Source organism: Indicator indicator, chromosome 29, assembly GCF_027791375.1.
Source record: "Indicator indicator isolate 239-I01 chromosome 29, UM_Iind_1.1, whole genome shotgun sequence".
Lineage (NCBI taxonomy): Eukaryota > Metazoa > Chordata > Aves > Piciformes > Indicatoridae > Indicator > Indicator indicator.
Genome location: NC_072038.1, coordinates 8,621,449 through 8,693,537, shown reverse-complemented (window position 1 = coordinate 8,693,537; position 72,089 = coordinate 8,621,449).

The following is a 72,089-nucleotide window of genomic DNA, read 5'->3' as shown; positions in this document are numbered from 1 at the left end:
ATGTTCTTTCTCAGTGTTTTTCTCATCTATGTTCTGGGTAAGGCTGATTAATCAATGTCCCCAGCTACCTCTGGAAAAAGCTACTGTGAGGATATTTTAGCTAAGTAGGATGGGATTTTTTAAAGCTGGTGCAATTTTGGGTCACATTTTCATGAAAATTCACTAAATTTTTATTTTCAGAATTTTCCAGCTGTGGAAAATTGATAAGCTTGGACATAATAGCTGCCTTCCAATACCTGAAGGGATCCTACAGGAAGGCTGCAGAGGGACTTTTCATATGGCTGTCTAGCAACAGGGCAAGGGAGGAATGGTTTTAAGCTGAGGGAGAGTAGGTTCAAACTGGATCTTAGGAAGAAGTTCTTTAGTACGAGCATGGTGGGACTCTGGAATAGGTTGCCTCAGGGAGGTTGTGGAAGCCTCCTTCCTGCAGGTGTTCAAGGTTGGGTGAGGTCTTGAGCAGCTGAGTCTAGTTGAGAGGCATCCCTGCTTGGAGTGGATGATCTCTAAGTTCCCTTCCAACCTAAGCCCTTCTATGATTTTGTCATACCTATACTTCACATCCAATAATCTCCTGAAAGTAGATAGTAGATACAACTCAGGCTTGGCAGAGTATCTCTCTCTGTAGAAGATGCTGCACCTGAAATGCAGCTATGAGAAATGTTTGCCCATGCTGGCACTGATGGGACTCAAAACTGGTTGCCTCCCTAAAGCTGAGGAATTTGTTATTGTTCTGTGTGATTTGGGTAACCGAGTAGCCCATCAGCACCGTGTTGGCAGACAGGTAGGTAGCAAAGGCAGTTCCTTCTTTACACAAGTGAGGATCTGACAAGCAGACAGAATAATTGAAGAGGGTGTGATGCTTAATAGGAAAGTTAAGAGCTTGGCAGTCTCAGGACCCAGGCGTGCAGGGAGCACATGTGAAGTGAGGAAGTGTTTTACACAATCATTTGTCAGACCATAACTGCTCATTAAACAACGGTCAGTCTCTCTTTCAAAGCACATTCACCCCCTCCTGCCTGAGCAGAGCTGAGATGTACATACACCCATAAACTCCTATGGTTTAGACACAGCAATTAGAAACTAATTACATTAAAACACTTAATCCCAATGCAGAGAGGAGGGGGGTGGGGGGGTGGAAACCCGTTGAAATTTGGAGTTGTTAATCCATCATTCTAAGGGAGCAAGTGCCAAAGTGAAGGAAGAGAGCTGAAGCCAAACCAGCCCAAGGAGGTTTTTCTGTTTAGTCTTTCTTTAACCCTGTTTTGTCACAGGGGTTCTTACTGTGATTACATTTGTATTGAGGTTTCCAGAGGCATTTCAGAATGGAACAGTTAAATTTTATTCTCAACCCTCTCTGTGCATCTTAATTTAGTTCAGCCAAAGCAAGAATTAAACACAGCTTTAGTGTAGCTAATAAGAAAAACTCCTACTAATAAAAAAGGGAACCTTTCACTCGTGGATACTTCCAAATGAGATGCTGTAAGTGATTAGGGTTGATTTAATTTCTGGGCATTATATTTTAAGAGGCTCTGTGACAAACAGGACACCTTTATTTAGTTATGCAGTGCCTCATGTTGTTCAGTGCTAATAACCATGGATTCATACAAAGCATGAAGCATGCCTGACAGTTTCTGAGTGACAGTTCAACAGCAAGAAGAGATGGCTATTAGTAAGGCCAGAAAGCAAAAGTGATTGTCTCTTAACAGTCCTGCAGCATGAGCAGCAGCAGAACACTCTATAAAATGTGCATCTTTGATGCTATTACACACAGTGCTGATATATCACAACTCTCTGATGTGTACATAACAGCTTCTGGACCAAGTGATTCACCATTTAGTTGTACGTGTGTGGTTGGGGGAGATGTAAAATTGCTTCTTCATGCTGACACAACAGGAACTTTCTAACCAAAGAAGGATTTTTTTTTTCCTCAGTTCTGTCTAGAATTGACCCAAATCAGAAATTTCCATTCCATGGGAAATTCCCCTTGATAAAAATCTAACTTGATTTTTCCTTCTGAGATATGTCATTGTACTGCACAGTAAAAGCCAGCGAGGAGAAAGCAAAATGCTCTTGCTTCCAGAAACCAGAAATTGTGATTTTTATTTTTTTTTTAACTAAAGTCAGAAAAATTGATACATATCTCCAAAACATTTGGATTTCACAGCAGGAAGCTGTGGCACTGGAAAAATATCGATCAGCCCTGCACGAAAGATTGTGTTGCATCTAGGGAGGAAAAGTTAGGGAGAGGCCTTTGGGGTGATTCACGTTCCTCCTGTTTCTCCCCTGACTTTTTGATGGGCCAAAATAAGCTTCAAGGTCACAATCACATTTGGGGCTGAGTAGTTTGGCAGGTAAAACATATTCCACAGACATCAGGGGTACACACAGCTGAGCCGGAGTGGAGCCCACGTTCAGCTCTGCACAAGAGAGGTTGATTGTTTTGGCCTCTTTCCTTTGCTCTAGGGTAAAATAGAGGCACCCTTCTTGGGATATGATTGGTGCGAAATCGTAAGTTACAGTTTTATTACCAGTTGCTGTGTGCGTGTGTGAGGGAGAGAGAGGAGGAGGTGGTGGGTGTAGAAGAATATAACCACTCTTTTGTGACTATGAAGCCATTCTATCCTTTTCTCTTTTCTTTTTTCTTTTCTTTTCTTTTCTTTTCTTTTCTTTTCTTTTCTTTTCTTTTCTTTTCTTTTCTTTTCTTTTCTTTTCTTTTCTTTTCTTTTCTTTTGTTTTCTTTTCTTTTCTTTTCTTTTCTTTTCTTTTCTTTTCTTTTCTTTTCTTTTCCTCTCCTCTCCTCTCCTCTCCTCTCCTCTCCTCTCCTCTCCTCTCCTCTCCTCTCCTCTCCTCTCCTCTCCTCTCCTCTCCTCTCCTCTCCTCTCCTCTCCTCTCCTCTCCTCTCCTCTCCTCTCCTCTCCTCTCCTCTCCTCTCCTCTCCTCTCCTCTCCTCTCCTCTCCTCTCCTCTCCTTTCCCTTCCTTTCCTTTCCTTTCCTTTCCTTTCCTTTCCTTTCCTTTCCTTTCCTTTCCTTTCCTTTCCTTTCCTTTCCTTTCCTTTCCTTTCCTTTCCTTTCCTTTCCTTTCCTTTCCTTTCCTTTCTCCTTTCCTTTCTCCTTTCCTTTCTCCTTTCCTTTCTCCTTTCCTTTCTCCTTTCCTTTCTCCTTTCCTTTCTCCTTTCCTTTCTCCTTTCCTTTCTCCTTTCCTTTCTCCTTTCCTTTCTCCTTTCCTTTCTCCTTTCCTTTCTCCTTTCCTTTCTCCTTTCCTTTCTCCTTTCCTTTCTCCTTTCCTTTCTCCTTTCCTTTCTCCTTTCCTTTCTCCTTTCCTTTCTCCTTTCCTTTCTCCTTTCCTTTCTCCTTTCCTTTCTCCTTACCTTTCCTTTCCTTTCCTTTTCCCTTTCCTTTTTCCTTTCTTTTTTCTTTTCAGGTTTAATTTGAGGGATGAAAATGGAATGTATTTATTTGCTTTTATAAACAGTGTCAAACAAACAGATTGTGATAGTTTGGTTTGGTTTTTTTGTTTTGTTGTGTTTTTTTTTTCCCTATTAAGTCTGGTTTTCTTGAAACTGCTTGAATTCTTCAATTTGCATTGCTGAAAATTAACAAACATGATAAATAGGTAGGTTTTGTGGATTTATTTGTTCTTCTTGTAGTGTCTGTGTTAGATCCCACAAAAAGTTTCAGTCCTATGTTGCAGTTCTTACATGCAGGGTTTTCAAGCACTGTGCCAATGGATCAACTGAAAAACACAAAGGTCTTGGTAACACAGATGAAATCTGACCTACTAGAATCATAGGATCATAGAATCATCCAGGCCAGAAAGGACCTCTGAGATCATCAAGTCCACCAATTTCACCCACTCCACCAAGTCTGTCACTACACCATGTCCCCAAGCACCAGATCTATAGGGCTGTTAAGCACATCCAGGGATGGTGATTCAACCACCTCCTTGGGCAGCCTGTTCTGACAACCCTTTCCTTAGCACTTATCATGGAGGCCAACATTGTGTGAGACTTCTGTCCAGCTAAGTGAAGAAGGCCACAAGCAGAAGTGCAAGCCAAGGGGAGTAGGAGACAATGAGAGGTGATATGCACAAAAAAAAAAAAAAAGAGAGTTATGAGTTCAATCAGTAAGTCAGAAATAACTGAATTTCACTATAAACTATTTGGAGAGGAGAATGACAGAATTTATGATATCCTGCATACACACTGGGCATCATCATCAGTGTAGATGCAATACTCAGTCACAATAGTTTGGGTGACAGTTGTAGATGACAAGGATATGCAGAAATTCAGTAAGAGCACTTCTACATTTCAGGCAGCATTAGATCCACAGAAGGATCTCTTCCACATGGTCCCTAAAAACACTGGCAAATTATTTTAGCCCGTGTCACATGCTGATCTAGAGCAACCATGTTTTCCACCTAAAACATCTCCCTGCATTTCATTACTTCACAGATTTCAGGGAGCCACAGTCTGTGCTGAGTTGGAAAAGTCCTATTCAATGACTTGGTTTGCATCCAAAAAAACAAGCTGAGAAATTTGGATCTGGAATCAGGGTTGTTGAGGGAAATATATTCCCTCCCCCTGTTAACTCCAGGATGTTTTCATTGATTGTTTTGCATAAGGTACAGATTTATTTACTTTTCTCAGTGTCAGAAGCCTCGGGTGAGATATTTAGTGGAGTCCAAAACTGACAGGTTTCAGCAGCTGAAAGGATTTTGTATTCAGCTCAGTAGGATTGGGATGATGTATTCTTTGGGGCAATATCAGCCACAGTTTGTTATCATGCCCCTCTCTTTAGCTGTGACTGCAGGAATATCTTGCCAGATGCTTTTTCTGCAGTTCCTGCCTCTTGATGGAGATCTTCTGCATTTATGGTCAGTGAGAGTCAAGCCCACTAAGTCCTGTCCTCTCCCACTCTGTTTCAAGGAGTAATTATCTATTAGTATTTTAGTTTATTTGCAAAAGGGATTTAAGCACCATTGAAAGGATTGGTATACATCCTTCAAGCATGCTTGCAAGACATGAGCTCACCTTAAGCACCACAGGAAGGTGGGGAATGGGAATGGCCTTCTTTCACACTTGCATGTTCATGGTCTTGTCAGGTGCCTTAATTTTACCTTGGAGGGTGTTTGGAATCAACAGGCAGGGCTGGCAAATAACCTGTGGCAGAGCAGACCTCAGGAAGATTCCTGTCACATCAGACTGCAGGGGACTTCTTAGCTCTTGGAAGAAATAATCTATAAAATATAAAGTTCTAAACTTACCAAACTTTAAAGGTATTTTGGTTTTTTTGTTTTGGGGCTTTTTAAAAAACGATGGCTACAGTGTTTGGAATTATTAGATTGTTTGGAAGCAACAGGCAGGGATGCAAATGACCTCTGTTAGAGCAGACCTCAGGATGATTCCTGTCACAGCAGACTGTATGGTGACTTCTTAGCTCTTGGATGAGACACTCTATAAAAAGTTCTAAATTTAGCAAACATTAAAGGTATTTTGGTAGGGTTTTTTGGGTGGGGTTTTTTTTGTTTGTTTGTTTGTTTGTTTTTAACAATGGTTGCAATGTTTGGAAGCAACAGGCAGGGATGCAAATGACCTCTGGTAGAGCAGACCTCAGGATGATTCCTGTCACAGAGGGCAGGGTGACTTCTTAGTTCTTGGATGAGACACTCTATAAAAAGTTCTAAATTGAGCAAACATCCAAGGTATTTTGGTGGGTTTGTTTGGGTTTTATTTTTTTTAATGATGGTTACAATGTTTGGAAGCAAAAGGCAGGGCTGGTAAATAACCTGTGGCAGAGCAGGTCTGAGGATGATTCCTGTCATATCAAAGTGCAGGGGACTTCTTAGCTCTTGGAAGAGACACTCTATAAAAAGTTCTAAATTTAACAAACATTCAAGGTATTTTAGTATTTTTTTCTTAATGATTGTTACAGTATTTTGTAACTTCTGTTCCCCTCTGGCTGGGATTTGAGAAACCTCTCCCTCCCGCCCCCTCCCCAACTCCTTGACAGCAATCTCTAGTTGTAAAATAATAGACCATCAGCCAGCAATAATTTGCAATCCAAACAGACTTGACGCTCTCTGACATTTATTGAAACCTCAGACCCTGTTCGCTGGTTTCAGTTTTCCTCCCTTTGCTCTGTTTTTACAGACAGACAAGTGCTTAGATTTGGGTTTAATAATGAGGAGAAATTTCGTCTTGGCCCAGCTTTGCTTGTGTTGGCTGCAGCGGGGGCTTGCAGCAGACGGGCGGTTGGAGTTAATTACGCTAAATGGTGAGAACATTATTTGACCCCACTGGTTCGGCACCAGATGTTGTACGTTGCCTCTGAGAAACCAGCACACACGTAACACTTTCAGGGCTGGATGGGGAAGGATAACATACTTGGAGCTTAGTCACTATTTTTTTCTTCTTTTTCTTCCCCCCCCCACTTCCCCCCCCCCCCTGTTTTTTTGCAGCATTAACTATCCCAGGATAAACCCGGGACAAACAAAGCGCTGGCCTTATGCCTTATTAGGTACAGATGACAGCATTCAGCTTCAGTCACCTGGGGCAAATTAGGGTATCATTGTATTTTTGGAATTGAATGCATCAAAAGCTCCCCCCACCAATGCCCCAGCTGAAAAAAAAAAAAAAAAGAAGTCATTTTGCTAAATGTACAGTTAACATTCTGCCAGCACAAGGTATCAACTTTGGTAAATCCTTCCTGGAAAGTGAACTTTACATTTATGGGCCAGACATCATGGAATTTAATGTTTGAAAATGATTAAAGGATTTTGTTCTTTCCTAGTAACAACTGCATTTATCAAGGTGGCAGACATGGTGGCCTTAGAAAGAGCTGAAATGTAACTGAACTGCTGAGCTTACACTGGCTTGGCTCTGGGAATCCCTCTGGTCTTTAAGCATTGGGGTTGGGGGAATTACATTTGGAGATATGGGAGGCAGGGAGTACAAAGTGTTTATTGACCCCAGTCTGTGTTAATAAAGCATTAGAAGTATTACCTGCTTGGGGATTGTCAGGGCAAAGCAAAGTTGTACTGACCTGCGTGGAAAACTGAAACTCCTGTTAGTCTCTGAATAAACCGTTTGGACTGTGGAAATGACAAGACTCCTGCAGACTTATATATGACAGGAAAGCAAGCTAAAGAGCATTCTTACCACACACAAAAAAGAAATGTATTCCCATTGCCCTTATTTGCTTGCATGGTAGTGATAAGGTTTTGAACATTCCACGATTCATAGATGAATTTGAGTTATGTCTCCTCTTCTGACAGATGACATCACTCACGTTACACAAAACAGGAGCCCTCCTTCACCCTCCTTCCATCTATCTGCAAGCCTGCTCTGGATGCAGGGGCAGTCAATTCACACCCCCTTCCAGCTTCAGTTCTGAGCAGCAGTTAGTTACCTATTTTGAGGGTGACATTCTCTTCTGGAGCCAAACCATTGACCAAAGTCAGCAGAATCCAGAAACATTTTAAGATTTTAGTAGTCTGTACCACCACTTCAGGAGTTAAAACCTAAAAACTTTAGGGTTCAGCCTTGCTTTTCCATCCTCAAGGGCTGTGCTCCTGAAGACCAGACTACATGATAAAGTGATTCAAGTTCTGTATTAATACATTGAGATGAAATGCTGTAAATTGGATCACTCAGGATTCTGTTAGAACTCTCTCATTTTCCTGTTTCACTTTGAGTTTGGCTGCTTTTCAGTGGTTTCCTTCCAGCACACATGTGCAGCAGAAGGGCACTGTAGTTGTAACACAAAGCCCAACACAGAATGCTGCAATTTGACTATATCCACTGTTTCCTAGTTCAGTGAGATATTCTCAGCCATCTTGGTCTATCAAGGTCCTACAAAGACATCTTTATAATACAAAATTAAGAAGAAATCCTCTGAAATAAGTGGAGCTGTTCTGTAAATACAACAGCACACATCTGAACAAAACATCCTTTCTGCTTTTCACTGTGTAAAAGCAACACCACAGAGAGCTGCCTCCTGTGCTGCTGAACTTTACCTAAAGCTCATCACTTTGGGATCCTCTTGCTTGTGCACTTCTCATATAACCAAGAGCTATAAATGACGGGGGTATGCCAAGGTTGAGGACCCAATAAATAGCAAGGAAGTAGCAGTGATACAAAGCTCTGCAGCTCTTAAACCTCCTGGTATCACTTAAGCTAAAGTAGGTGCAGGTCCATTCAATCATAATACAATGGCCACATCTCCTAAGCCTGACATTAGCTATCAGAAGTAGCATTTTGTACCCATCTGTGTGGACCAGCAGGAGAGGAGAAATGCTACTTAGAGCTTTCTCCAAGCATCTGAACATCAGAGGAGGGGACACATTCAATTGCACCAGGGACTAAGACCTGTCAGGTAGGCACAGGTTATTCCAGACTTTTTACCCCTTTTTGAGCATTCAAGAGGTAACTCTGGATTCTAATACATATTTTATAAATATTATATATAAATATATAATAGATTATATATTGATCATATCTCTATATAATATAATATATATTATATAATACATATTACCTAATATATGATGTATAATATATAATATGTAATGTATAAAATATGTAATATAATATAAAATAAATATATAGTATATCATAATATAATGTTATATACATTATCATATTATATATAATATTATATAATTTTATATCTATATCTATATCTGTATCTATATCTATATATATTTGAGCCATGAGCTGCCCAAGGCAAGAGGACAGAAAAGATATTTTACCCCTTCCCAAGGAGGAAAATAAAATATTAAATTATAATATAATATAATATAATATAATATAATATAATATAATATAATATAATATAATATAATATAATATAATATAATATAATATAATATAATATAATATAATATAATATAATGCTCTGGTGAGCATTACTGCAGAATTCCCACAAATATCTTTATATGATGATAAACAAAATAAGTACATGAGTAGATAAAATACTTTGTTTCAAAGATTTGAACTGAAGATGCTCCTTCCTTGGAAAGCTGAAGGACTTATATAAATTATTACATATAATATATATTATTATAATATATATTATTATCTTATCTTAGTATAATAATTATCTATATAATATATAATATAACATATAACATGTAGTATATAATATGTACTATATATAAAGATATTATATTATGCTAACTCTGGATAAACTATTTGCTGTATGTATTTTTTGCAGTTTAAGGGAACTCAGGAGTTCATTGCTGTAACCACAAACAAAAGTTCTCCAGAGGCTAAGGAGTCCGAGGGGGACAGGCAGTTCATCCCAGGATGTTGTAACCTCTTATTCTTTTCTGCTTTCCTGCACATCTCTGTTTAAGGGAGCATAGAGCTTGTGGGGAGAGGCTTTCTCTTGGCCTCAGCTGGTAGCACATTTCCAGCTGCACCACAGGACCTGCTGAACCCTGCTGGGTCTGCTTTGGGGGGAGCAGTTTGGCTGCTCCTGGGCTTGCTGAGGCAGAGTAGGGTGGAGGGTTTTGGAAGGTTCTGGATGGTTTGGGCCTGTTTGTATTCCTTTTACCTGAATACTTTTTGTATATATTTGTAAATAGAGTTTCCATCTAAACTTCCAATCCAATGTGGAGCATTTTTATTTTCCTCCTTGGGAAGGGGTAAAATATCTTTTCTGTCCTCTTGCCACAGGGCAGCTCATGGCTCAAAATGAGGACAATATTTTATACAAAACTGTAAGCCTAGTGTGCCCACCTGAAGGGTTTGTATGAAGCATCGGTCACAGCAATCTTTTCTTGGGTTGGGAATGACTGGTTTTGGTGTATTGGGCTTCTCTTAGAGAGATTTAGATTCACTCATGAACTTTCCAATTTACTGTGAACCATGAGAGACATTGGGGTGACATTTTTAGGAGCAGATCAGGCTGAAAAAAAATTATGACAACATTTAGAAACATTAGACTTCAGACTGCATGCCAGAGTGTGACAAAATAGCAGGTAATAACAGATCTCATTAGAACTGTTTATTTGAATTGAACATTATCCTGTCAGGGATGTTTTCACTGCTGTACAGGTCTTATTTTCACTCAGATGAACTTCTACCAAACACAAGCACCCAGAGATGTCTTCCTGGGGACTGCTCCACAGATATATTCATTCCAATGTGCTCACAGAGCTTCACGTTTTCTGCTGTTTTTGAATTCTAAGGGCAGTGCTGCTTTCTGTTCTTCTTTATCCAGCCTTTTCATATTTAGTTATCTTGATGTATCAAAAAGCAATTACATCTCCACTAGAATCTAAGTCATTCAAGTTCCAGTGTCCTATTTCAAAACCATAGATAAATCCAGAAACACTTTAGCAAGTCAGTCCCACATAAAGGTGTTCAAACGATTTTGTGGCTCGTAGCCATTACCACCTTGAAGCCTTAGTCTTAGGTATCAATGGATGTTGCAGGGCAAATATTGGACCTCTGGCAAAGCAGAATTCTGGAGGTACAGCTCTTCAGAGCTTCGGGAAACATTGTGCCATAGGAAAAGTCCTGGTTCACAGGGTTCAGCAGCACATTCAGAAGGGCTGTGCATAGAGAGCATCTGAAATCCAGATGAGAAGGCTTAGCTCACTATCCCTGGACAAAAATTGCCATCTCTCTAACATTTAAGCATTTCCTTTTCTTTTTCTTGGACTACAGTCCTGTCTCTTATCCTTCACCTTCTCCCTAGTACTTACTCTTTGTACTTTAAATACAAAATATAGGTACAGAAGTTATCACAGAATCATAGAACTGTTTTGGTTGGAAAAGACATTTAAGATTATCATGTCCAACCATTACCTAACTCCATCAAGTCATGTGCCAATCCATGTCCCTTATCCAGACTTAATTTCCTCCCCAGATCATCCAGTCTATGCTTCCTACTCTTAAATAACCTTTCAGCTGTATGACTTTAACTTGCCAGACCTCCAATAAAACAGACATATCAGCTGTCACCCCTGCTACTGAACATGAAGATCTTTTGTGAGTCAAACATTTGGGTACCCACTGTACTGCAGTGTTTTCCCACACTGAGACATCCTGGATGTGTCTGGACCTGTTGGATGGTTTGTCCACAACAACCAAGCCAACTGTCTCCAGACAGCAGCTTCCTGGTTTATTTTCTTAAGGAGCAAACAGAGGTGGTAGCAGCATGTTTAGGTGTACAAAGATTAGTCTTAGGTGTACAAAGATTAGTCCAGACTATGACAAATGAAACAAAAAAAAAAAAAAAGAAAAAAAACACAATAAAATCAATAACCAAATCCAAACAACCAAACCTTAGAAAGATACAGTTTTGCTTCACCACTTGAGCTACATATGACAGAAATTCAGTGCTGGCCACATCTCCAACAGACATTAACTGTAGAGCTCTTAAAAAAACAAACCAAACCAAAACAATCAGTGGATTGATGTCACCATTGCTCAGCTAAAGTCTGGGCAATTGTTTGGATTTTGCAACTGTGGGTATGAAAAGTACTTTTCATGAGGTGGGTCAAAATGATGTTAAGAATCACTTTCTATCTTTTATTTTCTTTCAACAAACTGTTTCATTGTGTGTTGGTTATAAGGATCTGGAAAGACTCAGTCCTGGAATAGCTTCTTTAAAAGGATATTCAGGGGCACAGAGAATGTTTGGTTGGGATCACTGGAGGAGTCAAGGAATTTTCTTGGAGGATGTTCAACCCTAAGTATCTCCAGATAAAAAAAGAAAACAAAAATGATGTTATCTAAAGGCTGTTGGTAGAGAAGGGACTATTGCACCAATTTAAGAGAGGCTCCCTGATGTCCTACTACCTTTGGTTTCCATCTGCACAGCCCTGTGACTCTGCTGAAATGCAGTAAATTGCTATTAACTCCAGCAAAGCTATTTTAATAGGGGCTTTAATATTCACTTCACATGCTTCACATCCACCTTTTCCTTACCCTCAAAGCTCCAGTAACACATATTTTAGGCTATCAGGGTTAAAAATGTGTCCTTCTGCCAGAAACCCATCAAATCCATTTAGTCATGACATATATTCAAGACAATATAATGTTTTTGATTCATGTTTTCTGGAAAGCATTTTGAGTTGACTTCCCTGTAAAATCTTGCCACTTTATTAATCCCTGTTGAGTAGCTGGCAGACAGCTCTCTGCTTTATTTGGCTGATGGCACTGGGTTTGAGATAATGCCCAGCCCTGCCATTCTCATTAGGGCAATGAGCAATTTGAAAAATGCCTTTCAACAGCAGGTGAAATATCTGAAGAGACTCACCTGCCAGGGTCCCCAGGATCAATCAACAGCCATGGCCAATGGTGGCATTAATTACTGAAGTTGTAAGGTTGAGGCTTACCTTTGGCTTCTCACTGAAAGTACCAGGCCTTTTGCAAGGGAAGGTCTTTTAGAACAGAATTTCAAGTGTGCTTCTGCACAAATTCTTTTGCTGACAGACTTGTGTATGCCCTGAGGCCACCTTCACAGTCTTCACAGCACAAACAGCATGGGGAAGAACTCCTGAATTAAGACAAAACTGCAGTTACACAACAAAGCTGCTCACCAAAAATGCTATTCAGCCCCATTCTCCTATCACTGAGCTAGCTATCTTCTAGACTCCTCTGCTGTCAGCCATGCCATGATCTCTTTTTGATAGTGCTAGGTGAATAATGTCTATTATGGTCATTTTCTCATTACTTTTCTACTTTGCCCCAGTTTGTGACCTTCTTGTGTTTGTTGCTATTTGCTTCACAGTGTTTTAATAACCTTGAGATTCACACACACACAGAAGAACCTGGATTAGTTGAGTATAAGTGAGCTTAAAGATAACTAGATGGACTTGAAATTAAAGAAGTTCAGAGGAACCTTTAAACTTTTTACCAGTAGGCAAACAGCCACCAACACAGCCCATTAACAGAAGCACTACACTTCACTGCTAAAATCTCTAAATCATTCCTGCTTATGTTTCTAAATGATATTAACTTCAAGCCACTGAGCTCAGTTGTGTCGTTTTTAGGTAATGGAGAAGCAAATTTTCCTTGCTTCAGGAAACACAGGGTATAATTCTGTGGCTGACATTGTGGTGGTGTTCAGACTTGGTTTTTTTCCTTTCTGGCTAAGCTCTGTGAAATTATAAAAGTCTATTTGAAAAGTGAATTCTCAAGCACCTGAAAGAAACAAACCCACCTGGTACATGTCAATAGAGTAAGGGTAGCTCTTCAGCTTCCTGGACAGTAGCAGGAAAGAATTCTCCATGCTTTCCTAACTTTCACCCTGCTGTATGAGATGAAATTTGCTGGAGCCTTTCATTCCTGATGCCTTTGCTGAGCCAGCTAACCAGATGCTGTTAGTGCTAGTTGTTGTGGTGGGTGAGCTACATTTTAAACTAAACAGAATTAATTCTGTGGTCTCAGTGGGAAGCTCACCCCCAGCATTTTTGCTAAGTTCTCATATTGCAAACAGCACAAAAATGCAATGGATTTCGTCCCAGAAGGGTGGTGGGCATCAGACTTCTCTGCCTGCTCTGCCCCCCTTGAAGGCAGGGGTATTGTTTTCACTGAGGACAGCATGGTACCTCCTGACATGAAGCCAATATTTGGAGATGCTGTCACCTCATAAATTTGCAGTCTTTGGAGCATATGTGGTGATTTATAATGAATGGCTTTCCCTCCTCATCTCCCACTTGAATCCAAATCATTGCTAACTCCTCAAATGATGATGAGTTGTCTTCTCTGATGTGGCAGGCTCCAAGTGCTGGTGGAACAGACCATGGCAATCCACAGCTCTGGTTAGATCAACATAGTGCCACTGCATATGCTTGCCAAGGTTTGAAACAGGCTAGGAGAAGTGCACATGAAAAGGAAACATTTGCTTTATGGTGCTGCTTTCATCCAGAGCTTGTGCAGTGGAAAATACCACACCAGCAAAGTCAGATTGTGGTTTTTCTTTTTGGCTAAAAGAAATCTTTCTTTTTGGTTTCTGCAGTATCTTGCCTGGGGGGAAAGGGGAAGCATCTGTGTTATTGCTTGCTAGACAACTCAAGTGTGCCCAGCCAGGCCACAGGAACAAATTTTAAACAGGGGAGAAAATTCACAGAGGCACTCAGGCTCCAAGCCTGGGCTCCAATTCGTGTGGCAGTGTGTCTTCCCATCTCCTTTCCCCACCCCAGCTGTCCTTCCCCTACAGACAAGCCCACTTGCTGCTATTCTGATTCTACAGCAAATGTCAAGGTGCTGTTCACCTTACTGATATGAATTCAAAAAACATTTCCGTGCCAGTCTGTGCCAATGTGATACCTTCCCAGTCCAGGCAGAAAGAGAATTCCCGTGTCATGTGCACGCCAGGGTTGACTGACTGAAGGATTAAGGTGACAATCCATGCAGCCTCCTACTACCTGTGTAAATTATGAATCACCTTAGCCATTTACAGGTGTGGGCCTTTGCTTCACAGACTAACACACCAACAGCACTTCACTGTCTTCTATCAGCCAGGTATCTTAGATGTCTCTTACATCTCTCGGTTGTATCCTAGCATCTCTCATTTCTCCCCATCTCTTGCCTTATACTCTCCTAACCTTGGCACAGGTTGTTCCTCTGGCACTGACAACCCTCCGATCAGTGTTGAGCCATGATACAGAAATGACTGTTGCCAGAGTGAGCTGAAAATGCTGTGTGTTCCATTTCACTGAGTCACACGTTGAGCATACCTTTGGGGAAAACTCTTGGCATGCAACAGGTGTGAAGGAACTATTTAAAAGCTACTGCAGGCAGCACTCACTCCCCAGGTTTTCCAAAGGCAGAAGGGCTCCCTGAAATCCCCAGAAATTAATCCATGCACTGCCCCATCCTAGAATGCCTACACACAGGTGTAAAGATAACGTATTTGTTTGGAAGGGTCAGTATTCAGCCTTGCACTGTCAGCTTGTTTTGACTTTTCTGCACACTAGCACAAACAAAACAAAGGTGTGCTTTCCTGTCTGTAAGGATCTCCCTGGAATATGCCCATCCCAAGTGTGTCTTCCACAGGAACTGAATGGCTAACAGCACTCTGTATCAATCCAGTCCCCTTAAAGAGATAGATGGAAATTGCACAGCATCACAGTACAGTATCACAGGAGATTAGAGGTAGGAAGGGACCTCCAGAGATCACTGGGTTCAACCCCCCCTGCCAAAGCAGGATTACCAAAGTAGTCTGCACAGGAATGCATCCAGATGGGTTTTGAATGTGTCTAGAGAAGGAGACTATAACCTCTCTGGCCAGCCTGCTCCAGTGCTCTGTGACCCTCGCTGTAAAGAAGTTTCTTCTCATGTTGAGGTGAAATCTGTGTTCAAGATCCAAACTGAGCTTTGAGAATCTTTGCTCAGTTAAAAACCATCCTGAATGCACAAATGATCTTTTCTAAAAGCCAATTCCTTTGTTACCGTAAATTAGTGTAATAAGCAGGGAGGCTGGTCACAATCAAGGATCCAGCCTGGGTTTTACTAAATTAGTCTTCTGCCCATTTTAACTACAAGTGGGTTTGACCACATAACCTTGTCCAGCACCTGGCCATAATCCACAGCACTGTGAACTCGAAGGCTTTTTTTTCTGTTGAATGAGTTCAATTAGCTTTGCATTTAGCTCTGGTAGTGCTTTGCCATTGTTACAACTAGTAGAGATTAAAAGAAAGGAAGGGGGGGAGGAAAAAATCTGATGTAGACAAGGCCAAAGTGAATAACATCAGAAGCCTGATCATTTGTCACCTATGGTCACTCGAAGCCATTATTTCTTCTACACACTGTAATTTCAGATAGACTTGTGTAAACAGTGTAAAGATTTATTTGCTCAAAATATCAGAACCACTTAGCTTGAGTCACAAGCTAGATTTCAGGCAGATAATTTTCTTCTAATAGATTTTTTTTTTGGGGGGGGGAGGTTAACAAGATAAAAATTAACATGAAAATGATTATGTGCTGACTGAAGAAAACCTGGTTTTATTTTGTTCCCTATTTGTTTTACAAGGGAAGTCTTCAAATATCTTGCAGGGGCAAAAATATTTAAAGTGTTTGCACATGTTTCCCATTTCCATTTTATAAGATTCATTCACAGTCAGCCAAATGTATCTCTCTCCTTTTTTTTTCTTCCTTTTTTCTTTTGATACACTTCTTAATTAGGCTTAAAGGCTCCAAAGGTGCTTTTTTTTTTTCTGTCTCTCTTTTTATTCCAGACATAGAAAGTGGCAAGCAATGCTAGCAGTTAAGTCATAGGGCTCTAAAACCAATGCTGGATGCTCCTCAAAGGATTATGGGGTGTCCTATGATCTGCTCTTTCTACTTACTATAAAGGAGCAAAGTGGAGATCTAAGGCCTGTGAGTCATTGTAAACTGAAGTGACTGCACTTGAATAAAGTAGGTTTGGCTTTTGCTGCCAAACTGGAGCCCCTGTGAAGGCTTTGCCACTGGGCTCAGCCTATACCTCCATCTTCAAAAGGCTTCACTCCCAGACGAATGCTCTCATCGGAGTGGAAGCTGAGGGGGTTTCTGTTCCTCTTCTCTGTGGTCAGACCCTACAAGGTCTCTGTTACATGAAGGGCAAGAGGATGGACTCTCTCACAGACCTTTTCTGTCTAAAGAGAAACTGTGTACAGTTCACTGTGCCACCAGAGGCAAGAGCACAGGGATGTGAGAGGTGCTGTGCAGAGCCACACAGAGGGAATGCCTCACTGGGGCTGGTTGCCCTTAAGGGATAGTCTTAAAAATTATTCAAGCACCAGATTTTATAGGAATTAGGGTTTTGGGGTTTTTTTTTGACTCCTTTTAAAACCTTATCCCAAGTGCACAGACAAAGGTAACAGAGAAGAACTGAATGACTGGAAAGCAGTGCACAGGGGAAGGACTAACTGTGCTCTGAAGCACCTGCAGGCTTTGGGTCCAGCTCATCCTTGGGCTGTCCACGCTGACTGTCCAATGTGAACTTTGTAACCACAAGTGCCCCAGATAGCAAATACAATTTAACATGGCTCAAGGTCTCTTGGCTGATGAATGTGTCTGTGGCAGAACTATCAGGGCAGAACTGAATATTTTTTAAGGAGAATCTTATCACAGTGATTAAAGTTGCTTTGTATTTTGCAAAGTGAACTTTTTTTCCCATCAGCCAAGTTTTCAGCACCACAGTGAATTCTCTCCTCTCATGTTGGCAGTGAAGAGAAAAGGACATAAAGAAGTTAGGGACCAATTAAACTATTGCACCTTCTGCCCTTTGCTCAGCATTATGTTAGCCTCAGAAATCCCTCAGACCGTGATGAGTTCTTTTTTAATCTGTTTAATCCCAATTTAAGTCAACATCATTTACAGGTGATGAATATGTCTTGACTGATGTAAAGTGAAACAGGAATGTTGAATGAAATGTTTAATGATGTTGAATGAAATAGGAATAACTCACTGTAAATAAAAATGAAATAGGAATAATTAGTATTTTGCCAGGACGGAGCAAATATATATTCCTACCACTGAGATAGTCCCAAATAGGGAAAAGGGAGATAAAATAAAATAAAATAAAATAAAATAAAATAAAATAAAATAAAATAATAAAATAATAAAATAAAATATAATAAAAAAATAATAAGGTAAAATAAAAATAAAAAAATAAAATAAAATATAGTAAAACAAAATAATAAAATAAAATAATAAAATAAAATACAATAAAACAAACCAATAAGATAAGAAATAAAATAAAATAAAATAAAATAAAATAAAATAAAATAAAAATATAGCTGTTTGCAGGAGATCTCTGATGTATTAAAACTGGGATCAGGAAATTGCCCTTCTGCTGGTGTAAATCAGCAGAATCTACTTCAAAGTGGGCAGGGTTTCAGCAATTTCTGTCCAGAAAGAGGGCAGAAGCTTTTCTGTGCCTTGAGTCTGTCTCATGACTCATGCAAAGTGGTTCTGTTGAAGTCCTATTTGGGTCAATTCAGAAGGGAAATCAGACTCCATGACCTTCAACAGTAGGGTGAGCTCAAGCTTAGACCTGTGGTTGTTTGAATTAAAGAAAGAGAAAAAGCACGTGGGCATCCTTGTGCTTCCATGTATCCAGCCCTGCTCCAGTTGCAAACCATTTCTCCTCATTCTTTTGCCACAAGCCCTTCTAAACTGTCCCTCCCCAGCCTTCCTGTAGGTCTCCTTCAGATACTGAAATGGAGCTACAAGGTGGCTAAGGTTCTCCTTGGTTTGACCTGGTTTCTCCTTGGAGTCTGCTCTACCAACTCTACAACAACCTTCAGAGACAACACCTGAGTCTTGCTTGTCCTTCCTCCTTCTCTTGGAACATTCTCAGCAGTCACTGCAGAGGTTTTACTAAACATGTCAGATTAAAGGTATAACCAGACGAATAAATGCAGTCCATCTGAGGGCATGTTTCCTCTCACACATTCAGTGGCTGTCAGCATTTTGAATAGGATTCAGAAACATGTCCTTGAAGCTGGCTGGAATGTAGCTTAATGTATCAGGGGCAGCATTAGAGAAAGGAGAAAAAAGGATGGGGGAAGCTTTCATGGAAACGTGCCCCCCTGCCTTTCCTCTCTAATGCTGCGTTTATTGCAAAGCAGAAATAAACAAGCTGTAGTAGCAAGGATTGGTAACCTCCAACCATCTCACTCTGCCTGGGAGCTCAGCAGAGCATTTTATGGTGTGCTCTCTGTGTCCTGGGGTTTTTCACACCCTCCTCAAAGCCTATTTTCTTTTCTTTTTCTATTTTATTGTATATTAATCAACAGTTTATTTATGACAAAAGGTGACTCCTTTCAGCCACTTCAAAGTGCCAGATTTCAGCACTGTGCAAAGCTGGTCTTTGGTTAATATTCCTGTTTTAAGGGGAAACAGAGGCACAAGGTTACAAACTGACTTCTCTATCTCATGCCTGCTCAGTTCTCACTGTGTGTTTTTTCTATGCACAGCTCATCTCTCTTAGAAACAACTCAACTTTCCCTGGCCAAGGTTTTGTCTTGATCTCAGTGGAGGGAGCAGCACCAGACTAGCCAGTCTGAACTGGCCTCTGTTACACTTGCATTAAGCTTGCAAGAAGCAAGGTTTTCTGCAAATAGGTGATGAGAGTCAGTCCCATCTTGAGCAAATGGATGCTCTTGGCACACAGGAAAGTCCCAGAAGGAAGGTGAAGGAAGCACAATACATCAGCAGCAAAGCAGCAGCAGATGCAGGTGCCTGGATGCTCTACCAAGCAATACATCATGGAATGAGCAGCATTTAACCTCCTCCTAAGTTGAACTTTATCATCATTGTGGAAAAATCACTAATTTCACAAATGGAGCAGCTTCCGAAGATCGGTTTAAACAGGCAAATATTGAACTCTATTATTGTCATTTTCTACTTCAAATGTATTTGTTTGGACACCCTCAAGTCTTTAAGGAAATTAGTTAATTTTGAAGTCTTTTATTAAGGCCTTTCTTTAACTCCAGAGCTGAACACTTTATAATTGCCTTGCACCACCCTTCTCTGAAACCCTTCTGGGCTTCAGGTGGGTAATACTAGAAGTCCACTCAGAGAAGCTTAAGTAAACGAGCTAAATGGGATGCCTAATGACTTCTGCATTTATCTTTTTTCATCTATGGACATTTGCAGGAAGACAAAATGCTGTGTTACCCTGAAAGAAAAACCATACAGGCTCCTGTGCATTGTAGGGTACTTAAAATATCTCCTTAAAATGTAGATTTTGACTTTGTGCCCAGCACTGCTTTGAAAGTTCTGCCATTAAAACCTAATTGCTAAGTAAATGTTCGTTCAGTATTTCTCTGAGGACAGAGAGAAAGTGGTTCAGTGCTTAGTTTTAGTATCAGTTTTGCTCCTGGGAATCTGTTCCTTTTCTTTTTTCTATCTGACATTCTTTTGCTTGCGTGCTACTAATCTTCCATCTTGGAATGGACTTCCCCTCTTTGAAACCAAGCAGGGGGGAGCGTGAAATGTGTTAGGTTTCCAAGAGTTATTTGCCTCTTCCCAACTAAAAAGATGGATTTCCCTTCTCTAGGGTCGCTGGCACCATCATTTTTCCCTAAATATTCCTGACATGTCACAAATCACTGCTTGGTTACTGACTTGGAAACCATCTCCTTTGTGCCTCTCCTGGACAGATTGGGAAGCTGGTGGCTCACATCCAGAAATGAACCCAACACTGGGGTGTAAGAAACACTTGGGGCTGGTGGATTTTTTGTAATTTAGCTAGATGCATGGAATTAATTAAGTTAAGCTTTAATATGAAAGGCCTGTCCTGTGACCTTGTGAGCTCTGTACCTGGGGAGGGATGGGGAGGAGGTTAGTGCCAGCAGGCAGAGTGCCCCAAAAAGTGCTACTGGCCACTAGCTTAAGACAGGCACAGATATGTGCTGCTGAGAGACAGCAGCAGCTCCCTTGCTTTGGGGCTGCAGAACTTCCCTCTATTGTAGAGGGAATTGTACCTCTGTCTATAGAGGTAGAGAAGCAACAGTTTTCACTTTTCTGAGCTACCTGTTGAGGGGAATCTCTGAAAAAAAAAAAACAAAAACCCAAAACATTTTGAAAGGGAGGATATGCACCAGTGGCTTGTATCAGCATGGGCACTCTGCTACCTATTGTCCTGCTAGCTGATGTTTGTACATCTACTGCATGAGGAGCTTCCAAATCATTACTTAAAGCTCCTGCTGCTTGCTCTCCAAGGGCAACATTCACATGTGTTTTGTCTCCCTCTCTCATTCCATATCCAGTATTGAATGCTTCCCTGATTACTCCTTACAAGACATGGGAGTCAACAGAGGTTAGCCTGAGGATGCAAGCTGCCAAATGTACCCAACAGCACAAAAATCCCTAAGGGGAAAAGCAAATGAAGCAGTGTTGTTTCCTCCTCATAGTGCACTGGTACAGCAGAGCCAGGGGAGGTCACTAGCATCTCCCTCCCAGGGGCTTGGGGGACAGACCTTCCCCCATCACATGAATGATTGTCCCACCTGAGAGATGAAAAGCAAAAGCAAGATTTTCTTTGTGAAAACAAGAAATAAAAGAAGGCTTTCCATGGATTTCTTGCTTCCCCTGGGAAAGGAGCCTGCATTTCCTGTGCCTTGCACAGTTCATGTCTCCGTGATTTGCAAGCACCAGGTTGTCAGTTAAAACTCCTAATAACAATGAAGCTCTATTATATTTCACAGCAGATGCTTATCTAAGTGAAGTGTGTAGTGCTCCAAAGCAGCAAGATTTATTATTTGCTATTTATTTGATCTTATGGATAATTACTTAATTAGAGCAATTAGTAGCTGCTTTAAAAATCCAAAATCATTACTAAGCTAACATCCAGTGAGCAGTTACTCCAAGCCTAACAGCTTCCTTTGCTCTTTGACAGTGCCAGTCTAAGTTACATGGTAAGGCACAGATATCTTCACTGGAAAACAGCCCTAGCAGTGTAGGACTGGATTCTGGGATATAGTTTAGCATATTCTGGGACATGGAGCTGACACTTCACTGTTTGTGACATCCACATAACTGTTGTCACCTCAGCTGCAGTCTGATCTGAGTTTGGCAGGAGGTGGGAAGTGGATTTTAAAGGGAGAGACTTAAATATGTAGAACCCTTTCTGGTGTTTGCTAATAAATTCTAGCCATGAGTGATAGTTTGGCTTTTTTTTTTTTTTCTGAGAGGATTATTCATGGCCATACTACGTTCATCTGAGTTATTTCAACTCTCGAGAAAGCTTTACTAGAGAGACATCTACACACATATGTAGTTAGACCAGAACCAAGGCATAATGCTTTGAAAGGACATTCTGTGATGGAAACCTATGTCAAGGACCCAGTGGGGATTACAGAAAAATGGCTTAGGCTGTTGAAAAACTTGTCAAGCAGAAGGTAAATAAGCAGAGAGTCCATAGCCACAGCCCTGAAGGGAAAGAAGGAAATTGAATTTTTTTATGGCTTCACTCTTGAACCCTCCCACAGCACAGGAAGCAACAGGCCATGTAAAACCTATAAATAGTTATTTGACTTCAGGTTCCCTCTCAGACAGAGAGCTAAAAAAAAAAAAAAAAGTAAAAAAGTGCTCCCCAGGGAAAAACATGATCTTTTCTCCATGTTTGAGTTGTCAGCTTTGACAGAAATGATACAAGCTAATTAAATTTTTGTTAATTTATTTTGTCTGATTCAGTGACTGCCAGTCACACAAATGGCTCCATCAGCCAGACTTGGCTTTGCTCTGGACTTCCCAGTTCCATTCCCCTCCAGAGCACTGAGCTGATACAGGCAAAGTGGACCTGTTTAAGTCAATAAACATGAGGAGCACTTAAGTTCACTTCTTCCTCAGTGCTTCAATGGGAACCCAAACTTATTCCAACTTGTACATCTCTAGCCTAGGAGAATGACTGCTGGCTGCTGTCAGCTGCTCATGTTAGAGATAAAACATGAAATCAGTAAAGAACAAAATCAAATTCCATTCTGGAGCTGTCCTAGCCCTGGAATAACTGAGGACTCACAACTTTGGCTGGATTTTCCTCAACCTGTGAACCATTTTGAGATCCAAGAATTGTCTCATCTCACATCAGGAAACAAAACAAAACAAAACAAAACAAAACAAAACAAAACAAAACAAAAAAAAGAAGAAAGAGATTTGTGACATGAGTTGTCACAAAATAAATTCAAGAAGAAACTAAGAGCTTGGTAGCAGTCAGGACAGCAACCCCTCAACTGCACACCACTTGCTTTGGAGTTTTCCATGCAGAAGAGTGCTGTAGTCACTGAACTGTGATACAGATTTATTTCTGTCTTGGTTAAATATTTATCATTTGGGTAAAGCAGAGTCCCATTTCACTCCTATTTAGATTTTAAGCTTCTCAGGTGCTTTTACAGTGCCATGCACACTGACTGCTCTATGCCTCTGAAATAGTCACAGCAAACTTCTGTTTTGGGGTTCTTGCATTTTTTATTTGTGACATGAAACTCAGGATCCACAGTGTGTCTTTGGGCCCAACATGCTTAGCACAACTGACTCAGAAGGTACTCCCCACATCGGAGTTAATGATGGACACAAAGGGTGGTGGTGAGACTCTGGAATAAGTTGCCCTGAGTGGTTCTGGATGTCCCCTTCCTGGAGGTGTTCAAGACCAGGCTGCATGAGGACTTGGGCAACCAAGTCTAGTTGAGAGGTGCCCCTGCCCATGGCAAGGAGGTTGAAGCAGATGATCTCTGAGGCCCCTTCCAAGCTAAGCCATTCTATGATTTCATTGATGAAGCAGCTCAGATATCACTTTCCTGTTCTGTCATGAGAAAACATTGATGCTTTCTGCAGGGAGATCTGTTTGTTGGCCATGTATCTATTGCTGCTGTTGTTGTTGTTGTTATTATTATTATTAACTGATGTATTCTTAATCCCCTTCCCTGGGAAGGTGAGGAAATCATGTGCAGAGCTCCCCAGCTGTCTGGAGCAGTCGCTGCCTGCTTCAACATGCTGCCATTTTCATTCTGCATTCTCTGGTGACTCTGTAACTGCAAAGGCAGCTCCAAAGAAAGCACTGTGAAGTCTGATTGTTCTGATATAATCAGTTGAGGAAACAGGTAAAAGACAAACCCTGGAGGTATTTATTCTTTCTTTTCTTTTCTTTTCTTTTTTTTTTTTTTCCAGACCTGTCTCCTGTAAGGGCTATGCACTTTGCAGGCCTTTCACAGTTCAAAACACTTTTACTAAACATACACAGGAGGCAAAAATGTGGATGGGTTTGAAGCCAGAGGTAATCAGATTAGACAATGAGATAAGCAATTAGCAGACCTGTTCAAAGTACCAGCTGGAAGGGAAAAGCAAAAAAAAAAAAAGTGCATCTCCATCATTCACCCACAGACATCAGCTGTAACCTACAGATGTTCCCTTGCTCAGATTCAGTCTGTTTACACGAACACTCAACACTCATTCCAACAGGGCTTTGTGTTGTGTTATCTTGCTTAATGGGTAATTTCTTCATTAAGGGATCTGCAGTTTTAAATTAAAGCTCTAATTCTTCTTGGCATTACCATCCCAAGGTACGTGACTTGACACTCATAAAGCACTGGCAGCTCCAAGCCCATTTTCTGTGTCGAACAGGAATGTACCTGCAGAGCATTCTGCACTTTGCATCAACTCAGAGTGCTGCAGCTGAGGGCAGGAAAAGCAGCCAGAGATGGCAGGAGCCTTGAGTCACATCAGGGAAGAAAGGTTTTCATAATCTAACTCAGCAAGCTCAATCAGGAGCAAAGTTATTAAAAACTCTCAAGTGTGTACACAGCAATTACCCCTTGATGTGAAGCCTTCTTGCACATTTCATGACATTGGTACTGCTGCAGCAGAAATGAAGGGACAAACTCACAGGAGATCCTCACATGTCTGGAGGTAAAGAGTTATTATTTGTGGCATTTGCAAAGCATCCCATGGAAACCACCTGATAGGAGTTGGGAGCTTGATTTTCTTCATGGCTAAACAGAAATGTCCATTGATCTGTATTTTTAACACATCTATCAAACTTAATCTATCTTAATAGATAACTTAAATATCTTAAACATAACTTAAACATAAACATAACTTAAACTTAAACATCTATCAAAACTTAATCTAAGTTTTCCTCCAGACCTCTCCCTTCTGTCTTGTTATTTATTGTATTTACTGAAAGCACTTAAGGGAGAGTTGAAAACAGAATTTCATTCTGCTGGGTGCTGTGAAAACAGAAAGGGAACTTTGATCCCATTCTGAAGAGTTTATAGCATAAACAGATGAGCTGAAGTGGCCTCTTTTCAGCTGGAAAGAACACTGAGCTTTGGGAGCATGTTCCTCACTCTCCTGAACAGACCTCAGCACTGTCTTTGTAGAGAGGGGTGCTCACTGCAGAGGGAAGGAGGACACTACCAGCTACCTATTCCTTCATACAGCATTTCTACCCTGAACAGGATGATGAAGAACATGGGTGGATTTTTGAAGCACCAAAGTAATACTAAACTTCTTTCAGATATGCTGCAGTGGAAAATGAGACGTCACTAAGATGTCTTCAATAAACATTTAATCATATAATCTAATATATTAATATTCTATATGCCCTGGAGAGCCAGGTATGTATTACAAACGTATGTAATAAACATTTATAATCCAGCAAGCTTCTAGAGTACTAAGAAATGACCAAAAATAGTAAGAAAGGGGGAGGTTTGTAAAAGAATTTGCTTCCAACTTGAAGCAGATGCCCTCCAATTACTAGCTCCCTGTATTTTGAGATGACTGTCTCCATGCCATGAGCAGTAGGTTTTTGATTCTGGCAGTGGTGAGGCACAGACTCAAACTGAGAGGAAAGACAGAAATCCTTTGAAGTCTTTTGATCTCATCTTTTGGACTCAAGTTACTGCTTCAACCTTTTGTGCTTTACAGCAGTAAAGTGCTGTCTTTTCTCCCATGCTGCAGAGACTCCCAGTGGTGGTCACTGGGGCAGGTAGATCATAGAATCATAGAATCAGTCAGGGTTGGAAGGGACCACAAGGATCATCCAGTTCCAACACCCCTGCCATGGGCAGGGACACCTCACACTAGATCAGGCTGGCCAGAGCCTCATCCAGCCTGGCCTGAAACACCTCCAGGGATGGAGCCTCAACCACCTCCCTGGACAACCCATTCCAGGCTCTCACCACTCTCATGGGGAAGAATTTCTTCCTCACATCCAGTCTGAATCTCTCCACTTCCAGCTTTATTCCATTCCCCCTAGTCCTGTCACCCTAGATGGGTGAGCAGTACACCAAGGAACTCACTGGGCTGGGAAGCTATTTACAGTAAAGAGTTAATCAAACCTTCAGTGTTCTCCATGTGAAAATCATGGGATGGTGAATGCTCCTCCAGAAAGATGTACCTCAGAAGAGCCTGTGAGCCTCTTTGCCTCATGGTATCATAGAATCATAGAATCAGTCAGGGTTGGAAGGGACCACAAGGATCATCTAGTTCCAACCCCCCTGCCATGGGCAGGGACACCTCACACTAGATCAGGCTGGCCAAAGCCATCTTTTCCCAGAGTTCTCCCCCTGTCCATGCTGCATGATCTGCACAAAGAGCACCAGAATGATCTGTTTGGAAATTTAGTTAGAATGTTGGTCTTTAAAATATCAGACCAGTGAGCTGAGCTTCTCCTTGTGTTCACTCAGATGCAGTCCTGGTGCAGGACAAATGTGACTTGCTGTTTGCAAAGAGTCAGTGGAGCTGTATATAAGCAACAGCAAGCTGAAGATATTATGGAACCACTGCTTTTGCATCTTTCTGCCAACAGCTGAGATGCTGGAGAGAGATAATGTTGAAGTTTCAAAGCTAAGGAAAGAAAATCACAGGGCGTTTTCGTGATGTCAGAGGAAGAAGGAAGCCAGCTTGAAATGAAGGTCTGCTCTCAGGCTCTAATCTTGTAGACACCTACTTAACTTTAAGCCAATTAAATCAATGGACTACTTAACCTTTGCCTACAGGAGAAAGGATTTGCCAGCACAGTTTATATTAGTGCCCCAAACAAAATAAGCAAACCTCAAAAAAAAAAAAAAAAAAAAGCACTCTTCTTTCAGCAAAACTCTATCTGCCCACAGTGTCAGGAGTATAAAACTATGGCCATACACTGGTAAAGAAAAGCTTTCCTTTAAGTGACACCAGTAAAACAACTCTGCTTGGCAGAGTCAGTCCTGGATACTCAAAAATGGGCAGCAAACAAAGCATCTGCAGGGTGAAGGTTTGATTTTACAGAGCAAGCCAGCTTGCACACAACCACTATTGGAGCCTGTTTTGCTGATGGCTCCTATAATAAATCCACCAACATGTTTAATGAACCAGAATCCTGGAAGCAGAGACCAACAGACAAGTCCAGAGCTGTAGGTCTGACCTGGACAGATTCCCCCCAAGCCCCTCAGGACTTCCAGCTTAGCCTCTACCCCGTGGCTTGTGCTGGTTTGTGGAATGTCTCCCGGGGGTGCCTATTCCCTTGCTAAAGTCTCTGGAGAGGCCACATGAGACAGGGATGGTATGAAAGACATTGCTGGCTGTTTGCTTTTGGCAGTTTGTTAATACCTAAAAGTGACTTTCACATCACTTTGTGTGAGGGGAGGTGGTGTGGTTCTGCAGAGCTGGTTGGAGAGAAATGTTGCGTGCTAGCTTTAATGAAACCCAGGGCTCCCCTGAAGCAGCACCAGTGCTCTAATAACACGTTACATCATTTGTCACTGCACACATTGGGAGTGTGTCACTGCAAAAACCTTTAAAAGCTGAGATGTAAGTGGTGTGGAGACAACCATGGCCTCAGCAGGGTAAAAAAAGGCAGTGTCATTTATAAGTGTTTTTGTGTATAATATTTACATTTGGAACATTTGAAATGTAAAAGGGGGGAGGGGGGATAGATGGGGGGGAGGAAAGCCTACACTTAACATCTTCCCAGATGGTAACAGCATCTGTCTAGATGTCAGCCCGAGGATCTGATATTTTATGTCTGAAGCGGAGCATTTCAGTATGGCCTCTTTTTTTTTTTAATTTTATTTTTTTGCCTCATTTTTCCCCTCCCAGATTAATTGTCCTGCACGTTGGTCCCATCATTCTTTGCTCTGGGCCACATGGTCATATGTCATTAACCTTGGAGACCAACAGCTGAAGAAAGTGGAACCATATGTTCTTAGCAAAGATAAATAATAAATAAGGGCAGCATGCAACAGGATGGTTAGTTTGTGTGCTGGGGTTTTGTTAAAATGAACATTCTGGTGGCAAAAATGTCCTGATGTGCAAAACTTCACAGCTCCATTTGCCCTCTGGAAAAGCAGCTCCTGCATCTTAAAGAGGGCTTGTGGGGTCTGCATCCCAGCTCTGCCTCCTGCTCTGAGGAAGGGGAGGAGGAGATGCTCTTTCATTGCCATGTTGGAATGATGCTGAATACTGCAGGCAACGTTCCCCCATCTTTCATCACAAGGTCATTCTGAGCCACCACCAGCTGCAGTGGCCTCCCTGGCCATCTCTCCCTTGTGCAGCCTGATCTCCATAAGCTAATTCTTCCAAATATCTTATTTCCTGTCAATTTAATGTGACCAAAAAAGTGTGGTTTTCCTCTGTGCCAATTCTCTTTTTTTGCTGTCATCATTCTGAGCCAAATGAGAGATTTCCTTTTTTGCCTAAGGATACTATGGCAGCTCTTTCAGAGGAGAGTAATTCCATGGGACATGAAGGGGCAGGGAGTCAGTAGTTTGATCATCTGTCTCTCACCCAACAAAGTCAGCCTGACACCTTGGTGTATCTAAGGAAAAATGGGGCAATATGCACAGGCTCGTGGCTGGCTGACAGGACAGGCTGAATTATTTCTTTCTTGCCAGGTGTCATTCTGATTTTCTGTGTATTTGGTAGTGAAGCCTGAGAGCTCTCATTTCCAGACAAGGGCAGTGTTTTGCATACTAAAAAGCTTCTGTATTTCAACAGTAGCACAGAAACCCAGTGAATAATCAGTGGATATGCATGCCAGTGGGATATTTTTATAACAAAATGTCCACTTGCTTGGGTGATTTGTCATGAAACAATAATAACAACAACACCTGTAGAGAATTACATATGGTGTTGCAGCACTGGAAAGAATTAGGGCTGAATGTCATGCCTTGCAGATTTGCTCTCATCCCTCTGAACATCACTGCAGATATGTTACTAAATTTATCTACTAGAGGAAGAAGCTTTGTAGTCCCGAATTCCTCCTTTCCATGCGTAAGCCCAAGAAAGACCCAGAGATCTAGATTTAGTGCAGGTCAGGAGGGAGAATGAGGTTGAGAAGCTGATGCTTGAATAACAGCTGTTTGGTCCTGCCTGGGATGCAATACATCCCTGAGAGCTCGATGCAAGACCTGGGCAGGCCACCACAGCAGCCAGGCTCCCAAATCCCACTTTCCTGTCTGTTTGCTGTCTTTACACAAACCAGATTAAGTCAGCCCAGAACAACACACCTTTGTAGGGAATATCTACATGTTTGTCTGGCTGAACAACCTAACAAATAACATGAGCAGCCAGGCATGGCACCACACACCTGCAAAAAGGCACAGCCTGTAGAGGTCTCTACCTAGAAAGCTGCTTAGACCAGTTTTGTGGAGTACCTCAGTGTACAACACACACCACTGTCTTTTATCATCCTGCCTGACCCCTAAATGTCATCAGTCTGGCCAGACTGACCCTTCCCATCCCAGGTTGCCTTGCAGGCAGTCCTTGCTTGTTTTATTGCCATGGGATGTGATCCTGCGACTGCATTTCTGATTTGATGCAAATAAGAAAGATCTACCAACAGATAAGCTATGGGAAGAACTGGACACATGAGACCAATGCTGGTCCAAATGTAACCCTGGGGAAGGTGAAGAGTGCCTTTGCCCTACCCTTGAATGTCCCTCTGTCCCCTCCTGTCCTGTCATCCTGGGGCAGCCTGGTCTGTAGAGGCAGGGCTGCCTGGGACACAGCCTGAAAGTGTCAATCCTTCCTCTAGTGCTCTGCTTTCCATGGGATGCCAACCCATCTTTGTTTCTCTTCTTTGGATGTTTTATGTTACAGGCTGACCGAAGAGGTCCACTCTCATAGTGAAAGTTGTCTCCACCTTTGCTGTTGTCCTCAGCACAGCCAAGGATGTGTGCTATGATGCTTTGACAGAAATACCCCATCTGGAAGCAGTGGCAACCTGGGCTTATCATATTTCTCTGGGCATTCTGGGATATCCTCTGTCAACTTTGCTGGGCTGCTGGTTGCTTCTCATAACACAGCTAATTTGATCATATTTAGCATGCATTCTTCACACATGATCTTATTACAATTCCAGGGCTCTTGTTTTTGCTTATTCAGGCTGACCTTCGGCATCTCTTGCCATCCTCTGCCATGGTCAAGACCTCCCAGCTTGTTGCCTGGTGGCCCCCAAAGGAAGGTGTGAAGATTAACAGCCTAGAGGATGTATTTAATGAATGGCAACAAGGGATTAGTGACACAGTGTCACCTTTCATGGCCTCTTTAAGCAGGCGAGCTGACACCCGTTTATTTTTGTTTGCACTGTTGAGTAAACTCTGGAAACAGACTGGATTTACAGTCTGTGCTCCCCTAGAGAGGAGCCTCCTGCTGTCCACCAGCTTGGGGTGATGATAAAAGCAGTAAGCTCTCTCCCTTCTTTCTCCCAGGGGAATCCTGGTCCTTTGAATTTCATGGCTGCCTTCTTACTGCTAGCAGTTCAGAGTTGAGAAAGATGACCTGGAAGGTCTGACTGACACCTCAGGCTCTTCATATATCAGTCAAAAGCCAGATCCATAGTCCACTCCTGCCACCTGCAAAGCAGCTCCTCTGCCTGACCAAGGTTTGGCTGCTGGCAATACCAGGGCAGGTTCCAGCCATTCCTCACAGTCCCCACTTCAAAATTATTTTGAAAGGGAAAGTTTGGGCAATGAAAGCTAAGGGTCCAGGATGCAAATGCTGAAGGTTTTCTTACTACAGAGCTAAGTGCACTCCTCTGGACAGGGAGCTTGTCTGACCACAGCAAGTTACATTTCTGTAGTTGCTTATCTTTGTTCCTCTGATTGACATCTAGAGCCAAACTCCTCCAGACAGCAGAGAAGGCTTTGATGAAGCCTTCAGAGACTAATCTGATGACCTTGCTCCAGCAAAGTGCCTGTGAACGTGCTTTATTTCAAGCAAGACCCATCAGCTTTGCTGGGATCCTGAATGTGCTTCAAGCATGGCATATGATCTGTATTCAGTGCTGGACTGGGACAAGTGGTCCTCATAGTGTGATGTTGGATAAAGTTATCCCACAACCTTGCAGCCTTGCAGTCAATTCTGAGTGATTTCTGCTGCCTTTGCTTTCAACCTGTTCTTCATGCTACAGAAATCCTAGTGCTCACAAAGCTTTTTCTTGGTGGTTGCCTTAAGCTCCTCTTTTCTTTATTTCATTTCATTCTTACCAATCCTCTCCCCCTTTGCAGAGCACTTGAGGAAATCTGCAGAGTTAATTTGACCATGCCACCCTTAGATTACATCTCAGTGCAGCTGCTAGAGACCAGAAGAAAATACATCAAGCAAAGGAGAAGGGTCAGTAGAGCAGCAAGCCCAGCTGAATGGGTGGTGGGCTAAAGGGAAAGCACCAGCTGGGGATGGGAGGTTAAAGCTAGAGAAAATGTTTCAAACTCTGTGTACAGGGGTAATCTCTGCTGCTGACAAAAATTAAATACATTTTGTAGTGATGGGGAAACTGTGAAGTTTATCTTTTCCAAGCAGCTTTCCATGGCAAATGTTGCAACTGTATCTGAAATGCAATGTAGAAATTAGTGTCTCCAAATAAGAGGCCAATCATGGGGCTTTGATTTCTCTCCAGTTCAAGGAGTCTCCTGAGATCCTATCTTCTCTCATGTCAAGGACAGAGACTAGTATGTTTCCTTTTCATGGAGAAGAAATCAAACAGCCTAAAATCCTGACTGAGCCACATTTCAGAGAAATGCTGCTCTGATGGAGCAGTGCTGGCTTTGATGCATCTTTAAATGTGTTTAAATTGTGCTCCTGAGCTTAGCTGAGTGTTTGTACGTTTGTACTCTGGAATTCATTTAATGAATACTTTGTGGTACGGCAGAGACCTGCAAGAAAAACAAACAAACAAACAAACAAACAAACAAATAGGAAGAATGCTCTTAAAGATGTTTGTTCTGGTTTTGTGTGTTTATGTATCATGGATGGAGAGACTGAAATCCTGACTGACAGCTTCTCTTCGTGGAAATCTCTGGCAGAGGAAGTTGTGGATGTTTTCAGGGCTGAAGTGTGTTAGCAATGCCATGTCAGCCTGAAACTACAGGTCCAGACTGAGGATGCATCAGCCTGTCATCGAGTGGTCCTTAATCAGAGCAAGGGTGGGAACTGCAGGTTAGGACTTTGTCAGCAGGGATGTGGAGGTTCCGTTGGCACATAGATACACATCAGGCCAAATGCAAAGCAAGGGAGGTGAAGAAAACTGCTCCAAGCCTCACTTTGCCTGGCTCAAGGCAATGCAATCTGCTCCATTGTCTTACAAATTAATTTCCCCTTCACTTCACAGCTTTTTATCTTGCTTTCTTCTTTTTTTTTTTTCCCCAAATCACAATTGCTATTATTTTTAAAGCAATTAAAACATAGAAACAAGACTCAAGGAAACACCCACTGCATTCCTGGGATGATCTGTCTGTGCTCCCTGCATTCCACCCCAGGCACAGAGGTGGGAGGCAGCTGTGTGCCAACACCACCACACTCAATTCCCACAAGGGAAAAAACCATGGATAAAGTAGAATGATACAACCCAGTTGCTTCCAACGAATACAAGGGCTGGAAAAAAGCACCCCCAGGGCCTTTTTCCAAGTGCTGCTTCAAGGAGAGTGCACAAAAATGCCTTCCACTAACCAGGACAAACCTATCTTTAAAAAAAAAATCCCCCAGCACAACCAGTGAGCATTGCACAGCCTCCGCACCCAGATTCCTGCTGGCTGGCATTTCTGTACCTTGGATGCTGCCTGTCGATGCAGCTGGATTCCTGAGGCTTAACACCTTAATTCCTGAAGTGAGCCCCAGTCCTAATTCCTGATTTTAGGAAAACAACATTCCTCCCATTGAATGAAAACATTTGTACACAGTTCATAAACCATCTTCCTGAGGGGTGGGAGAGGAGGAGGGGGGGGCTGGAAGAGGAAAGGCTGCAAATGCATGGCAGTGTAGCATAGAAGTGCATTGTCTGCAAGGCTCTGAGGCTGCTGGCTATAGGAGCCAGCTGCTGTTTGGGTGAGTGCTCTGTTCAAATATTCAAATCCCCCACTGGACAGGGCTGTGACCAAAACACTAGGCAAATACTAATAAACACCTTGGGTAGAAGTCTCTGGATCAGGTCTTTCATTTCTCTCCACCAGTAACTGACTCAGATTCCAACCCAGCAGCCGATCCCCCTCGGCATCACTATCGTTTGAGTGGGAGAGTGAGCCCCAGTTTGCTGACTGACTGTCCTAACACAGCTTGACAGCTCCAGATTGAGGGTCAAACAACTCTTGTGAGGAGTAGAACAAACAAAATCTCATCCCCCATCTGCTCTGCCAGAAAGATATTCAAGTGAATGTAGTTGCTCTATAGTTGCCATGTTGCTTGTGTTCTTCCTGCCATCCGTGATGAGTTGTGGCTTAAAGGAGCCCTTGATGGGCTCCAGCACAGTTCTTGTATCTTGTGGTCTGTCTCCTTTGTGAGCATGTATTAGCCAAGCTAAACTCAGTGTTTTCCCTCAGGGTGTCTCTCAGTTACTGATTTTATGTGATCCATAAGAGTCATCACTCCTCAGGCAGACTGAGTTCAAAGTGGCCAATGAGTCCAAACAGTAAGTTCTTCTCAAGAGTGATACAGACATGCTCACACACACTGAGGAATGGCAGGGCTTGACTCAGAGCTGCATTTTGTATGGGTTTAAGGAAGAAAAAACCTGTCAAGGAACCACAGAGGTAAATTATCATATTGACAGCCTTTGGGCACCATAGCAAAGTTATAGGTTCTCTGTCAGCTCCTGACTCTGTCACAGGTAGTCTTTTCATGGAACTTCTGGATATGGTGGCTCTGAAAACCAATCCCATGCATTCTGTGGCTTATGAAATGGTCATGCAAGATGAAATGTAACTGGGGTAAAAAGGAAAAGGGAAAAATCACAGTATCACAGTCTCACAGTATATCAGAGGTTGGAAGGGACCTCAAGAGATCATCAGGTCCAACCCCCCTGCCAGAGCAGGATCACTTAGGGTAGCCCTCACAGGAATGCATCCAGGTGGGTTTTGAAAGTCTCCAGACAAGGAGACTCCACAACCCCCGTGGTCAGCCTGTTCCAGTGCTCTGTCACCCTCACTGTAAAGAAGTTTCTCCTCATGTTGAGGTGAAATCTTCTATGTTCAAGTTTGAACCCATTGTTCCTTGTCCTATCACTGTGAACCACTGAAAAGAGCCTGGCCCCCTCCTCCCGACACCCACCCCTCAGATATTTATACACATTAATGAGATCCTCTCTCAATCTTCTCTTCTCCTAAACAGCCCCAGGGCTCTCAGTCTCTCTTCATAGGGAAGAAGCTCATGGCTCTCTGCTGGATTCTCTCCAAATAACCCAAATGAAATATCTGCACCAGGAATTTTTATCAATTCTCATCTCAAATGTCAGATACATTTTTCCTTACACCTTCAAAGGCGCAATGTCATGATAGTTGAGATGGTTGGTAAGATAGGTTGCCTGTTAGCTCACCCTTGCCTTGCATTAAGAGCTGTCATCACTGCCCTGTTTCTTTGTTTATTTGTTTGGTTTATTCATTGGAGAAAAGGGGCAGAGAAAATCACATTAAGAATTTTAGTGTGAAAGTGCCTCATGCCTGAGAGAGAGCCACAAAAGAGCTAGGAGCTAGTCCCATCTTTTCTTGACCTGTGTGAGTGCTGGTCAGATGGATGCAAAGCTGGAAGTTGACTGCAGAAGAGGGAGAAAAAAAAAAAAACCTTATTGATTCTTCCTTAGAGAAACACACAGCCATGGATTCATCCCACCTGAGTTGGGAGTCTAGTTGCCATCCACTCCAGGAGATTCACTGGGAGCAGTCTGTCATGACATGTTCATTTTGAAAGGTGAAGAGGATTAATGTTGACACAAACTAAGCAGGAAAGTAATGGAAGCTCTGCCACTTGGTGTCCTTATTGCAGGATTTCATCTGTTTTTAGAAGATTTGCTCAACCAGAAATTCTTGGGTGAAATCCTTTGGCCTGTGTTCTGCAAGAGGCTTGCCTAGAGGGTTTTGATGGTTCCTCCTACCTCTTATATCTCTATTCTAGGAAAATGTGGGTGAGAAGCAAGAGTGATGATGTTCCTACCTGCTTATAGCTCAGAGTCCTGCTCTGTTTCTCTGCTTAGAAGCTCAGCATGTTAATGCACCTTGTCTCTTAGGCCTGGAAGCTCATAATCCACTCAGCATCCTGCCAAGAACTTCATCCCAGTCATTCTGTCATAACAAACAGACCTCTTCCCCCATGGGCTGTGTAAGAGCAGCAAGAGTTGACAGAGAGGCTGACAAAAAGCAAGCAGAGGAGACTAAGTGAGCTCCAGTGGGTTCTAAGATATCTTCTTTTTATTTTTTATTTTTCTCTAGCAGGCACTGCCTGTCACATTGCAGGATCCAGTCCATACAGTGAAATTATAGTCCTGGGGTAAAAAAACAGAGAAGGGAAAAAAAAAAAAAGAAGAAGAAGAAAAAAAAAAAAAGAAGAAGAAGAAGAAAAAAAAAAGAAGAAGAAAAAAAAAGAGGAGAGAGAGGGAAAAATTTGCTTCCAAATTGGAGGGATTAATGGTCAAAAGAATGTTCTTCTGGGAGTAATCTAAGTGTTATATTTACATTTGGCTTGGAATTATTTGCAGTGAGGAATTTCAAATGCAAATATTTTAAAAGCGTAACATGTAGAGAGAGACACTGTGGGCACTTCTGTTTTCTCTGAAATAAAAAAAAAATAGGGAAAAAAAAGGGAGAAGAAGAAGAAGAAAAAAATCCCAGTTTTTGTGACTATTTTTTAATTGGAATCTTAATGAGACCATAATTACAGCAGGAAAAAAAAAGGGGGGGGGGGGAGGGGAATGTAGCTCTTAAAGGTTTGCTGTTACTGTACATTGGGGTCTTGGATTTTAAAAAAGAAGAAGAAGAAAAAAAAACTAAAAAAAAATTTTAAACTATTTATTTTCCAAAGTGGTGCATGGGAGGGAAAAAAATGACTTAGCTAAGTAAGTCTTGTCCATTTATGTGCTTAGTCGGTATTTTCTTTTTCTAGAAAAAATATATGTGAATAAATGTTGAAGGCAGGCATGTTCTGTTTGTCTTGGCTCTCACCTTTATCTCATTTCATTGTGTTGCCCTTATGAGAGGTGCTTTAGGAACAGCAAATCTCTCCTTAGTCCATGGTGAAGCAAGTTGTCTAAAGGACCTGAAGGGATCCTACAGAAAGGCTGCAGAGGGACTTTCAGAAGAGTGTCGAGTGATAGGACAAGGGGCAATGGTTTGAAGCTGAGGGAGAGCAGGTTTAAACTGGATCTTAGGAAGAAGTTCTTCAGTATGAGGGTGGTGAGTTCCTGGAATAGGCTGCCCAGGAAGGCTGGGGATGCCTCCTCCCTGGGGGTGTTCAAGACCAGTTTGGACGAGCCCTTGAGCAGCTGAGTCTAGCTGAGAGGTGTCCCTGCCCATGGGACACCTCTAAATAGGACCTTATAAAGTCATTAGTTATCCACTTCTGCCCATGGCAGGGACGTTGGAGTAGATGACCTCTAAGGTCCCTTCCAACCTAAGCCATTCTATGATTCTCAGTGTCTTCAGGTTGTTCTCTGTAGTTGTAGCTGCTCATCTGTAGAGCTCACAAAGGCTGAATGTTGATGACAAGAGAACTTACATGTCTTAGTCAATTATTCTTTAATCATTCTCCCACTCTGGGAGCAGCCTTGTATGCTGACATTATGCAGAATTCTCTTTTCTGGGACTTGCCCCTCTCCTACCTGAGCAGTTTAAAAAGACTAGACCAGAGCATGGGAGCTGAAACCATCAGGAGAATCACCTCAGGCACAAAGGTTTCCCTCCATATAGATCCTTTTGAGGTAACCTCCATTCTGTACGTTCTGCTGTATTCCCTGAACTGTTCTGCAGCTCACTCTGCTGAGGGTTTTCTTTTCCTTCATGGATTGGTCGCAATTTTAAATCACTTCTCATCAGCAAACTTTGATGGCTGTATTTCTTCCATGGGATCTTTGAAGATCTCCAACTATTTTCCCTCTTTTTATTCACATTTATTAATCCTTTATTCGTTTTCTTTGCCTTTCATTTTAGTCAAGTTTTCCACATCTTTCTTTCACTTCATTTCGCCTTCACTTTTTCTCCCCTCTCAGAGATGCCACTTTGAGTGAGGAGCAAACATGCTGAAATAAAGTCCCTTTTTTCCCCCAATGAAGAAACTATCCATTTAATATCCCATATGCCCATCAAAGCCAAAGGAGAGGCAAAGCATGACAGGCATATTCTGTGATTCAAACCTTCTGGGTATTGGCAGGAGAATAAATCTTGTGTCTGACATAAGAGGACATCAGGAACCGGGGAAATTAACCTGGAGCTTTTGGAAAGAGTCCATTTAGCTGTCAGTCAGAAGGAGATAAACTTTACATGAAATAGGACCTTCTAAAGTCATTAGTTATCCACTTCTGCCAGAACCGCTGACGCGCAGCTCTGGAGGAAAGCGACGAGAGGCAGCCAAAGAGAACAGAAAACAAACGTGAATGGCAACATGTCTCTCAAGCAAGTGCCTAGTACAAATGTGGGAATGCTTCCTGGGCTAAGTAAAAGAGGTCTCAAAAAGGCTTGTGTACAAATAGTATTGATGCACAGGAAAACTGGAAGTCCTGAAAACGAGGAGATTAGCTCATCTGCAGGCAGATGGATGTAGCTCTAAGCAAAGGGAGAACTCAGCAAGTACCAGTTGGTCAATAATCTGTTTAACTGGCTCCAGGAAGATCTGTTGCTTAAGGGGAAAAGGAAAAAGAAATGGGAGGGGGCTGTGGGGAAAGTGGAGTGGTGATATTGCTCTGTCAGACATACATTTGGTATATATTAAATAATCTACCACCACCTCCTTCCTCCTGCTACTCTGCTCATACAAAATGTTCTTTAAAACCCAGTCCTTAAACCTTGCTGCCCTGGAGGATTCTCAGCTGGCTCCATGTGCTGGGCACCAGACAGCAGTTTGCATGTGGAATCTGTTGTCCACAAAGTTGTCATTCTTTCAGCAGGGAAAGACACTCTCCCAGGGACCATGCTCCTCACCCAGGCTTTGGGGAACCAGTCCCTCACCCAGCAGAGGGGTGATGTGAAATGCAGGGTTGACAAGATGCTGGTGCATAAAGCAACAGCCTGGTGAGTGGAGCTGCTTGTTTAACACTTGCAGGTAGCAGGGGAAGGCTGAGGAAGTTTCTCTTATTTACAGCAGGCTCTGGCCCCAGATATTTTCCTTTGTTATATATAACAAGGGGTAGTTAAAAAGGTGACACAAAGGGGTCTTTAATCCTCACAGCATTCTTCCCATCCTGCCTGGATTCATTTGCTCCTGCCTTTCTTGTGATAACCACTCCAGGCAAAAGGCTTTATAATGCAGTCTATAAACTTCCACCCAGTGGAGCTCTGCCAGTGCCAACCAATGACCCAGCAGGCAGCGAGCATGTGTGTCTGTGCTGACTCAGTGATCCAAGTCTGCTTTTAATTTCCTTTCTCTAGTTTTCCTTCATCCTGCAAGAAATAACTGTGAAGTAAATCAAATGGCCTATCTCCACGGGCTGCCCCTTGGCTTGGCACAGGACAAAGAGGGGGCCGAGGCTGCCAACCCTGTGGCTGCCTGACAAAGTGGGTTCTGTTAGCACAGCGTAACTCACTGCCATAACAACCCACTCCTTCAGCCAGCAGGGCTTTGCCTCCTATCATTTCCACAGCGGTGATCAGATCCTCACATTCCTGCTCCTCGCTGGAGCCCAGGTCGGGAATCACTGAGACTTGTGGAAATTTCTGGAGAGAAAAAAACAAAACAAAACAAAACAAAACAAAACAAAACAAAACAAAACAGAGAAAAATAAAAAAAAGAGCTTAGGGTGTTAGGAGAGGGCTGCTTCTGTGTGTGGAGAAGCTTTTTATTTTGTCTTCAGCCTCAGGCTGAGAGCCTGGCCAGGGGAGGGGAAGGAGCAACGCTGTGGAGAAGCACTCTCAGCAGACTGTGTGTGGGCACTGGACGAGGGTGGCTTGCCAGGTAGCTCTCTGAGTTAACACCCAGGCTGGGGGTTTGGGCATCATGTCGTTGGAGGTGTGTGTGAAACAGGAGACCTGCACAACTGTGCTAACAAAGCAGGCTGAAGAGCAGGGCAGTCTGGCTGAAGTCCAGCTTTGGCTAAATTACCTAAAACTCTCCTCCACATGATGAGCTAAATGCAGAATTACTGATGTCTCCTTCCAAAACATTATTTAATGTTCCTGTGCAGTGCTGAATAGTAATCACAACACCTCACCTGCACTGACAAAGTGCTCCCTAGGTTTGCCTTATAGACACTCTGGGTCAAATCCTGTGGTCCACATTCACTCAGAGGCCCAGCTGTTGTTCATGTAACTAACACAACATTTGACCAAGTCTTCATAAACTTGGATTTGAAATTTTCCAGTGAGAGGTGCTGCAAAAATGCAAAACATGATAGAAGTGAGCAGGCTAAGCCAATGCAATGGCTGTGAAGTGAAGGAGGATAGCTCACTGCTGAGTGATGCCATCAGAGCAGCCTCAAATATTTGTGATTTCCTTTTGCTCCAAATCCCTATGGCTGGAATCTGTTTCCCTACCCAATTGCTACCCTAATTGTTGAAGAGACTTCAGGAAATGGCAAAGCTAGATCCTCAACTTGCCCTTGTGTCTAATGCCATCAAGGGAAGATCGATTAATGAGGCGAATACAAGACATGTGTTGGACAGGCACGTCAGCTGCCCGCTCGTGACATGTGTCCTGGCAGAGCAATTCCCTGCCAACTGCCTGGTAATCCTATCCTCCACTGCAGAGCTGGAAAATCCTCCCCAGTATGCCCACTGCCATTCCATCATGTTAACCAACTCTCAGGAGGATCTCGAGGACCCTTGGGTTGTTGCCTGTTTCAGTTTCTGTTACTTAGCTGAATTATAGAGCAGAATGAGGCTAGGTTATCTTGTCAAAACCAATGTGGAGCTGTGGGAAGAATGGGAGTGTGTTAAAGATTTAGCTCATGCTGCAGAGCATTTCTAACCCACTGACTTTCCATTGGGTTGGCTTCTCCCTATCCCCCTTATCACAGCAAGTAAAAAACCATCAGCAGAGAGATGCATGTAGGACATCTGTGGGCACACCTGTGGCCTGTGAACTTTTATCTCTACTGTTACATTTCAAAAGATGTTTTATGCTTCATTTTCAGCATCTCTGGCCCTGAATTTGTTATTGTCCCAAGTTCATTTTTAACAGCTGACTGAGAGGACAGGCTTTTCTTCTCAACTAACTTTATTGCCTCTAAGAGAAATACTCAGGAAAGCTCATCCTTAAAGAAGAGCAAGAGGGGAATAGCCTGGCAGAAATGGAAAAGCTTAGTATGTAACAAGCTTTAAGGTGAATTTACAAAAAAAGCTGAATTTATGCTAACAGCAGAGGTTAAGTTATTCTAGCACTCTACTGTGTTCTGTCTGTGCATGTAGGCAAGACAAGGTGGTGTTAGAGATGATGCCCGGCCTCACTCCTTGGGTTGCCAGCACTATCTGCTGTGGGTACACTCTGACTGTTCATGTAAGGCCAGCTTGTCACCCAAAAGTGAACAACAGCAGCAGAAAACTGTAGAGCAGAAATATGAATGCTGTAGATGTAAATCATCTTTATTGATGGATCGTGTTTAGCATAAGCTAAAGGTGCCAGGAAAACTCTGGGCCCAGAGCCACTCCCAGCCCTAAGTCTCTAAGAAATAAGTGAAAATACCAAAACACATATTCGTTTTCTGCATCTGTGCCTTTCCCTGTGATTTCATTTGCTGCATCTCTTCACACTGCTGTCTGTCATTTGTGGTGTCCTCCTGTAGAGAGGATGCACTGATGACCTCAAGTGGAAGGAAGAGGATGACAAATTGATTGAACGATCCCCAGGGATCCCCAGATGATTGGAGAAGGGGTCTGCTCAGCCTCTGCTCTGATTTGGTTTGCTCTGTTTACAGTGTGATCCTCAAAGTAAGCTCTCATGGTGTAATATCTCCCCAAGCCACAATATCATTCTAATAATTTAATTTATAGCCCTGTTTGTTTTCATTTATGGTTTAACAGACCAGCTGGCAATTAGGGCCTAATTATGCTGTTATGCAAAGTAGCTCCATTTATTTTTATAACATGTGCTGCAGCATAAGCTGTATTTGTTTTTAATTGTGAAATCAACCATGGCAACATACCATAATGATCCATGTGTCACAGCTGGGAAAGCTGCTCAGCTTGGCCAAGTAAGGTGCAGAATTGCTGGAGAGGTTACAGCACTCGGATTCCCCTTTCCCATCCAGCCAGGGGAATCTGAGATGAATGCTTAATGTTTGCCCTGGACCCAGCACCAATCTCTTGGTATTGCTACTTGTCTTCCTTTGCCCTTCTCACCAGAAGCAAGCAAACCATGTTATTCCACGAGAGCACAAGGCCCTACCAATTCCCTCTCCTTTCTGGCAAGCCCTGCGCTGCTGGACTCGCAGGGGTGTGTCATTAACAGCTTGCTGAAGTAAACATTTGGGCATGTGCATAAGGAAACCTTCAAAAGAGTTGGAGACCAGCAGGCACATCCTGCAAGTCATCTCTGGCTTTCAGACCACCACATATTCAGTGTACTGCTGGAGGAAATCAATGCAGCCATTTAGACACTTTGGTAATTGGGTGCTGCTCCTTGTAGAGGAGGCTTTGCAGAGCAGAGGCAAAGCTGGTTGTTATGAGGTAGGAGAAGGAAGCACGGGACATCAGATCTCTTTTATTTCTTCATCCTTCATAAATCACATGTCCCCTTGGGATTTCACTTTTCCAGTTACTTTCAGTCCTGACCTTTCCTGTCTATTAACTTTCATTTTCCTCTGTTTCTTTGCCACATTCAAGAGGATTCAAATGGGTTTTTTACCCTTGTTTCCAGAAAACAAGTTTGAGAATTCCCTCAAGTCTCCAGCTGTAGGTGGTTGTTGTTTTCCCAGCTACATGTAAGAAGACAGCTTAGGCTCTGTGATCACCAATATTTCAGAGCGAGGGTGTCACTTGCATATGGCTCCAAATGTTTAGATCTGTTTTGGCCAGAAGACATTGGGTCTGCAAAACAAGAATCATAATAAATCACAAGACTAAGAATCTGCAAATAAGAGAAGGAACTATAAATGCCTTGCTTCTACATAGCTGTCTTCACCCAGTGGACTTTTTCACAGAGCAACTTGTCTTATCTTACTAGTCAGGGACCAAACGGACATGAGTTCAGCTTTTGGCATAGCCACAGACCCCTTCGATGATCTCAGACAAGTTACTGAGTGGGCTGCTCCTGAAATCTGCTTTTGCAAAGTAAGGATACAGTCCCTCCTTCCCCTTTCCCATCCTATCTGCTTGAATTATCCTTTCTCTGCAAAAAGGCAGCGTATTGCAAGTGTCTGCACAACAAATGCCTCTGAGCAGTATCTGGTTTTAGAGGGAAGTTGGTGCTTGCAGTCACCTGGGGTTTTTGGCAGTGAGGTAGCTCCCTCTGCTCCAAAGTAGGCAGTAATTAAATCAGGCCATCTAATGTACTGGCTCAAAATGCAGCTACTGCTGAGGCCTCTGTTGTCCCTTCCTGAGCCCCGTGTTCCAAACAAAAATACCACAATAAATTACTCCAGGATTGTTATTTTTATCTAATGCACTGAGAAACTGATATATAAAGGTTGACTTGTTCCCTCTGATGGAGCACATTGGTTGCACAGTTCAGGGTGGAAACTTGGTGTCCTCCCTCCTCCCCACCACTCTATCAGCTGAACAAAAAATGATAGAGGAAGAAAAAGGAGCTTCCAACCTCAGAGTGCAGAAGCAAAGGAAAATAAACTTTTTACAGGAAAATGGGTAAATATTTTTTCAGAATCTGTTTATAAAACAAAACCCAAAAGAAATCAAATCCTTTTGGGTTCAGCTTTCATGCTGGCTGCGTGTCCTAGTGCTATGTTTTTGTTTGTTTGTTCAGAACCAGCCTGTCAATCCCTAATGGAAATAACTGGGGATGTGTGTGAATTAACACACAGGCACACAAAAATGCAGACAGCAAGAAGAAGTCATTCCACAGTCTAGCCTTGTTAAAGAATACGGTCAGTTTCCAGTGGCAAACCTTCCCCCCTCCCCCCCCCCCCCAACCCCCCAAGTCTCTCTAGCCAGAGGAATTTCTTTCACCTCCTCAGAAGCTGCTTATTAAAGTTGGGCTGGTGCTGGTTCCCAGGTAATAGAACAGCAGCAAAGCTTAACTAATCTATATTTTTACTGCAGTAATTAAACTGTGCACTTGCTAATAAAAAGGTAACACTTTAAATGAAGGCCCCATTTCTAAATGTTGTATTAATATTTATGAAATGATTACTGCATACAGCCACATTCTTGAAGGACTTATTAGAATGTGTGTTATAAAAGTCAATTGTAATAAACCCTTAATGGTTATGCTCTGGTGAGCTGCAATTTTTTTCCACCCTACAAGTGGCGTCTTCTTAAAACGAGAGCAAAAAGCTCTTCCCTCCCCTAAAGCCCCCCAGAAGCTTTATCTCTCTGTGACTGTTGGTCCTGGCCCAAGTACTTCTTCTCCACCATCTAGAAGATGGAATGGGATTTCACTGCTGGGGCATTTCTTATGTTCTCCAGCCACTTTGGAAAGATCTGGGATCTCCTGGGAAATCATAGTGATCATCTAACCTCCTAAATCATATCTGCCGTCCCACACACATATCTAGGTTGCCACAGGGCTCTCACAGAGCAATAGGCATCCACTTTTCTGCAACTGAATCCTGCTCTCAGCATCTAGCCTAAACTGAGTGGCTAGATCCCTTCCACAGTCAATAGAAAGAGATAGGACTGATGATGAGAATTTATCCCCTCTCTACAAGGCATTTTGACATCTGTTTGGAGGCTCCATGTGAACTTCACTGACTTTGCAGCTTTAGGGATCACTTGCAGAGGGAACAGGGTGAGGTCACTCACACACACACAAAAATCAGCCTCTCATCACCATGATCAGTTCATGGGCCAGTAGATACAGCAGAGCCCGATCAGTGTTTTGTGAGCAACAGGGAAAACACTTAAACAGATTATTTTCTTCATAAAGGAATACATTATAGTGCCAAGGTACTCTTGATGCTCGCTTTCAGGCTTCTTTTTTGATAAGCCAGAGATCCAATTCATCAACTCTTTCACTTTGAGCTCTTATTTCCAACTGGCAGCTTCAGCACTGGGTTAGGCTCTCTTTGAATATTGCACCAAAGTGCATTTTGCAAAGGGGTGTACTTAGGTGATAATTTGCAGCCAAATTTGTCTTTCGTTGTTCTTTGGGGTTTTTTCTTTCTTTTCCACAGTCGTAGCACTTTGTGATGCAGTTTGTGTGATCATGGCATTCCCACCTCCTGCTTTTCACTTCAGCTCCCTAGAAGGGCACACTTGAGGTCCCAAACTTGCAAAGACTGAAGGTCTATGAAATGGTTTGCCTCACCAATAGCTCAGTGCAAGCCAGTGGGGCTTCTCATGCATAAAAATATTCTCATGAAGAATTGCTTGACAGTTTGAAGCAGAACTGGTTAACCTCTTTAAATTAAATCTTACAAACCTTTCAGCACAGCTCATGGACAGCATAAAAACTGGGAGAAGCTGAGTGAGAGAAAAGCCACCTCTGTCAAGCAGCCTCTTGAGACAAAGGCAACCTCCACCCCAAACATACATCTCCAAGGGCCAAAATGCAAAGAGTTTGTGCTCAAACTGATCTAAACTAAAGCTTACACTTTATGGTCTAGTAACATAGCAACGTTTGTTATGTGTAACAACAGCATCCAAAATGACACAATAAAAAAAGAATTATCTGTGATTAGAACTAAAGTATTGAAATGTCTCCAGCTGGAGCCAAAATTTGGAAGGGAGTGGGGAATAGGAGTTTATTATTTCAGTAGCTGCAGCGAAAATCCCCTCTGGGTGCTCTGCAAACCACCCTTTGCTCTTTGAACCCATCCCCCTCATTGACATGGTAATGGTCTTTGTTGAATTCAAAGACGATTACATCAGAAATGGGTGGCCTCTTGTGGGTTTTCCAAGGCCTTATAAAGCACACAAATTATATGAAAATATTGGGCTGAAAAATTAGTAAGCCATAGGAGTTTGTGTTGTTTTAGCCACGCTTTACTGCAGAGAAGGAAAACTGTGGCTCCTCCAGACCTTTGCCCAGTCTCCAAGCTACTTTCTTTATTTTTTTTCATTTCTGGTGGGCTGACTTCAGATATACAGCCTGGATTTTGAAAGGGCTTTCATACTGGAGTAAACTTTTTGATGTGCAACATATAAAGACCTGAAACTGATTCTCCTCTGAATTGCTCCAGTTCAGCCTTGCTGTTGCTACAGCACAACCAAGAAGAAAGTTCTGTCCCACAGCATTTTGTCAAAGGAACTCTCCAAAAGGATCACTGTCTTTATGGATTCCTGCATCCAGATGATGACTGTGCACATGAAATGGCAAATGGTGGTTGGAAATGACTTTTTAAATCATCTTTAGAAGTACTAGGTTGTGGACTTAGTTGCAGCACCTCAAGGGTACCCAAGATGGGAAAAGCACAGATTCCTTTCAGCCTCTCAATCAAAACTCACCCCATATCAGCTGAGCTATTATCACTTTATGAAGGCTGGAGCCAAGATTTGGTTCACTCCTGTTTCATGCCTGCAACAACTACCTGATTGTATAGCTTGTGGTGCAAAAGACACTGAGTTCTGGTTCAAGTCTGAGGAGTGATCAGAGGATATGAAGAGAAGATTCAGGCACCCAAGCATTATGCAACCCAACATCTCAACTTAGGTACTGAAATCTGCTCAGTAATAAAAATCTCAGTATGGCTGGAAGAGTGATTTTTCATAGTTATACACCACAGAATGAAGAGGGCAGAGCAGTGGCTTCACAGCAGGACTAAGCAGAGAAGAAAACCAACTGGGAAGACAGTCATGTATCTTCTGGAGAGGCATATCATCCAGTGGCTGGTATTAAGGATTTGGATTCCAGATGTCCTGGGTTCTCTTTTCTTACTGTTAAACACTTAGGTACTCTCAGTAGTGTTCTTGATGAGCTTTTCTTCCTTTTTCATCTTCTTGAGATTCATAGTGAGGGGGGAAAAACTTGTTCTGCCATACCCATATAGTTGTCAGACTTGAATCTCCTCAGGATGCAGATGGCTTGACCATGTCCTGAGTGGCATTTTGGTTTGATTGTCATCTGAGGGGCAAATTTAAAGCTCTGCCTGACTGAACATTCACTGCTAACTGTATTATTCTCCAACATGCCAGAATGCTGCTCTGGAGGTCAGCTTCCAGGAAGGGTTGATACAACAGTGTTGGTCCATGTTATTGACATAGTTTATCAGGAGTTAATGAACGAGCTAGAGCATGAGCTCTCCTGCTTTCCAAGAGGTTACCATGTCATCAAGCAAATTGTCCATGCCACAGAAGCTGATAAATGAGGCTTGTGAAAGGGAAGGGCTGTGAGTAAAATGTATTTGATCTTGTCTGTTTGGAGTTTCAGGAGGGTTCAAGTTTGTGGATGTCCTGCTTCCCGTGTGAAAGATCATGGGTGTCCCCTTGGGGCAGGGACAACCTTGTTGGACTTGATCTTAAAGGTCTTTTCCAACCATAGTGATTCCATGATTCTGTAATACTGGGAGGCTTCTTGATGTCTCCAGCAAGTCACTGATATTTTGGAGGGTGCATGAAAGGAGTAGAAGATAGGAGAAAAAACCCTTCTGCTTCTGTCTGAGCATAAAGATCATAGATACCATGTACAGAAATGATGATGGCATCCAAGAGGTGGGAAGAGACCAAGCCAGCATGCTCTTCAAAATGAAAAAAAAAAAAAAAATAAAAAACAGCAAACCAGGATGGCCTAGAGATTGTATTGTTAGGATCTGGAGAATCCCAAATAGGTCAGTTGTTTTCTCTGCTACAGCTTCCCACCACCCAGCCAGGGAAGAGGACTGCCTTTCAGCTGGATCAGCTCACAGACCTGGCCATGGTCCCGTGACCAGCTGAGCTGATAGCAGGCAGTAGGACTTTGCAGCTGGAGGCAGAAAACAGGGCAGGATCTTCCCTTTCAGCAGCAGTAGACTTAGATCAGCTTAAGCCCAACCATGAAATCACATCCTATGACTGAATAGATGTACTCATGGCAAGGACATTTTCCCCAAAGGCGCAAGTAACATTTCCAAAGTACAAAAGTGACTTAGGAGCTCAAGTTTCATTGTCTTCCAGAGTATCTATAGAGTCCCCAGATGCCAAAATCACTGGGGAGCTTTGCACCTGAGGGGGACAGATGAGCTCCAGTGAGTTCAGCTAGAGCTGCTCACACAGGAGCTGTCCCCCAGGCAACTGCAGCTGAAGGAGGGTTTGCCTTCTCCTCACTTCCCAGTGTGGCATGTTCAGGAGGACACTCATTTTCCCTTTCAAGCCTTGCTGCAAAGCAGTGACCTGCAGTTAAAACAATGTGGGTTTGGGTTTTATTCTCTTTTTGAGAGAAGGAGGGAGATTGGACAGCACGAGGCTACTGCAGAGTCCTCTCAAGCTGTGCTTTCCCTGCACAAAGGGTTCAATGGGCAGATCAGCTTGACCCATCCCTGCCACCTCTCCATGCACCATGCTGTCCCATCTCTCCTCCTCCTCCCTTGTGTCAGCTGTTCTACTTGGAGGTTGAATCATGACTTGGATTAGGAAACAGATCAAGGGTTAGGAAGAAAGACTACCAAAAACAAACAGACAAAATGCTGCTTGGGGTTTTGAGACAGCTCTGAGATCCCTGTTGCAGGCCAGGGACAGCCCCATCCCAGCAGGCAGCAGAAGCAGCACAGGAGGCCAGCCTTGCTGCTGAGCACTTTGCATCGTGAAACCGCAGCCTCTGTCTCCTGGATGCTGCTCTGCTGCCAGGTCTCTGTTAAGGGAAGCAGCAGTGCCAGGAATTAGCTATTCCCATAGGCTGGATGTATAAACACGGCGTGCTCAGCAGAGCACCCGCTACCACAGACCGAATGGGACCTTTCCCTCTGCCTCTCTTGGAAGGGGCAGATAAATTTAGAAGTGAGATAGTCTGTTTTGACTACCAATTAGGTGGGTCTGAAGACAGGAGGAGACATAGGGGAGATGATTTTTCCCTCAGAGGCTGCTTGGCACTGTTAGGCGAGCCTCCGCACGCATGATTAATTGCCCCATCATTCAAGTAGCTCTTTTTATTCTGGCCACTCACAATATTATTATTATGAGCTACTGTTTTTCTACAGCCAATTATTGTAGGATTAAAACTCAGCATCTGCCCTTATATGTGTGTAGATGCATAAATAAAGAACCAATAATCAAATAAAAGAAATGCATTTAATTTTTTTCTCTCCTTTCCTTTCTCTCTTTCTCTCCACACCCCACCCCCCCCCCCTTGCCTCTCTCCTTCCAGTCTTTCACATTCATACATAAAAGCCCTTGAAGGAAAAGTCTTGGCTTTGAAAAAGCAATGGGAGAAAAGTTTGTAAGGGGAGAAATCAGTGGGACCCCATAGAACAAACATGTGTAAAGGCTTTGTTTCAAAGCAGACGAATGCAAAAGCCTATTGGGGATAATTTTTAGGCTTTGCCTATTTTTAAAGGGTTGAGGAGCAGGAGTAAAGTGAGAAAACAATTCTCTGTAGGAAGCTGTAGCAGACTAAATGGAGCTTGTTGTTACTGGCAGAGGCATTGATGCTGAGGGCAGCAGCATCGGTGCTGGAGCTGGAGGCAGCAGAGGTTTAAATAAATAAGGAGCGATCCATGAACCAAGATAAAATGTGATCTAGCTGTGCAGGGTCCTCCTGTTCTCTACAGCAAGGAGGTTTGGCAGGGTGTGAGTAAAAGGAGATGAATGAGGGTTATCAGATAGGAGACTCAGGAGAAAGCAGAGAATTATTTATCCTGGTTGGGGCAGTATGAATTAGTCACAGTCTCGGTGAGGAAGAGGATGTTATCAGTTCATCTCCCGTGCACAGAGGCACAGACACACATTGCCCCCAAAGATGGAATTAGAGAATGACAAAAATCAGGAAGCTCTTTGGCTCTGCTGAAGCTCCCCTTGTCGAGGGAAGTCTTTTCATTTCCATCAGTGACTTAGGCTCAGGAAGAAAACTTAAACCTTCCCACTCACTTTTTCTCTGGCCTTACTTAGTAGCAAGCTCACATAAAATTGATGGGGATTATTGCTGGCTAAGGCCAGCATTAACACAGGATTTGGCCCAACATCTCACATGCAGCTATATTGGTAACAATAAAAAGCCCCATTAAATACTTGCAAAAACAGTAGCCTGCAAGACTGTGCCCAAAGTCAGGTCTTGCCAGGCAATCTGTCCAGGAAGGAGTTGAAAGAGCATATTCCTGAATTCCAACCCTTACCCAAGCAGAGGTTGGAGATGTCAAGGCCAGATGATAAGAGCTCCTGCTGCCTGCATAATGCAGCAAGATCACAACCAAACCTTGCAAAGAAACCCTTTTATTTTTTTTTTTCTCAGCAATCTTCCCACTCTCAGGCAAAACTCGCAAGGGAGCTCCTGTGCACAAAATTCCCAGCATAAAGGGCAGCAGAGCAAGAAAGCAAGGGCAGGAATAAGCTTCAAAGAAGGACTTTATGGAACTTACTGATTTTTTTATCATCTGCTGTTCTGCCTCACCTTTTCTTAGCAACATTATCTCATCTTTTCTTCTGGCCTTAGCTAACCCAGCTAAGAATCAGGAAATCTTGATATTGCTCTGATCCTAGCAGTGCCAGCACAGCCTGACCTTGAGCAGTGTGTCAGAGGTGCCTCTGTGACACTCAATGACCCCAGCAAGGCTGAGTAATCAGGTCTCACACCCCAGCTCCACTGCTCCCTGCTCCTGCACTGGAGTGAAAACACTGCAACAGTTGCATTGAAATACATCCAGGCAAACATGTGGAAAATTTCCATGTGATCACAATTTCCCCTGTTCTTAAGGAAAATGCTGGCTCTTGATTGAGTGTTGGGTTTGTAGAGGTGGAGATTAAGAAAAATGCTTTGATGCATCAGCTGTAAATGTCATTTTGAGGAGGTGTTTACATCCATCCTGGGATTTAGAAATTGCAATGATGTATCTACATTTTCAGATTGAGGAACACCCCCTAAACACCTTTTTCTTAGAGTAAAGTTTGGGGGAAAAAATAGAGTTAAGAAAAGAATGCTTCTTATCCTGATCTCCTTCTCCAGTCTTTGACACTGAAAATACACCTTGAAACATTAAAAAGCAGAGATGAACTAGCAAAGAATGGAAGTCCCCTCTCCTTTCCCTTTTCCATTTTGCCAGTGTTTTGTTTTTTTTTTTTTCTTTTGTTTCATTTCAGGTTTCTCAGAGATATCTCAAGTGGAAACCAAAATGAAAATTTTTGAGAGTTCTGTAGAAATAGGAAAGCATCTGCTCAGCATTCCCTGAAGGGTGCTTTTTCTCATAGTTTTCTTTCCCAAGACTGCCTTTGCTGCTCTGCTGACAGCTTGTGATGATCCCATCATTTCCAATGCCTGTAGCAGAAACAAAAGTATTGACATCAGTGCACAACCTTTTCCAGGGCCCAGGAACCCTTCCCCTTCTCATAGCTGCACAATATATTCAATGAATCTCTCTTCTTTTTAGTGTTGCATCCTGACTGTAGGATTTCTGAGCTGCCAGGGAACTGTGGAATGCTGTCATTCAGTGCTCAGTGCCAGGGTTATACCAGCACTGAAGATAAATGAACCAGGTACAGGTGAGATGCATCCCAAAAAAACCTACTTTGTCTCCCAGATCAGCCAAGAACCAGGCACAGTTCTGCAATGGAAGGCCAACAGGAACAGATCCATTTCTAAATGCCAAAAAGAGAGGGGGAACAATGTTCTGTGTCTTGAGAGCACTAGAGCAGGAGAGAAACAGAGAGTTTTTCTCCTTCCCAAGCTTTTGTGGCCAAATAGGTGCTGTGACTGTTAAAATCTGAGCTTTTTGCACCATAATAAGGGCAAACCCCATCACCACGCACCTGATTCCTGTAGCCAGCATCAGCAGAAGCCTGGGGCTGTTTGAATCCACAGGATCAAAGAATCAAGAGCCTGTTTGTAATTTCTCTATGTAAATAAGAGCAGCATTTGTGCCCTCAGAGGCTGTATAAAGAAGCTTTGGTTTAGCAGTGAAGGAGAACTATTTTTACAGAAGCCAGTGAGAGAAGCTGGAGCCACTGATTTAGGATGATTACAATGAACCAGAAAAAAAAAATAAAGTCAAGCCTGGAACTATTTTAATTTAGGGCTTTGGGGTGCATGGCAAGCTCTTGGGGTGGAAAGATATTATTTTTAATGGGTTTATTGGGGTGGATGCTGTTTGGGGGCATTGCTAATTGAATGGAGAAAACGGAGGAAGTTGTCTGCTTTGGCTTGGAGCTCTCCATTTCTTTTCTCTCTGTGTCTGGGAATGAGAAGAAAAGCAATTATATCACCTCACATAGACTAGGGAGGGCTAACAAGCCTTGAGAAATGCATACAAACATAAAATTAAAAGGTGCTTCACTTTGGAGGGGAGCCTTCACTCTGTCCTGGATTGAGCTGCCCATCAGAATCAGCTCTTCGTGTTTGCCCTGCCCTGTGCTAGTAAAAGAATGGCCATGGCCTGGTGGTTGAAGCTGGTCAGGACTTCCAGAAGAATGCTCAACATATCTCAGTGCCTGGAGTTAGTCCTTGAAAAGCGTGTCCTGAGAGGGGAGAAGTACTGTTTAGTAATTCCCAGGACTTGGCATTTCCATTCAATACTCCTTCTGAATGCCAGATAATGTATCCTGTAATCCTAAACCCTATAGCACAGGACACCTCATTTTTTCCATTGCACTGACAGACAACTAAGGATTACATCCATGGTCCAACATGTAGGAAAACACTGCAGCAAAGTCACCAAAACTGTACACCCAAGCTGCACACTCATCAAGACATAAACTTTACTTAGGGCCACTACTTCCCTAGTGATTTTCACCTCTGACTACCTCACACACCAGAAAACAGAAACCAGGAGGTTCCTGAGGAATTTTAGGGGTGTTCCTCTCCTCGGTGGTTTGTTTTGTTTGTGGCAGAGGGAATTCCAAACAAACCAGGTGATGAAGAACAGCCCCAAAGCTGCAACTTCTCGAGCCTGCTCAATGACATCACTGCAAAAGCCATCAGGATGTAAATATCCCAACCCCACCCCCAGCAGTCCCCATTAAGGCAAATGTGTCAGGCTCACGTAGGAGGCAGGACCCAACAGCACATTAGTTATGGTCCAAAAACACAATCTACAAATATTTTCTATATCATAATTACACAAAAATGAGTGGAAATTTCTCCCCCTCTTCCCCAGGTCCCCAAAAACCTAGCCCATAAGAGCATGGAACCCTGCTGCCAACTCTACAGGAACATAAATATCATTTAAGTCTTTTTGTGCTGTGTAGTAGCTGGAAAGTGGAAAAATGATTGAGGGACGAGTGGTTTTTAAAATCCCCCTGAGGCTTGTAACTTACCTGTTTATTTCGAGAAGAGCTGCAACTGCCAAAAGGGAAGGAGTTACTCCAGTTTCTATCATGGTATGTTTCCAGAGATTATTTCAAAATAAACGTGGATTGAATCTCTGCTTTGCTCTTTCCTTCTATGTCAATATGCATGGTGATTGCATGACTAAGGGGGGCTCCAGCACAGGCTCTCCTCTGAATTTGGACATAGGCACAAGGGAGCTCTGGGTCTCAGGCACATCACTACCAGACCTTGTAATGAGGTAGAGTCTTCAGTGGAGGTGTTCAAGACCTTTGGGACATGGTTTAATGGCCATGGTGGTCTTAGGTTGATTGGTGATGATCTTAGAGGTCTTCTCCATCCATAACAATTCTGTGATTTTAGGGTTCTAGGATTAAGAGCCAGGAACAACCAAGGTGTTTCCCTTTGGCCTGAGGGGATGCTCAAAAATTAGAGCAGTTTGTGATGAGAAAAAGGCTGTGTTCAGAAACACTAAGGGTATGACCACAGCATAAGTCATAGAATCACAGAATGCCTTAGGTTGGAAGGGATCTTAGAGATCACCTACTCCAACCTCTCCACCATGGGCAGGGATGCCTCTCAAGTAGACTCAGCTGTCCAAGGCCTCAGTCAAGTTGTAGAAGACAGGGCTAGAAGGATAACTCCACACATCAGCATGACTTTGACTCTGAGGTGTGAATTTCAGTGAACCTCCTTTCACTACACAAAATACCTCAACTGCAAGTGAAAATCTCATGTCATCCATAATCAACTCTCAAAGGTGGAAGGGAAAAACTTACAAAGCCACCAGGGTAGATAAGAACTTCCCTCAAGTGACATTGGAAAGTGCATTGGAACTATTGGATAGTCTTGGGGCAAGAAAGAGAAGAGAAAGAGCTGGTTTATGTGGATCTTCATAGGAGTGTGGATTCAGTGCTGCATGGGGAGAAATTTACACCAGGTTAAAAGAGGACAGGGCTAACAGTTATTCAACAGCCAGCTCCTTGTCATTTATTGGTGTGAGTGATCCTGGTGGAGTTGTGCAACAACCCACAGTGACATCTATCAGAAACAGAGCTTAATGACACAGAAGGTTCCAGACAAAGCATTGTGGGAAGCATGTCTGAGACCTGATACCAAACCAGGCATCAAGCCAACTGTTAATGCTCCACTTCAAAGAAAATATATGGATTTATCACCCATCTATACTACCTCTAGCAGTTCTGTAACTCTCAGAGGACTCCCTATATGCTGACTCCACGTCTTCTTTCACTCTATTTGCATTTAGATGCCACTCATTGCTGTGGTATTGAGCTGTCTTTCCATGGGGTTGCCCAACATAAGAAGGGCAGATATTTCACAGGGTAATGACCCTCCTGAATGCATTGCCATAGTCTGTGACAGCCATGGAAAGTCTGAACCCAGTGATAAGACGTGGAACCCAGCTATGATAAGGGTTTTCTGTGGAACTCGGTGCAGCAAGGTAGACATAAAAGAATGTGAGGAGGGGAAAAAAAAATAACAGAGTTGACTGATTGCACAGAATGTAGTGAATTATTGTAATGATGTTTAATCTCAAATCACAGATGGCCAAGGAATTGCCAAATCGAATACCACATGGCTGCTGTGAGGAGAAAAGGCTCAGCAATGCTATAAATAGCCTCAGGGAATGGCTCCCTGCAAACTCCATTTGCCCAGAGATCTTTTTTCTTGCAGGCATTCTGCCTTCCATTTGCAAAGAGTTTTTTTCCACACTGCTCTCCTGCCCTTGACTCTCTGGTTTTGCTGTGCCAGTTGGAGGACACATCTCGAAGTGTGAAGGCGAGAGAGGGAATTCTTCAGGTTTGTGCATGGCTATGATAAAAACTGATGGAGATGTGCTTCTTTTAAAGCAAGGGGGGAAACTGTTACACTGAAATAAGTCTCTGTACACCAGAGCTGCTATAAAAGCATAAAAATCCTGAGACTTTTGAGTACTTCTCCCTCACACAATGCAATCATCCTGCTGTAGCCTGGCTTGACTGGCAGGTCTCTGTGAGAAGCAGGGTCCATGTAAACCTTATTCTCACTAGGCAGCCATAATGCATTGCATGCAGGAGCTCTAGTAGCTGCCCATAGAAAGCTGATGATAAAACAGGTAGAAAATAAAGATTTTTAAATGGCAAGGGATGAAAAGTGAATTTTTGTACCCCTATCCTTTCAGGAAAGGAGGTTACTGGTACAGGAAGGGCAGCAGCACTGGATGTGGCAGGTCTGAATTCCATCCTCCACTCGGTTTCCATGTGTAATGAGTACAGTGACTAAATCTCTCTGCTTTTTAGTCCATCATCTATACAGGCAAAGATGATCCCTTCACCCAACTGACAACACATGAGAAATGCTTTCAAAGTTGCATGGTTTTGTCTCAACCTTTTTTTTTTTTGTTGTTGTTGTTGTTTTTCTTCATAAAACCAACTACCTATTTTAGACCAGATTTCTTTGCAGCCAACATACAGCAGGTACCCATCACTGAATAAATTTCTGTGAGTCTCTGAGCAAATATGAAATGAGGTTTTTCCAACAGAGCCCAGGTGCCAGGCACAAGTTACAACACCCAGGTAATATGCTTAATGATGACTGACACTCTAATTGCAGAAGATCTCCAGTTGTGAAAGAGATATTTGAGTTTGAACAACGACAAAAAAATGATACCAGAAAGCAAACCAGGAAAACATTAACATTTTAGCCACTTTCTTCCTGAAATTACAGTTCCAGAGAAGCTGCCACAGTGTTAAGAAAACCCAAAGTGGACATTTGAAGTGTAATCTCATTTTCTTCTGGCCACACTTAACTCTATTGCCATTATAAACCATCACCTGCAGATCTCTGGGGTGTCCAAGTAACTTTCATCTGGCAGCAACAGAAGCTGTAAAACAAGTTCATGCACAATTTGCACAGCCCAGGTGTCTGCAGCTTCCATTTACTGATCCTCTCAAAACCCCCAGACAGTTTCAACTGACTTGCTTCATACCTGCAGAGATGGTGCTAATGATATTTCGTTTAATAACCTCCACATCTTTGTGCCAATTAAGTTAAAGCCTCACCAGATTCTCATCTAATGAACAAAGCTAATGAGTGATAAAAGATCATTAAGAAAACAGAGGCACCAAGGAGGGGAATCCAGAGATTCTCAGCAGCTTAAGGAGCATTTTGTTGTCCCAGAAACAGCTCAGATTGTCTCTGCCTTCAAAAGCAAAAGGAGAGCTTGGAAAAAAAGAATCAGGATGGTTAACTGAGGTAACCAAAAACTCAAGTTTCTCACTGCCAAAAGAATGAGATGGGGACAGTGCTGGTCTCTTTCTCCACTATGGTCTCCTTCAACCCATCTGTTTGTAGCAGCTGTCTGGGCTTTCCAGGACTATTGAAAGGGTAAAAGAGATGACTGAGGCATGGGTAACTTTCCTCCCAAGCAGTCTGCTGTCCCAGGCAATTGCCTACCTCGTCTGTGCCAAGAGCTGGTGATGGAGCGTGATGGAGCATGGCACTCTTCACAGCCCTGGCAAAGGGACAGGAAACCTGGCCTGACTTGCAGCAGTCCAGGAGTTGATCCCATCATGGTCCTGTGTCCACACTAGCCTCAATGTTATGCAGTTCTGATAAGCAGCAACTGTCAGGAAACAAACTTTTCCATTTGCAGAGCACAGATTGCCCAATTACTCTGAAAACAGCCCATGGAATTAAGTAGTTTGGGGTAAGTGTTGAAAGAACAAAAGCAGAAATTGGAAATATTCTCAGCCAGGACAGAGACTTCTTCATCTCCTTATATTGAAAACTCTCTTCATCTCAGCAGGGATTTGGGCTTTTAGGGGGCCATAGTGTCTGTGGTCATATATAGGAAACTGCAAGTTACACAAATGTTGCTGCCAGTGGTTTCCCTCCAGTTTTGTTTTAATTACCCTCAGCATCATCATCAGGAGTCATAACAGAGTAACAGTGTTTCCCCACAAGCTGCAGAAGACTTTTGTGCTAGATACTTTGCAGTTTTCTCACACTGCAGCAGCTGTACCAGCTACATCCTGAAGGGTTGGAGCATTCTCTGAAAGTGAAGTGGGAGGTGTTTCAAAGTATTTTCAAGTAACCTTGAAAGGCTGAAGAGAAAATACTATTCCAGAGACAGATAAGTCAGGCACCACATAAAAAGAACTATGAGAGTCTCATTATTTAACTCATGAGATCATGACCCTTGTAGCTGGTTTGCAACTCCTCAGTGTCCAAGGTCTTCAATACTGCTGAACATTCCTATAAAGGTTACTCTGTTAGGTTCAGTCTGGTTCCTTTTGGGATTTGTAGAATCACTCCTTTTGTTTAGCATCTGTCTGTGATGCCAATCTGAGCAAAGGTGAATTCTAAACATGATGCAGGAACCAACTGATCCTCAAGCTTCTGAGTAAAACCTACGACTTGTTGTACATGCTACAGGGAAGGCTTCCACTGTCATTTCACTTTGGTCCTAATACTTGCAACAAAAAGATTGAGTGGTCCACTTCTGTCTAACTCCCATATAGCCACTCACAGATGGCAATCAACATGGTATAGAGGTCAGATCACAGAATCACAGGGTTTGGAAGGGACCTCTGGAGAGCATCTAGTCCAAATCCTTGCTAGATCCCATTGCACAGATAGATAACATAGCCTAGCGAGCTCCATCTATCCTGCCTGCAACAAAAAGACACTGGAAATCTGAAGCCTCTTTTTTTTTTTTTTTCTTTAATGGATGAAAAAAAAAAAAACTAAAATTTCAACCTCTAGACTTTTCTACAAGCACATCACTCTCTTGGGTTGTCCTGGATATGCCACTGACCTGGAGCTTGCATTCCTGCTCAGCGTGGCTCTGTATTTTTCAAAGGCAGTGGAAATTTTGTTTTGGAAACACTGCCGAGAGTGCAAACAGGAAGCAGGAAGGACTTCTTCAGAAATGCAAGAATCTGAAGGGAGTGCAGTTTCCATTTTTTTGGATCCAACCCATGAATTAGTTTTGCAACAACAGCAAGATATGAGTGGTGAGGTCAAGAGAAAAGCAAACATGTAGCAGCCACAGAGTGACTTTCAAAAATCGCCTGTTGGAACTCTGAGTCATTTAATGTGCTACACACAGCCAGGATGCCTAGAAAAATAAAGAAAGATGCTGAACAGTCCCTGCAGTGCAGCTGTGTTATTGACAGATGGGATTAAGTGGTAGGAGTGCTCGAAGTGGGATATTTTTTTTATAAGCATATTGCCTTTGTTTATTGTAATTTTGATTTTTAGTTATTTCTGTTAAGGCATTTGGGGACCTCTTACCCTAGAGCATACAAATGAATGTTTGTTATTGTTGCTGTTATTGCTGTTATTGGATTTGGGCATGTTTCTGTGATTCAGCAGTACCCTTCTGAGACTGCAGTGGGACGTGCTGTAACCCAGTGTGGCTGATCAGCAGACCACAGGACAGAAAGCAGGGGAAAAAAAAAAAAAAAGATGATTTTTGTCCCATTGCAAGGCAAAAGGTTTTCAAAAATAATAGTAACATCAAGGCCTTCACCCTCACAGGAATGATGATTGAGTATAGACTCAAGGGGTCCATAGCCTGCAGGATGTTATCCTTCACCCAACTTACAAAGCACTTTTTTTGGCGGATAGATGTAGAAACAGTGCACTGGAAGGGCTCTGAGGAGTCCTACCCTCTCACCCTATAGCCCACCTCTACCCCCAGCCCACCTTTCCACCCACCCCCTGCTCACACTGCTGTAGATCATCTTCTCATGTGCGTGCCCCAGGAAGGGCTGCAGCTTTTCTCCAGATGAACTACCCCAACCAGAGTGGGTGCACAAACAACCAGCATGAAGCTGATGTTGGGCTGTGTGGAAATTGCTGGTGTGTTGGTGCATCTACCTGAAGTTTCAGGTTCTGAGTGAAAGCCTGGACCTGCAGTGCTCTCCACTGAAAAAGAAAAGACCACCTCATGTGTTTGTGCATGTGTGTGTGCTTGTCCATCTGCTCTTTCATCCCTGCACTTACTTCCAGGCTCTCTGATTTGATATCCAGCAATGCAACAGGGCGGACTTGGGTGAAAGCAAAGTCTTTCCTTAGGTTGGACTTGGAGTTGAAGAAATCTTGAGAGAATAAGTGATTAGAAGCTAAATGAGAAACTTCTTCACCTCTTCCAACCCTCTTTATCTTCTAACTCAGCAACTGCACCAAAGCCTTCCCTTGGCCAGGTTTTTATAGCCAATAGATTAGAACTTTATCACACTTGGTGTAGTGAGATTGCTTAACTTTTGGAGGTGTAGCTGAGCCTTTGGCCTGCTGATTGGCCCAGAGGTGTCTTGCCATTGCCAACCACCCATCAATCATCACCAGCCACCAGTATTTGCCTTTCAGGGATGCCGGAAGAACGGCAGGGAGATTAACCAAGGCACTCCTTGGTTTTTCAGTCAGTCAAATCCTTTCCCTTTCTGCCAGTCCCTTTGTGATTGGAAAATTACAGTATGAGTTTATTAGCCATTGATAAACAACAGGGGAACTTCTGCACTTGGGGAAAAAAAAAAATAACAGGATTAGACAGGCCATGGCATTCCAGGGCTGGTTTTATTCTTCACAGGGAAGATAGCTCTCTGTACCTCAAGGGATTTCTCCACCAGAATGGAGAGGGTGAACTCAGGAGTATGGCTGATAATGGAGCAGATCCATAAGGGAGAGAGTATACTTCACAAAAAAGTGTGACTCCAATCTCATGCCCAGAAGAGCTCACAGCCACAGCCTCCCCATGCTTGGACATGCTGCAGAAAACTGTGTACTGCATCCATCAGCAGTGTAGGCAGGGTGCAAAGGACTTCTTCATCCTTCTATTCCAGAAACTGATTGGATTCAAGAGTTTTTGGCAGCACTGGCACTTTACCAAGGCTCCTTAAAAAAAGCAGTAATGTTTTTTTTAATCCTGTTCATAGCATGCTTTGAGATGGGTTCATTTTTAAATGTTGAGGAGGTTTCTCTGTAGAAGACCCAGATTCCATTTACTCTGGGGTCAATCAAACCTTTCCTCCAGAGAAGATGAAAATTTGAGGTTGCTCTAGTGACATTAGGGCAGAATAGGGTTTTATACCCTCAGAAGACCTGTCCCTCTGCACAGAGAGTGAAGATTTGGATTTTCTTTGCTTTCCAATGGGGTGTTAAATGTGAAGGATTTTACCTACTTGCTTGGTATTCCATAACAAGCAGCAAGATGTAAATTTGTTACTGTGTCCACACTAGAAATAGGTAAATTCTGCTTGCCTGAAAGTCCCCATCACTGGATGTCCTAGTCTGCATCATCATTCACTTGCAGAAGCAGGATTTCCTTCTCAGTCCCCAGCTCTTTTGCTCTCCTCCTGGGCCTGAAGCTCTGCTCTCAGACCGTGCCATGTGTTGGTCTTGTTGCTGCAGCAGGGAGGGAGTTTCTTGACCATTTCTCAGTGCATTTCAAACTACTAAGACTGTTCTTGGCTTCTTCCCCCTCTCCAAGGCCCAAACAAAATGTTTCTCAATGGTAAACTGTCATTAGAGTTCAGAGAAGCAGAGAAAGCAGATCTGATTTCATATCTAATTTGCTGTAAAGTGAGAGGCAGGGAAGAGAGGAGTCCTTTTTAATTAGAAAAAGGGTTGCTGAGATTCTTTAGCCAGCACAGTGTTTCTCTCCAGTGCAAGAGTTTTCATGCATATAACCCAGCCCTTGCTGTTCCAAAGAATGAAACATTACAAATATTGCTCTCTGCTCTCTCTTTATTCCTATTTCTCTTCCGAGTGCTTTGGATTGCTGCAGTCCTCCTGATCGCCTGACAAGTGAACGCTGAAGGGAAAGAGGAACAGGGGGTCAAAGCCTCTCCTTCTGTCAGGTGCCAGTTACTGGAGGATGTAGAGAGAGGACAGAGAGACTGTTACTTCCCATTAACATCACCCTTTGCATGTGTTTCCATGCCATACAACAAAGCTATTAAAGGACAGGCTCATTTTCCCCCAAATTAGTTTAGGACCACGTTGCCTCTTGCAAAATTCTGATGAACAAAGCAGCAGCCTGTGGATATTTTTAAGCGTGGAAGGGCAACATTTAAAAAAGGTCAGAAAGAGTTCTTTAGGGATTGATGCAGGCTTGTGTCACTCTCTCGTCATGGCAGTGAATGCCCTGTTTAAGTATCTGAGGCACATCCTATCCCATCTATCACTGAGGAGCGTTCATGGACAGAAAGATGCAGCCAGGTTGCCAGGGCCAGAGATCTCTGAGGCCATTATCCTGTGCAAACACTGAAATGCTGCAGGCAGCCTCTTGTCAGAGCCAGGCCAGCCCTCATCAGTGCCAGAGCAGGCCAACTGTGGGTACCTGGATCTTGTGTTGTGACACCAGGGTATCTTCAACTAAACCTGTACTTAAGGGAATGTCCATGAAAAAATAAACTAATAAAATGCAGATTTGTAAGAAATCATTGCTATCAAACCAGGCTACTTTTTCCCCCCACAAAACTGGGTCTTAATTAATGGAAATATTTATTTGGGTGACTTGCAGATTATGTCTCCGGCCAATTAGCTCCATCTCAATGTTCTATTTCTTGCCTTTGAATCAATAAACAGTTCAAGATTTCCTGGAGTCAGAAAATGAAAGTCAGTGCCAAGAACTGTGGGTGTATTAAAACCATACCTACAACAATAGCCTCAACGAGAGAGCTCTGCTAATCACTCCCTTGTTTGGCTGGGTGTCTGACAGAGGAGCTAGAAAGCTGAAAGTATCTAACACCCCCAATAGAGGAAACCACAGCTTACAGAACCCATGAAAAACATTTACTAACCTCCAGGTACCCTTTGTTCTCAATCCCTCCTGACAAGCACTTTTCTTCAGCACTACATACCTTAGATGCCTGTGCAATAAGATTTGATTGTGGGGCTTATAAGGTGGATCAAGATGAGTGAGTCATTATCTGCCATTTATCTTTCATTTAATGAAAGGGGGAAAGAAAAAAAAAATCACAAGAAAACAGGACATGGCCTTCCTTTCTGTAATTGGACCAAATTATTCCAGGTTGCCTTCAAAACTGAACAAGTCAGACTAAAACTCGTGAGTGTCAGTGTGTGCCTGTGCACACCAATGTGTGCAGGACTTTGTATGTGTTGTGCACAGGGGGGGTTGGAAGTAAAACCACTCAACATCTCACATTTTGTGCTGGAGAGTACTACAAGGGGAGTACTACAAGAGGAGCACTTCTGCCCCATGCTGAGGGATACACCTAAACAGCACTTCTGCCCCATGCTAAGGGGTGTACCTCAGCAGCACTTCTGCCCCATGCTAAGGGGTGTACCTCAGCAGCACTTCTGCCCCATGCTAAGGGGTGTACCTCAGCAGCACTTCTGCCCCATGCTAAGGGGTGTACCTCAGCAGCACTTCTGCCCCATGCTAAGGGGTGTACCTCAGTTCCATGCTAAGGGATACACCTCAGCAGCACTTCTGCCCCATGCTAAGGGGTGTACCTCAGCAGCACTTCTGCCCCATGCTAAGGGGTGTACCTCAGCAGCACTTCTGCCCCATGTTGAAGGGTGTACCTAAGCTGGGAGGTCTCCTGCCTCAGCTGAAATTGGATTCTAAAATGAGTAAGAGCAACAAAAAAGAAGTCTACCTCTCCCCGTGCTGACAGAGCTGGGTTCCTCAGCAGACCTCCTCGTGAAGCTGTTCCAGTCTGGAAGCTTTATGGCCATGTTAACATGGCGCCTCTCCACAGGGCTTATTAGTTTGGGCAAGGTGCCACGTGAAGGCAGCTAGGAGGCTGCTAGACTGGAGCTGGCTCCTATCCGGCCAGCTTGGAGAGCATGTAGGCATGCCCTTTTACTCCAACATTGTTACAGCCATTACCACCCAGGCTGATAAAGTCTGAGACTTACTTACACCATGGAATGTTGCACACCAGTGTAGACAGCTCAATTAGGAGACAAGTCACTGCAGATCAGTAGACTGTTAGGAACAAAAGCACTGGAGTGATCCAAAAGCAAGGTGGGTTTGGGGACCGAATTCTGTTATTTTCACACATGGTGCTCCAAAAAGCCCTCAGCTCATCTGCCCAGTCATGGCATCTCATTTTTGCAGGTCAGCTTAAGTGAAAGCCACCAACAGCCAGTGGTGGGGCAGCTCAAAGGATTAGTGCTAATGGCATCTTGGGTTTGGGTTATGAAGCCTGCCACAGATCAGGAGGCCAAAGTCTCAACACACCAGACTGGAAGTGAGAAAAACCATTGCAGGTGAAGATGAACATACATCGGCTGATCCCTACAGATCCTAGTGCTGCAAAAAGAGAGAGCTTCTGCAAATCAGAGATAGGCTAGAGAGATACAGCTGGGACCAGAGTATGAACTAAGGAGTAATCTTGCAAGAATGCACTAAGAGAAATCCAGGAGATCCCAGAAACACGGCAGCAGGGGGGCAATAGAGTTTGGCAGCAGACGAGTTAAGATGTAGCAGAAAAAGTCTACTGAATCACTGACTTGAGGCTGTCCAGCTTTGTCACAGCTAGGAAAACAACAGAAAAACAAACAAACAAGCCAAACCCAACCAAACCAAAAAACACAGCAGAAAAGTCAGTATTGTATGGTCCTGTTCACGAGCATCTGCTGGCTGGCTCAGGGCCTCTTCAGAAGCATTTCTCCACTCAGTAAGATCAGCATTTCCTACTAACCACTGCCTCTAGCACCTCACTCCCACTCCATGGCCCGAGCTGAGCTGTATCCATGGCCAGGTCGATCATTTGCTGTTGCCAAGCATGCCCAGCAACCTTCTTTGCCATCATAGTGTGCTGCAGCCCTGCTGCTGGCCGCCAAAAGGAGAGAAACCCAAGATGGAGAAGAGGGAGGTGATGGAGACGTTGGGACCTGGCGTGTCAGTGGTTTGCTGACTTGGCAGTGCTGGGATGGCAGCGGTCAGGGTAGCCATGGCTCTGATTTCAGCCAGGCCAGCTGCCTTTGTCAAGACATAAATCACTACTGTGTGCCCTATAGAAACTGCTGTCAGTCCCAGGAGATTTTGCAGTTCCCAGAATTACTGTATTTGAAATTTTTTTTGGGGGGTTGTTTTGCTTTTTTTATTCACTGGGAGCTGAAACTGAACTCAGTTCTGTAAACAAAGCTGGTTTTTATTTCTCCCCCTACAACAGCTATACAGCCTCAGGTCATGATCACATCAAATCATCCAAGCCAAGCAGTATATGAGCTGGTCAGTGCTTGGGTGGGTGGCCTCCAGCTAGAATCCAGATGGTGGTAAGGATTAAATCACCCCTGTGAAACAGCACCAAATTAGTGTCCTCCTTTGGCACAATGGGAATGGCAGTCACTTACAGCCTTCAGACATGATACTCTGCTTGTATTCTGATTGCTCCCAGCCCTAGGTAATCTCCTGACACTTCTCACGAGCCCAGGGGTCCCAGCATGGGTCCAGTTCTGAGCTGAAGCATTCTGTAGCCATTCAACACCAGGGTAAAGGATGAACCCAAGTGGAGAACATTACAGGGTCAAGCCTCTTGTATTTACTTAGGAGCTGGCAGATCAGCAGGGGTGGTTGAGTCTGGCAAACACAATCTGGATCTCTTCTGAAATGTTTTATTCTTTTCCCTTGCCTAGCCTCTGTCTCCTGTACAGAGACACACATCCTAGACCTTGTTGTCCATTAACTCCTACAGTTTTGTCCCAATCCCAAAATTCAGGAGGGCCCCTTCATGTGGAAATGAGAGGAGGAAGAGGAGGAGGAGGGTTAGGGGAGCCACTCACAGACGCATCAAAACACAGTTTTGTCCTCTGCCCTGCCACTGCAAATGGATGAAAACGGGGCAGGCTGGAGCAGGCCGTCCAAGTTTTGGAGCATCAGCACAGAGAGCTGAGCCAAGAAAGAACACATGGTGGTTGTGTGCTGCAGTGACACTTCAAGAAAAATCGCTTTGAGTCGTGAGCCTGATCACTTAACTGCAGCGGGCACCCTCCCAGATTTCCTGAGTCAAATGTAAATTGCCTGAGGAAACATCCCCCCTCCTGCCCCTCACCCCGGCACGGTTCCCCCCATCGCACACACACTCCTCTGACTGCACACCCTATGTCTCAAAGCTATTTTACTGTGTTTACAAATTATGAAAATTCTGGTCTAGTTAATTATGAAAATATTGGTAAGTCTGCAAGGCTGGCTCCTGGATGGAGCCGAAGCAGAAAGCAGGCTGGAAAGGCCTTGAAAAATGAGCCCCTTTCTCTCTGCTCCGATTGCCAATAGGTTTTGTTGTTCTAGGGTATGACTCTGCTGCTCTGCAAAAGCCTCTTTACAAGCTGCAGCTCCGGAGGCCGGGCCGGCAGCGTGATTTACTCTGCCGAGCTGTCCCGTGGTAGCAGGAGGGAGACGGACGAACAGAAGGGTGCCGGGAAGGATGAAGTCTGCTTTCTGTTAGCCCAGTATAAATCTCAGCACGTAGGCCAAGAGCCAAATCTCTGGCTGCAGAATTCTATGGAAGTATCTCAGTTCACACCAGTTTAGTCGCTGGTCCCAAACTAACTTCAGGCTCATCTAGACCTGGAGTATCTGAAACGCAGAGGGCTGACTCTGGGCTCACTGTGAGGCTCTGGTCCAGCTCTCCGGTCCTGAGCAGGATAAATCTCACCCTCTATGTTGATATGAGCATCAGGGGAATTGAGTACAGTTCTGTCTGCACAGTTACTACAGATTTTGCATCAGTTTGAAAGAGAGAAGTGTAGGTACTGCAGAGCCACCTGAAGTTATTCCTGTTGCTCTGAGCTAATTTTCTGTATTTACTTGATATAAAGGAAAAGAAGGTGGTGGAGTCACCATTCCTGGAGTTGTTCAAGAAATGTGTGGATATGGCACTTTGGGACATGGTTTAATAGCCATGCTGGTGTTGGGTTGACAGTTGGACTCAATGTCCTTAGAGATCTTTAATAACTTTTTCAAGAATAATCATCTCATATGATCAGAACAGCTGAAACAAGTCTATGGTTCTATGAAAAGATTGTTTTCACTCTCAGCCTGCTTTCAATGCAACAGCATTTTGCTCACCAGCTGAGCAGCCAGCCCTGGATTTCAGAAGAAATATATCAGGGGACAAAGCTTAAAGATAACTTTTCTGCTTTGCCTGTTTCCTTATCTTCTCTAAAGAAAACAGGATTAATATTTTCCACATTAACAGAGGGGAGAATCTGTGTAAATTTTTTATACCACTTCTTTACATATACAGGTAAATTAAAGAGGATGATAGATGGAAAGTGTAGCAAATTCTCAGCATGACAAAACTGATCAGTTTTCAATGCCTTTGAATTGTGTCTCAGGATGATACATTTGAATATCATGTGCAGTGCCATGTGCAGATGTGGTGCTCAGGGATATGGTTGAGTCGAGGACTTGTCAGTGTTAGGTTAAAGATTGGACTCGATGGTCTTAAAGACCTTTTCCAATCTAGGCAATTCTGTGACTCTGTATCTTGAACAGCATGAAAAGGGATCAATTTTCTAATATATAACACATGGCTTAGACACTTTGGAATATGTTAGAAGCACACACACTGTGTTCTTTACTAAGAAAAGAGAGAATCTGGCTGCAAAATTAGAATGTATGTTACATTTTGCTGGATCTAGTTGACTGTATCACTCATTTCACTGACATGACACTCAGATTGTGTTAAAAATCAGTGCATTTTGCATTTAGCAGTGATAAACAAGTATCTGATCACATCTGACAGTCAGTATCAATGCTTAGGAAAAGCAGGAGCTGTGCTTGTGCCCACTGAAATCCTACTGAAGGCAGCTTGCTGCTGGTGGTGCTCTGTGAAAATCAGGGCAGGTCCTCTCCCTGCAGTGGCAGCTCCAATAGCAGGCTAATGGTCAAAATAAATCCAAATTTAGGTTCAGGTGATGGAAATGAGGCTATACTTCAATTGTAAATTAAAATTAATTTTCATTAATTTTACAAATTTTACAAAGGTCCACTCAAAGAGACAATAGTCCTATTAAAAGGTATTTTGAAGTCTAGAGGGTTTCACAGAGAACTAAATTACCTATCAAAAAGAATAATCATCTCATATGATCAGAACAGCTGACAGGAACCATTTCTGGGAGAAAAGAAAAAGGATTAAAAAGTCATCTGGCTACAGTGATGTCATTTACTCAGAGGTTCCTTTGGAACTAGGGATATGGTTTAGGAGGCAACTTCTTTATCTAACTGAGCAGTGACTTCTTGTGCTGAAAGATGATGCTTGGGAACAAACCAGTGTGATTCCAAGAACAGCAGTGTCATCAGATAATGTAAGAACTTTTCCAAGTCAGTACATACTGCACTTGATGAAAACATTTCATTTAGCTTCCTTTACAAACATTTTATTTAGAGTTTCGCTTTCTCGTGCTATAATTTGATCTAATCTTTTTTCATTCATTTCATTTAGAATTTCACTTTCTTGAACTATAGTTTGTTGTTGTTGGGGTTTTCTTCCCAAATGAAAACCCATATTGGACTTTTAAAGAAATATCAAATTGCAATTAGCAATAATTTCCTTCTTTTCACAATGAGAAAATGTATTCAGCTGATACTTTTCCCTGAATGCTTTCAACCAATGTTAGCCTGAAACATTTCTCAACCAGTTCATCTTTTAATGACCAGGACACCATGAGTGACCTATGAACATTTCTACCAAACACTCATGGGGCATGAGAAGATATCCATGATAGTGGATCTTTTAGTTTAGATAACTAAAATACTAAACCACTGATGATCTTTAAGCCCGATAGAGTTAAAAGTAGACTTCTGGCCTTCTTCTATTCTTGTCAACAGCTCTGGAAAGCTCTTTCCATCAGTATTTTATAGAAAGCATAATTGGTGTCTTCCTGCAGGAATTCCTTCCTCATAATTTGTGAGGCTTGCTGGGCTGTGTGTATACAATTTGCTAGCAGAATTACTTATTAGTGGTTGCTCTTTTTTTTTTTTTTCTTTTGGGGTAATATATGCTTTTGTAAAAGTGTCCAGATATTTTGTGGGTTGTTATTATTATTATGAAGAATTATTACACTTGGGTGCATAATGTTCATTCCATTCCATGCACAGTTATCAATTTGTAATTTGTGCAGGATTAAGGGGAGTTCTGCCTGCAAAGTCAATTTAGCACTGAATAAATTGACCTGGTGCTGGAACTGATGGCCAGACACTACACGGCTCCTGAACCCAGTGGAGAACACCTCTCATGAAAGTGCTATTTGGATATGGTGTCAAAAATACCAGCTTGGTCCCATTATTCTGAAGCTAAATTGATCCATATGATTGGAATATTGCCCAGATATTTATTTTCTCTCTCTTTTTTCTTTTTTTTTTTTTCCAGACAATCATTTTGAAATTACCATTATCAATACACTAATGCATGTTGAAGGCTTGTTGGGTCTGACATAGGAAGTGATGTAATAAGGGAACCCTTAATACTCATGGCCCTCAAGCAGGAAACATTTTCCTCGAGGAATAGTATACTTGAAAACTGCAGATTACAATTTAATATTAACCAGATTTCTACATTAAACATGATTTCCGAGAACAATTTGATTTTTCTTTTTTTTTTCCCTCCCCCCCCCCCTTTTTTTTTTTTTCTCCCCCTCTGCTTCTTCTCTAAATGATCAAAACTGCATCCAACCGCAAGCAGCTCCTGGAATGAGCCCATGGCTGCTGCAATTTAAATGTCAGCCTCAGCAATTGCAGAGGTACATTGGATCTTACTTCCAACCCTTGCCACTCACTGCTGCCCTGTCAGTCTCAATCTGCCTTGGATACCCACATGTGTCAGTAAGCCTCATTTGGTCTGCCTTGCCTGGTTAGGTACAGGCAGGGGTTTAGGAAGGTGTCCTCCAGAGGTTTTAGAGCTATTGCCAGCAAATCCATATCCAGCACCAGCTGATGAAGTCATGATAACACAGCAGCAATGAAATCCAGTTGTAGTCTTGGAGATGAATGGCAAATTGCATAATCTCCAGTGCAGTGAGGGACAGAATGAGGAGAATTAACAACTGCACAAATATTTGACTTTCTGGACTGACTGGTTGGTTCGTTGACTCTTCCACTGACCACTACTATTTGTATGTATTTGTTTATGGTCTAGGAGTCCTTGTTCAGGAGCAGTCATGATGCCAGGCTGTCAACAAACACAACAAACAGCAAAGAGTTGTATCTGTCTCAAAGAGCTTCCAAGGTGAATGCCATCCTGCACAAGCCCCAGCACCAACGAATGTGACTGACGTGGCCTTTCCCAGAGTGTTTGGGTGTCTGCGTGCTCCCAGGAGGAGGTATCCTCACTGATCCCTGCAAAGGTCACTGCTGGGAAGCCTTTCAAGGCTGAGCCAAATACAACTCATTTCACCATCTCCTTCAAAAGTCAAGTCAGACCACACCACTGGTAGCAAGACATGTTTACCAGGCCTGACAAAATGATGGCTTTAAATATAGCACCTGTTGAAACAGTCCTTAAAGAGGGGAAGGATGGCTTGGCTGGGAAGAGAAGTGATGCAGAAGCTCCTTGGCATAAACCTGCTGACCTAATACAAGTTCTTCTCTGGAACTCTCTGATTGTTTTCCACAAAATAAAACAATTCCAAGAGCCAAAGATTTCAAAATTAAGGACATTTCTGCAATCCAGTCAGCTCCTGCATGGGAAGGTCATTTATGCAAGCAAAGGTAGAGAACAACAGGGAGAAGGCGGCTCCTGCAGGCTGATGGCTTGATTGGTAACACCAATTCTGATAGGGTCCTCGAAACTCACCTGCTGAGAAAATAGGGTTTTAAAAAAAAAAAAAAAAAAAAAAAGAAAGGTCTTCAAAGGTCAGAAGCCACAAGGTGGCATTCTGCACTTTGGCTCCACTAGCTGCTGCTCTCCAGGCTGAGGAATGCAATGGTGAGGTAGGGAAGGAAAGGAATGCTTTTCTCCATGTGGACAAGAGCACTGGAACAGGCTGCCCAGGGGGGTTGTAGAGTCTCCTTCTCTGGAGACATTCAAAACCCACCTGGATGCATTCCTGTGCAGCCTACCCTAAGTGATACTGCTCTGGCAAGGGGGTTGGACCTGATGATCTCTTGAGGTCCCTTCCAGCCTCTGATATACTGTGAGACTGTGACAAGCAAGGTCAGTCTTGAAGGTAAGCTCCCACACTTTGTATTAGTACTTGAAAGGGGTTCCACAAAAGATACTTAGCAAAGAGCATTCCCTGAGCTGCTAAGGACAGAGAGGCTTCACTAGAAACAGACTGCCCCATGCTTTAAAATGCAAGTGCTTTGTTCCTTGCCTGGTTTGAAATCATCTTCTCTGTTCTCACATGGAAGAATCAGGAATATTGTGTTCCAGCCAGAACTGAAATGTAAACCAGGATCCCCAAAGAGCAGTGTGACAATGTAACACTAATCCACCCTGCTTCTGCTGATATGATGCACACGGAGAAGGAGGTTAACCACCCTGCTGCCTCCTGCGGTGGGCAATCACTGTAATGTAAATTGTGACCTTCACACAATTGCTGGTTGGAAACATTTACATGGAGACTAAATCCCTCCCAGGTTGCATGATAGCACAGGCTTTGTTTTCTTAGGCTGTTGTTCCCCATTTGGCACACAGTACAAAGCCATCCAGGGGCTCTGAAATCCATGAAGCACAAGCTCGGACTACCCGCCTGCTGCCAGCAGAATTGACAACCATGCAAGAAAAAGGCTCTTTGGGCTGCCAAGTCATGTAGGTTTTGAATGAAGTAGCCTCTCCATGAAAGATCCGTGCTTTCTTGATCAGCAAAATCCTGATCTGCCATGAAATTCTCCCACCTACACTGGTCTTCAGAGAAGGAGCCCACACTGAGTCTCTGGCTCAGGACAACTGTTGTTCCATGCCAAATTAAATCCATTCTGTTGCTCTTCTCCAGTGTAGGATACTGCAGGCATGGACAGCTGGTAGAGGGCAGTGAGAAACCAGAGATGGAAAGATGTGCTGGAAAAGAGTTGTGTTCAAGAAATGTGTAGATGTGGCACTTCAGGATATAGTTTGTTGGTCATGGTACTTGGATTCAATGATCTTTGAAGGTCTTTTCCAACCTTGCTGATTCTATGAAAGGAGAACCTAAATACAGGTAGCATTTGGTGCCACAAAAAGGTAGTGGCCACTCTTTGATGTCTTCTGGCCACAAAATATTGTCAAGGACCTTTGAGGCAAGTGACTTCATCCCAACCCACTGACACCAATGCAATTGTTAGTCCTACTAGAAATGCACAGGAGTATAGAAATAAACTAAAAGAGAAAGAATAAGACCATTTTGAATGTTAGATTTTAAATCTCTGCCCCAGTAATCATGAAAATCTGTTGGACTTGAAGCAGTATGGCCAGAGCATCAGCTGGGATTCATTTGTGGTTGGGGGTTACCAACGACAGGATAAATGTCCTTCAGGCAGTTACAGTTCAAGATTTGTGTTGAAATTCTGGTCCCAATCTGTATTCTAATCCCAAATATACACAGGAATGTTCCCTGCTATCCCTTCTCCAATTTAGTCCCTAGGTCTGAAGGCTGAGTGAAGGTCTTGATCCATCTATCCAAAGACTTGATGTTCTCTTGTAGGTGCAAGAATGAAAGATGAAATTCATAGAAGGAGAAAAGAGCTTTGATGGCTCCAAGAGACCTTCTGAGAATGTTTCCCATTTTTTGGGACGGACAATGTACTCCCAAGAGAGCCTGAAAAAGTGGCTGACACCCTTGGTTTCTTCTCTAAGCTGGGTGCAATTTCATCATCCCAGTCTGTCTGGTTTAGGTTTGTGGCTTTGGAGAACCTCCTATATGTGCCTGTTTTCCTTCATTAGCTGTCAGGTAACAAGCTGTTCTGAAACAGTGTGTACCAGCATGGGAACAGCAGGGTTAGAAAGCAGTGCCAAGAAGTTAGGACTAATTTCTTTATCCTTATCCTTGCTCCGGTGACAACATATTTGTTAATTCAGCTAATTAGAGAAGGTTGATAGAACAAGTGTGTGAGTGTTGCAGTCTGGCTCAGGGGACACCATGCCTGTGTGCTTTCCAGATTCAAAAGAGCTTTGGGGGGACTCTCTGTGTGGGTGATATGAGCCTCTCTTTGTATTAAGCATTTCTTGAACAAACATAAACCTCACGGGGGGAAGTGCTGTTTTTATTTTTCCCTGTTCTCAGAAGCTCAAGATAAAAATGAAAAGTGCCAGGACATAAAATATCACATTTGGCTCTATTTTACCAACAAAAATACAGGTATCAGTCCCTCTGCTGGCATGGGTTGGCACCGTTTCAACAACATCTTTTGCACCATGCCAATCCACCAAATGACAATCTGGTTCCATATATATTTTTAGCCCAGAAATACCCTGTGACATGTGTTACCCTCTTTCTGGAACCATTTATAGTTTCTGCAGTATCATTTACTACCATTTTCTCTAAATGTGTTTCCAGTAGAGCTGTAAATGTGCACTTTTGCTGCAGGCACTGAGGATAAAATAGGCAAGAAAGAAGGGAGGAAGGTCAGAGCAATAGATGAGTCACTATACAGCAATAAAATAAAATTAAAAACCAGTCAAATCTCTGGGCAGCTCCAGAGCTTTCAACATTGGCTCTATTTGGCAACACAGAGCTTGGGCATCCTAATTGATCATGGAGTAAGAAATTACCACACATCAGCTCGTGCCGAGGGGCAATCTGGATGTGGATTTGCAGACGTGTGCCTTGTTCCTTTGTGGTGGCTTCTGCATGTGCTTCAGT